The following is a 67,695-nucleotide window of genomic DNA, read 5'->3' as shown; positions in this document are numbered from 1 at the left end:
GCCACAGAGTCTTCTGGATGCATCAATCACACTGAGGCTGAATTTAGCAGCAAAATAAGGCAGAGACTGAGGACATACCGACACTGCCAGCACCTTGTGCTTTGAGGTATCACATTTCTAGGAGAAATAGAGAAGAACATTGTACATGTGGTGATTACACAGGGAGTGAAAGTAAGACACCTTCATGAAAAGTCTAGAACAAACAGAATGTAACAGATGCCCTATGGAAAAACTAATAAAATATACAAGACACTGGCAAGCACAAAGAAAAAGGAGAAAAAAACGAGAATGAAAAGAATGAGACATTCCAGGAGATTTTATCAACTTTAAGAACAATATTAAATCAGAAATCTATACATCGATATTATACATAAATGCAAACATCTGGAGAAAATGGATAAATTTAAAGGAAAAATAAAAGTTATGTACAATATTGGACTGTAAATAACTGAAATGACCCGTAACAATGAAAATACATGAAAATGGGGCCCTGAGGTCTGTCTCCAAGAGACCTCAAGCCCAGGTCACTTAGTGGCAAATTTTAGCAAATTTTTAAGTAGTAGATGATCCTCATTTTCTGTGAAGTCTTTAATAAATACCAAACAAACAAGCGTGAAACCAGGCTATCACACCCTGAATCCAAAACCAGATGCTGGCAGTTCAAGAAATCCCTAGAAAAATATGAACAAATTGAGTTTAGAAGCGTGCTGACTCATCACGGATACACAGGATGTAACCCAGGGGAGCAGCATGAGCAAGCATGTCGGGCATTAGAAAGTCAGCAGTGGGATCCCTTGACCTGGGATTAGAGGAGAGAAGATGCAGGATTAGCATGACAGAGACTGTTCAGGTCAGACACTGTCTGCAAATGAGGAAAAGCGGAAACCTGGACAGAGGCGTTCAGTGGTCACCTTCCACCACAGTCTACCTGTGGACTGGTCACAGACAGGACAGTCTGGTCCTGTCCCCATGTCCCTGCCTCGAAGCTCAGGCGAGACAACGCTGAGGCTGCCTGTCTCCTCTGGATGGGATTTCACCTTCATGTGACGCCTGGGAAGCCCACACCCAACAAATCCATCAGGGCGCCAAGCTGGCACACACTGACCTCCAGCTCCCTCACAAACTCCTATGATGCCCAAGCCAGCCAGGCATGGTTTCTGTGGTTTGTGACCAGCAGCACCCTAATATAAATTTGGAAGCAGGAACAAGGGGGTGCAAGTTTCAAATGCTACTGGAGGAGGAAGAGCAGAGGGCGGTCTGTCCCCAGCTTCAGGAGCCAGACTCGGCACTTCCTGCCCCTCTGTCTGACACCCTGCCCAGGGAATTGCCAGGGCGCACTCCTCACTTCATTCTCACTCAAATATCACCTCTTCTGAGGGAGCTGATTTATGACCAAGAGGGGATCAGCCTGAGCCCAGAGCCGAGGGCAGCAGGGAAATAGAAACTGCTTTTTCCTGATGACAGCCCTGACTCACTCTGCCAAACCCCCAACCTCTCCCACTTCTAAGCTTTCAGTTTCATGAAATAACTAGGCATTTCCTTTTTATGCTAGTTTGACTTGGGTACCCATTTTCTACAGCCAAAATGCTGATTGGTATAAGTATCTACATCTCTTTAATAGTAAAAGATTCTGAAAATATCTATTTAATAGTGAAACTTTACCAGCATTTCCACTGAAGTCTGAAACAAGACATTAGGACTATCTTTTTAAATTTAATTTTATTATCATTATTTTTTTAATTGGCCACGCCACACGGGGCATGTGGGATCTTAGTTCCCCCACCAGGGATCGAACCTGCGAGCCCTGCATTGGGAGTGTGGAGCCTCAACCACTGGACCGCCAGGGAAGTCCTGACATTAGTACTATTTTTATCACTACTGTTATTTCAGGTTGATTTAAAGGTCCTAGACAATACCATCAGAAGAAGAAATAAGATATACACAGACTGGAAAAGATAAAATTTGTTACCTGCAGTCCGTACACCTAGGAAAAAACCTGGGCCTCACATGGGCCAAAGTGCCCGGCAAGGTGTGTAGAGCCGGTACACACACTTCCTGGGAAGCAGCTGTGAGAGCACAAACACCCCAGGCCAGAGTGAGGGCAAAGAGAGATGTGCTTTACAGCCTCATCTGCCTCCGCGTTTCCTGTCTTTCCCCTTCACCTGTCTTCCTGTCACTACTGGAATACAAGTGACATTGAGTAGTTCCGTCTGTACAGGGAGTCTGAGTCTGCAGGGATGAGCTGAAGGACCACAGCCCTGCCCCAGGTCACAGAGCCTGTGAGGACAGAAGCCCTGCCTCTGAGAATGCCCCAGAGGCAGAGTGGCAGCAGCTGAGCCACCACACCATCCCATGACCAAGCACTCAGAGGCCTCCCCCAAGCCAGGGGAGCCTGGTCGGTGGTGCCGGCCATAGCTGCTGTCCACATCAATGAGGGAGTGTAACTGTGGGTGCGGTTTTGTTCTGACAGGGCTATGGAGAGGGTCAACTACAGCAAGGGACACAGAGCCAGGGCCAAGATGCACTCCCCAAGCCCCAGCAGAGGCTTCATGCCTCACCCTGACCTCCGCCCACCTCTGGCGCCAGAAAGCGCCCGGGATGCCGTACCTTGTTAAGGTTCAGAACTCGGAAGAAGTCCTTGGCGTTCTGCTGGGAAACCTGGACTCCTTCCTCTGCAGACACACAGCTGTCACAGGCCAGGCAGTCACTCAGAAATATCTTGGCATCAGCCAATTTATGGAATTCTCCTTTCTATGAAAGAAAGATGATGCTCTGGCTTGATTCTTCAACAAAAACTCTTTAATACTTGCTTCTTCAGAAAAAGTAACAGCACAAGCATAATACAGAAAACTGGTGCAAAATCCCTGAGACATCCAGGCCAGGCCTGGAGCTCCAGGTGCTGCAGCCACCATGGCACCAGGGTCCCACGGATGGCAGTATGTGGGGAGCGGGCCAGCACCGTCAAATGTGGCAGGAGGAGAGCTACACTTCTGGGCTTCTCCTGCCCCCACGCCTCTCCCTGCTGCCACTGGGGGCTGCTGCTTTGGCCTGCTCTGCACTCCCCGTTGAGCTCGCCCAGTCCCACGGCTCCCCAAAGAAGCCTCCCAGGGAAGCCCACAGACTGGCCTCCCTGAGAGGCTTACAACTAACGTATTTCACTGCTGACCCGTGGGCGACAGGGCCCTCGCGTCACAGAGCTGTGACGCTCACACTCACACATCAGTGACTCTGCTCCCTTAGACGCCAAGACAATAACCCTTGGCTGCTTCGTCTTCTCCTGGCTGCACCTGCGCCCACTTGCTCCCTGCAGCCCCCTCCCTAGGCAGAGGTCCACCAGAACACAAGCCACACCTCCGATGGAGGCCCTCATCGCCGTCACTCCTCCCAGCTCTCACCTCTAGCCACTCTGGCCCTTCCTGCTCTGGGTCTCCCTGAGGGAAATGCTCCCTGAGAGCCTGGCTCACCCCTCGGACCCTCGCAGACACCTGCCAGAACAGCACCCCCTGGCATCTATGTGTTGCCTCTTTTCCCTGAAATGCAAGCTCTGAGGGAGCAACCTTGTCTCATTCCCTTCTGTTCTCTGCCATCTCCTGTATACAGAAGGCACTCAATAAATATTTGGTGGATGAACATACGAATATTCTAAAGCCTACTAGAGCCATTTCAACAGCTCCTGATGGTTGTACATTGATTCTTCTTTCAAACATTTGGTGAGAGAGGGCTTGGGGTGGGGGTGGTGTGGCCCTCCCATCCACAGCAGCTCTGAATAGGAGTGCACACTGTCACCTGCCTCCTCCCCATGTGCCCCTGTGTCACTGTGCAGCGCTCACTCTGGGACCTTGTTATGTTGCAGATACTCATTCAGGAGGTAAGGACAGGACCCAAGGGTTTGCACTTCTAACAAGCCCCCAGGTGGGGCCAGAGCTGCTGCTCCAAGGGTCTGGAGCACATGGCTTGGCACACAGCTGGTGCCTAATAGGTACTGTTGAGCGGCACTGAGAGCTCTGCCTCCACTGCCCCTGCAGAGGCGCCCAGGACCACACTCTGAGCCGCCGCGGGCAGCAGGGCTCCCTCCCGGCCTACGAGCCACACGCCACCCCGTCATCCTCATCCTTCTGCAGGCTTTCAAGGGCCAGGCCTGGTTCCTTTCCACCTGTTGCGGTCCTTCCCCTTTCTCCTGCTGCCTCTTAAACACGGGCATTCTCTGCAGAAGCCTATCCATTGGCCCTTCTCTCCAATCAGCCTCAGTTCTCAGAGCAGCGTCAGGCCCCTACTCAACCTCTCCAATCTCGCCTCCAGGGAGCTCTCTCCCTCCCCAGCTCCAGACTGACATCCTGCAAAGCTCAGTGTCCATGCAGCTCAAACTGCACTCAGCTCCCTGTGCCGTGCCCCCTTTCCTGCTTCTGCCACTCTGGCTGGCCCACCCAGGCCTCACCACCCTTAGCCTCCCAAGTAGTTTCCTTCTATTCTTCCCCTACTCTAGTCAGCTTAAGCCACCTGCCTTAAAGCATGCATCCAATCTATCTCCTTGCCCTTAACACCTTCCCTGTGCCTGATGAGCTTTCACCCCATCCCTACATCCCCACCCTCAGTTCTCACCACCCCTCAGGGCCCACTCCAGTAGCCACTTTCCTGACTGGCTCTTCCCATCAGGGGGTCCGCCCACTGTGCTGGCAGGGCGCCCACTTAAGCCATGTACACACATTATCTCCCGGCTACCACAGCCCTGGGAGAGAAGTAACCCAACTCCCCATGTCACTGATAAGGAAACTGGGGCTCCCAGGGTTAGATGTCTGTCCACGGTGATGTAGCCAGAGGGTGGGTGTGGGAGGCCCCAGGCCAGGTGCTCTGGGGCTGCAGGGCCCCAGGTGCTCCCTGCCTCTCTTCTGCCTCAGTGCCCTGGGTGCTTGTCTCATCCCCGGCTGCTAAGCCCTACAGTCACCAGAGCACACAGCAGCACTGGTACATGACAGAACCCGATCAAAGCCTGTCTGACTCAATGTTGTATCAGGACTCCTAAACTAAAGAGGAAACCTGCTGCTTGCTTCTTCCATGTTGCCAATTCTCCATTTCTAAAACCGGCACCAGTACTTTTTAAGGGAAGAAATAACCTTAACCTCCCTGTACCGCATCCTCCTCTCTGTAAAATGGGGACAACAGTAGGGCTTACTTGAAATGCTCATTCTGAGCATGAAATGAGATCACATGTATAAAGCACTTTCTCTAGCACCCAGCTCAGGGTATGTACCCAGTAATTGTAAACTGTCACTACTAGCTAAGGAAAACTTAAAAACTCAAGAACTGAGAGAAGAAACCATTAGAAAAATAAACTTACAGAATCAGGAAATCTGAATTATTTTATAAATTACCTACCTAAAATCCCATCTTACAGAATAGAACTTTTCACTAAAAAAAAAAAAAAAGGTTTAAACATTACAGCTCTATTTCTAATAAACAGCCAAGGACAACATTTTTCTTTGTCCCTAACATGGTATGTCTTGGCTTGGTGTATTCTGTGAAGAGACACTGTTTCGTACTCTTACCTTGAAGATCGTGTGCCTCCAACTGACTGACCTGCACGTTTGGCCCCTGGCAGGGGCTTTTTAGCCCCTGCATTTCTTGCTTCTTTCTTTCTTACAGCAATGATGTATCTGGTGATGTGAGCCCCCAAAGAGGAAAAAAACAGCAGCAGCTGTTTACTCCAGGCTGATACAAAACTGAAAAATCTACTTGCCTCTCCATTCTCGTGGGCTGGACTTGGTACATCGACTGATGCATTCTCTTGGTCATCGGTTTTTGTTTTTTTACTACATTCCTTGAAAAGGCAAAGGAACATATGAAAGAACAACTTTTAATCTGACTGTGAATTTAAAAAAACATACATACTTGTTGATGAATTCATCGAATGTCTCAAAATCTTTTCTACAGAAATAGAAGCACTTATAATTGTGGACATACAAACACACCCATACACACCTTTATACCTGCATTGTTTGCAGCAAATGAAAACTAGAAGCAATGTGGCCTCTCATGACAGGTAAATTAATGCCAGACTACCTGAACATGTGTATACTTGGAATACAACGAACTAAGGTTGTGTGTAATGCTACGAAAAGGTATCTCCTGTATAACGTTGAGTGAAAGAAAGAGCAAGTGATGGAATAATATTTATGATACGATCCAATTTTGAAAAAACAAACAGAAACCCACCCGTGCATCACAGCCTAGAAGTAAGTGGGTAACGCTATCACAGTTACCGTGGTTACCCAGGTAGCAGAAGGCCCAGCCCGTTTCCTTCCTGCACTTCTGTATCGTTTTCGTTACTGTAAGCACGAAAGTTTTTAGGTAGCATAAAGCCCCCTAAAAACACTGTTTATCACCGTATCGCTAATTCACACCAAGGATGGTGTCTGCTATAAGTGCCCTGACTGGTAGCAAAGGTTGGTCGGTTTGTCTGGTGGTTTTTGGCTTCCAAGGTACTTTGAAAGGATAAACGTGCGCCCCGACGTCACGCCGCCTCCAGGAGACGGGAGCGGGAACCGGACGCGCGGGTGGCCCACCCTCAGCGGCCTCCACCCCCGAGAACGGCAGCTGCGGGCCGGCGCCCGGAGGTTCTCTCAGCGACAACGCGGAGGCAGAGGCGCTCGGAGCTGCCAGGCTCCCGACGCCCCCGAGGGCCTGGGCTCTACGAGCGTAGGCTCCTCCCGGCCCCGGCCCCTGCCCCGGCCCCCGCCCCGGCCCGAGCGCGCGGAGCCCACCTTCCGCGTGCAGTGCTCACACTTCATCTGGAGCGGGGCTGGCAGGTCCGGGTGCGCGGCCTGAGCGGAGCACCGCGAGACGCGTTCACCACCGCCCGCCTCCCGCTGCCCGCCACCCTTTGTTGTCTTCGCTCCGACGCGGCCCCACCCCTCGCCACTCCGCTCGACCAATGAAAGCTCCGGGAGCGAGCGAGCCACAAGCCTGAACCAACAGGAGCGCGTAGAGGGCGGTGCGGCTCCACGCTTCAGGGCTCTGCCTAGGCCAATGAGACCGCGGGAAAGGGGCGGGTCAGGCCCTGGAGCCAATAGGAGCACGCGGGGCGGAGCGGGCGGGACCCCCGCGAAGACCGCTGCCCGTTCCCCGGTGGGTTTCCGCGGCGTGAGGGTCTGATGGCGGCTCTGGGCTAGCTAGCTCACCGTCCCAAAGGGACGGCCCGAGATCGTTCCCAGGATGTTCGGGCGCGTCAGCTTGGCGCCAGACGCGCGCTCCGCTCCGGGCTCGGGCCGGCCGAGACGGCGCCGCCCCGCCGCCATTTTCACCCCGAGAGCCGTCACGTAGGCCCGGCGGGGCGGCAGTGCGCACGCGCGGCGGGGCGGGAGCACGTGTCGCCGTCGGGAGCGCGAGGCACCTGTGAAGCGGTGGTGCTGGACCTGCGTCTTTCCGCTGCCTCTAGCAAACCGGGGGTGGTGGGGGCGGATACAAGGCTTAAGTGGAGATGCTGAACTCTGTCCACTGTGAAGATTTTATGAAGCCTGTGCATGGTCATCGTACCATCGGAAATGAGAAATACACCTGGAAGAAAAGCATGAGGGTGTCTCTATCAAACACCAGCAGTTCACAGGAATCTCAGGAATGGACCCTTCTTCCTCCTAACCTTGGGGGAGGGGGTCACAGAGGTCAGCAAAACATTCAAGTATATTTCACATAGCAGAACCTCACTAGGATCTTACAATTTTCCCCATTAAAACCGTTTTTTAAAAATCGTTTTTGGTTCGTACCACTTTTTTTTTTTTTTTTTTACAAATGCCATCAGTTAAATTCAGGAGGTCCTCACTAGCTGCCAGATTAACGCACTGTATTACTCAAATCTATGTCAGCACCTCTCAGAAAACATCTTCAATTATCAGCTGGAAGAAAATTTCAGGTTGTCATTTGTATATATTTTGTTAATGTTTTAAAAACATAACAGTATCATCGTGTGAAAAAAGCAAGTTACAATTAGTTCCATCGAATGTGTATTTAGTGTCTAGGTTTCTGTCCAGGTTTCCCCAATGGTCTCATCATTTTTCTAGTTTCAATCAGGATCTAAATAAGGTTCAATGTTTTATTAGTCTATATTTCAATTGGTTTGTGTGTTTGTCTCTTAGAAATCTTTGTTTCTAGAAAAAAAAATAATAAGGCTCACTTAGAAGTTAACAAATATAGTACAGGGAGTTCCCAGTCTTAAGGTTTTGGGAGTTTTTTTGGTTTGTTTTCTAAATCTAGGCTCCATCCACAAACCCCCCCTCTCTCCTTGCATATCATAAAGAAATCAGGTTGACTGCAAGGTTTTCAGCAATCGCTGAATGCATCCATGTGGAGTTCTTTAACATACCTTTATTCTGAATTTTCAGCAAAGGGTAGTTAAAACATTCTAGTGGCTTGATCACAGGTAAAAATTTTTTGGCAAGACTACATAAATAGTGTTGTGAAATCCCTCCAGGGGGTTCTATTGTCTGTCCTTTTTGTGATGTTAATTAGCAGCCATTGATGAGATTGCCTAGATTCATTAGGGTGATTTTTTTTTTTTTTTTTTTGCGGTACGCGGGCCTCTCACTGTTGTGGCCTCTCCCGTTGCGGAGCACAGGCTCCGGACGCGCAGGCTCAGCGGCCATGGCTCACGGGCCTAGCCGCTCCGTGGCATGTGGGATCTTCCCGGACCGGGGCACGAAGCCGTGTCCCCTGCATCTGCAGGCAGACTCTCAACCACTGCAACACCAGGGAAGCCCTAGGGTGATTTTAAAAAAATTATTTATTGGTTGTGTTGGGTCTTCATTGCTGCGTGCGGGCTTTCTCTACTTGCTGTGAGCGGGGGGCTACTCTTTGTTGCATTGCACAGGCTTCTCTCATTGTGGAGCACAGGCTCTAGGGTGCGCCGGCTTCAGTAGTTTCACACGAGCTCTAGAGCGCAGGCTCAGCAGTTGTGGCACATGGGCTTAACTCCGTGGCATATGGGATCTTCCTGGACCAGAGCTCGAACCCGTGTCCCCTGCATTGGCAGGCGTATTCTTAACCACTGCACCATCAGGGAAGCCTCATTAGGGTGATGTCTTACTCCTATAATTTCTTCTTCACTTATTAGCAGGACTACTTCCATAATGAGAAATTCCTCTTATCCACTATTTGATTATTCTGTTGAATTCTTCTGACAAGACATTAATAGTCTCTTTGCATTTTTAAAAAAATAAATTTATTTATTTTTGGCTGCCTTGGGTCTTCGTTGCTGTGCGCAGGCTTTCTCTAGTTGCGGCGAGCGGGGGCTACTCTTCATTGCGGTGCGTGGGCTTCTCATTGCGGTAGCTACTCTTGCTGCACAGCACAGGCTGTAGAGCGCAGGCTCTGCAGTTGTGGCACACGGGCTTAGCTGCTCCGCAGCATGTGGGATCTTCCAGGACCAGGGATCGAACCCATGTCCCCTGCATTGGCAGGCAGATTCCTAACCCCTGTGCCACCAGGGAAGCCCAGTCTCTTTGCTTTTTAATACATTTCCTTGTACATTTCTTATTTCAGACCTGACATAAGTCTCACTGAAGGCACTCTGCTACAAAACCACTTGGGGTTGCTGGGGAAGGTGGTGGATGCTGGGTGTAGTTGGCCAGTGTGTATTGTAAAAGCTGGACACTGGAGAAGCCCTGTGCACTGCAGAAGCCTGTGGATCCAGCACAACAGAACCAGAACCAGGAAAGGAAACTCTTCCTCCAAGTGTCTCCAGCACCCTCTATTAACAAAGCTTAATATCATGCCAGAGGGCACAGAACAAAATAAGGGCTCAGATGCATTTTCATAGAACAGGCAATGAAGTCTGAATTTAGAACATATATAATGCATTGATAACTGGCAAAATATGCAGATTTTCCTCACTCAGTCCCCTATTTATGGATTTTGTATTTATTTCCAGACTTTTGCTCTTATCAATATTCAGCAGGATTTTAACCAAATCAGACATCATTTGTTCACTCATTTAACATTAGTAGAAAGCTCGTCTAGGCTTCATTTTTAAATGGCTTGTACTCTAGTACAAAAGGTGAAATTATGCAAATAACTGTAATGCAAAGTAGAATTTTCTGGGTATCAACTCAGTTCTCCCTAAGTCCTAAGGAATTAAGATCACTTTCAGCTGTACCAAGCAAGAGGGACTTAAAGGAGGCGCTAACCAATTCAAATGGCCCTTCAAGATGGTGTGGGATCTTACCAGAGAAGGCATTTCAAGAAGATGGAATGTGAGCTGAGGCATCAGGTCAGGAAACCTGCCACATTCAGGCAGAACCTTCTTCTGTTCCAGCTTAGCACATAAGTTCTCTGAGTGTGGTTCCCAGAGCAGCAGCACGTGTACATTTCAGGCCCCATCCACTGCTGGGAACAGGTCCAACCGTCTGTGTTTCAACAAACCCCCCCGGTGATTCTGAACCACAGGCAGAGAGTATATGGAGGCTGGTAAAATAGAAAAGTCATCTCCAAATTTTTGACATTGTGCCTATATTGATAAAACATCTAGGGTTATGCATATCTATGTATGTATATTTCTTTATAAGGTAATATGCACTGTGTATTAATCTTATGTAAATTATAAGACACATGACAATAGATATAAAAACATAAAATAAGTAGGAATACAAGCTCTAGTATGTTTTTCTAGCACTCCACAGATCGTCTTGAGCATCCCAGTTTGGAGGTCACTGAAGCAGGCAGTGGCCGTGTGGTGGAGGCTCTCCTGTTCCAGGTAGGGTCCTCCATCTGGTGGAAAATAGAAAGGCAAGTCAGGGTCCTGCTTGGGGCCTCATCTGGGGGCTGTGGGGACAGGTGCTGAGTGTTTTGGTGGAGAGTGGAGCAGGGAGGCCACTGAAGCGGCCATTCAAAATTTTCCTGGAGAAAACTGTCTCTCCTACTACAATCTTTCTTCCCAGGCACTGGGGCAAGTTTCTGAGCAGCAGAAAAACTGCCATCACGAACATGTGAATGTTCAGTTTCCCCAGCTACACTGAGTTTTTGGGGGGTCAAGGATCTCTGGTTTTCCCCTACCCTCCTCCACTGTGCCTTGCAGCATTGTTCAGATTCAGTTTTTTAACCTGCTGATATTCTTACTGGGTTCGCAATTGAATCTGCAGATCACGTTGGGAGAATTTACATTTTTACAATAATTTTCCAGTCCATGAACAAATATCTTGGTTCTACTTTAATATTTATTAAAGTTTTTACAGAATCTACCATAATGTTCGTACGTATCTGCTGTGAGGTTAACTACGTACTTCACGTTTTCTCACCATCCTAAGCGGATGTTTCGTGGTACAACTCACCTCACCTTCCTCTGCAGAATTTCTAAGGGTTGTGACCCCAAACGCTATCTGCTCAACAACAGGGCGCGCACACCACACCACGAGGCCGCCTCTGCTGCTACGTAGGAGACCTCCCGTTGTAGCCCCGCCCCTTCTCCCACCTCGAAGGCTGAATGGGGGCCTCAGAAGTCAGCGCCCGCCCGCCCCACCGCCGGTCCGGAAGTCAGCTTTCCCATCCACCCCCGCGGGTCCGGAAGTCGGCCGGCTTAGCCCCCCCAGTTCCGGAAGTCGGAGGCCGGCGGGTCCTGAAGCCTGGCGCTCCGGCCTTTCCCCGCGTCCGCGCCCGCAGGTTAGTGTCCGCAGTGGACGGGCCGTACCGCCGTCGCGGGTGGGAGGTGCGGGGTGGGCTGGGGGGCGGCTCCCGCAGCCGGGGTCCTGCTGGGAGCGCAGTCTCGGGACCCGGCCCGGCTCAATGCCCCGGAGGCCTGGCGGCGCGCGAGCCGGGCGGGGCGCCTGGTGTGGTCGCAGGGGTCAGCGGGGCGTGTCCAGGGTGGCTTGTGCCGGTGACAGGCGTGATCTCGCCCCGCGGGCGGCTGAGTCGCGCGTGGAGACAGATGAGGCATGTCAGGGGAAGGAGCCGGTGATGTCCCAGGATCCTGGCGTCGTTTGTGTGAACTGAACTCACTATTTGTTGTCAGAAATTTGACTTGACTTCACAGGGAGTATCTGAAAAGCTACCCAGAACGGGGTCCCTGGAGCCAGCATTTCGAGCGTATTGCAGCGTGCAGGGCAGAATTCTCCACGTGTGGAAGATCAATCCCCTTTGCTGACTCGTTCATTAAACCAGTGCTCTGGACCCTCCGCTCCCTCCGCTCCCTCCGCTGGGTGCAGACTGTTCTTCTCGGCAGCTGTAGGAGACCGTAGAGCTGGCTTTTTCGGTCAGTGCCAGTACAGACTCAAACTATGATGAGACTTTCAGTTCCCTTTTTCAGAGGCCAGCACAGGGAAATGAGGGTGTTCTGGTAGGTTCCGGTAAGGTGCCGGAAGTTTGAAGCCTGCTGGGGGCTAACGGTTTCCAAGAGACTGAGGTTTCCAGGTAGGAAGGGAGCAGGTGATGATCAAGTGCTTGTTGATGCTTTGTGAGTCGGAGCAGGGGACAAAGCCCCAGTGCAACCATTACAACTGAGCAGAGAACCTTCCTTACAGGTCTCTGGGGGATTAAGTGATTTGCCGGACCACAGAGACTGCAGTCAGCACGGGCTGACTGGTTCCTGAGCCTGTGTGGGCCTTGCTAGTGGGCAGCCTGGCTTCCTGTTCTGGAGAGGAGCTGGGTTCTTGTCTGTTGGCAGTGGCTCGAGGGCTCCAGCTGTCTGTCTGCCCTTCCCCAGCCCCCCAGTCTCCTGTTGAAAGTTGTGGCAGCACGTTCCAGGGATGTATATGCAGGTGGAGACACGCACCAGTTCCTGCCTCCATCTGAAGAGGGCTCCAGGCATCAGGTCCTGGTCCCTGCTGGTTGGTAAGGATGTTCATATTTCTCCTCAAGTTAAAAATCTAACTTTAAAAAAGGATGAAAATTAAACTAAATTTTTTCATGGTTCTGTTACCCCAAGATATGGCAACTATTGTGCCTTTCCAACTTTTATCCTCTACGTGTGCTTTTACAGATGATGTGTGTCTGTCTCGTCTTTTTTCACCGTTTAACATCCTTTCGTTAATACTCTGCATGATCTTCTGAGGTCCCCGTACTTCCCCTTTTGCTTGTTTTCATACACCCAGTCCCAGGTATCTGATTTATGTCAGGGCCCACATGATGGAGACAGTGAGGAGTAAGGCGGCGGGGGCCCTGGCCTCCATCCCTGTCAGTACCCATTGGAGGGCCCTGCACTCCCTGGGCAGCTGCACCATGTTGACTGGAACCTAGGTGTGTGGGGAGAAGCTGCTGTGCCTTCAGCAGCCTGGCTGTGGGCCTTCCTTCCCAGGACTCTGCCTGATGTGTCTCATGTGCTGAGTTGTGATTCTTTACCTTCAGTCTTGTCTTCATTCCACACAATGTGCTGTCAGTGGGTAAAGCCCACATCAGGTTCCTCTTTCTGGTTCCCCCGTCAGCTCTGCAACCTCACATAGACATGTGTCCAGTGAATACTGTGACTGGTGTAGAACATTCTTCTGAACAGACTTCCCAGTTGTTTCCCCCACTTCGGAGCCTGGTGGTCTTCTTGCCCCCTGCTCCCTGCCCTCAGCCATCCCTGGCAATGGGAAGGGGCTGCTTACCTGGGTCTGTGGGTCCTGGGAGGAGTTGGGCTCTGGGCTGGCGATGGCCCAATGGGAAGGTACCTGCTTTCTCCTCGCAGGAATCTTGTCGATTGGCCTGGCTGCTGCCTACTACAGTGGAGGTGAGATGCATCACCTGCCCCCCAGGAACTTCCTCAGCTGATTGGGAGAGAAAAAAGGAAAGCCCGTCATTTGTAATCTGCCAGGGCATGGCTTTGGGGACTGCCTCTGCCTCTAAATTGTTTGCGGATGCGGCCCACTTCCATGTGCTGGTGTGTCCCCCGCAGCTTACGTTTTTCACATACATCTCCAGCATTTTCATATATCATAAAATATTCTTCAGAAAGGCACTCTTGTGTCTGCCTCATGTTCTGTTGCAGGGATGATCCGTGCTTCCAGAAGCTCCCTGTAAGCGTTCCCACCTTTCTGCTCTTACTCACCGTGCCGTGATTGTCATCACGAGTAGACATCCAGGGGAGAGTGAGGGCAGAACTGGGGGAGCACGTCCTGTCCCAAGTGACAGGGCCCGCAGTGCTAGGTGGCCATGGCGAGGGTGGGGTGTCCTTGCAGGCATGGGCAGCAAGCCAGGCCCCCAGGTGCCACTCCTGCCCTCGGTCTGGGAAGCAGCTGTGCTGGGGAGGGGGCACCGTCTCTGGGCACGTTGGCCTTTGCCCCTCTGCCGCCTTCCCTCGCCTGATTGTCTCCTGTGTTTGCTCCCCAGATACTCTGGGCTGGAAGCTCTTCTATGTCACGGGCTGTCTGTTCGTGGCCGTGCAGAACCTGGAGGACTGGGAGGTGAGGCCAGCGCAGGAAGGGTGCCCAGGCTTTTGGGCTCCTGGGCTTCCCTGCAGTGCGAATCAAAGCAGGAAGAAAGGCTCCAGGGGCCTAATGCCCCCCCCCATCCTGAAACTTGAGCTTAGTGGTTTCTGGATAGCTGGACTTGGCCTCTGGACATTGCCTGTCTGTGACCATCCCTAGGCGAAGGAATCCTCTAAAGCTGTTGTTCTCCCAGAAGTTCTCCTAGAATAGAAGGGCAAGGCCACTTCCCTCACCTCCCTTTTGTCCCTCTTCACGTGTCCTTTGGGTCGCCTGGCCCCAGTATTGCTCTCTGACTGCCGATTTCCATTCCCTCGTTTGATGACCTCGTCCGCCGTGCTCGCTTCTCTTGAGTGCGGAGAGAGGCTCCTGCTTTTCACACCCCAGCCCCGGGAGGGATCAGGCTGCAGGGGTTTGGGGTTCTGACTGGGATGGGAAGGAAGAGGGGCCGCCTCCTTGAGTGTCTGCTCTGGTGAGGGTGGGGACGCAGTCGGCAAGTCTGTGTGTGTTGGGCTGGCTCACAGGCTAGCAGCCAGGTGACTGCCTTGTGGCTGGCGTTCTAGGAAGCCGTCTTCAATAAGAGCACCGGGAAGGTCGTGCTGAAGACGTTCAGCTTGTATAGGAAGCTGCTGACTCTCTGCAGAGCAGGCCATGATCAAGGTGAGGCGTGGGGAGTGAACAGGACACAGGTTACTCTGGGATGGACGGAGGGCGGCGAGCGTCTGTGTGTGATGGCAGGGAGCAGCTTGAGGCCTGGAAATGGGCTGGGTCCAAGCTGGCCGCTCAGTGACCAGGGTTGTGTCCTGCCTTGTGGACGCTGTGTACCCCAGACATGCCCTGGCCCAAAGGAAATTGCTGGGCAGCCCCCAGCTCAGTGACTGGCCACTAGAAACCAGGAAGGCATTTTCCAGCAGTTGGGGAAAATGAAGCAGAAAGCTGGGCAGCACTGTGCTTAGCCACCCCCTGAGGTGTTAGACTGAGAGAAGGGGTGGGATTTTCAAGGCAACAGTGGGCCTGCTGGACATTCCTTCTCACCCAGACTGGACATTAACCAGCAGCCACACAACCCTGCACTGCGGTCACTGACCTGTGACATGAGGTCAGGGTCTAGGCATGGACCCAGCCTCAGACATGGGGTGACACGTGCTCTCTGCTTCATGACAAGGGTGATGTGATCCTCTGCATCGTGGCCCCGAAGCAACTGTGCCAGCACCCAGGTGGGAGGGGCAGGGTGGGTGGGGGACAAGGCCACTGACAGGGCCCTGCCCACAGTGGTGGTCCTGCTTAGTGACATCCAGGACGTGAACGTGGAGGAGGAGAAGGTCCGGTTCTTCGGGAAGGGCTATGTGGCGGTGCTTCGGTTTGCCACGGGCTTCTCCCACCCCCTCACGCAGAGTGCTGTCATGGGCCACCGCAGGTAAGCCGAGGACGGGCGACTTGATTGGCCAGGGCTGCCCCTCGCCCCCAGTCAGGTGGTCCTCCCCAGGGACTGCCCTGCACGGCAGGGCACGGAGAGAGGCCTCAGGAACGTGGGGGAGGAGGTGAGGCCGGGGGGGCAGGCCTGCCACCACCCACTAGGGGGAGGTCAGGGGTCCCCACAGGGACAGAGGGGATGGGGACGTCAGGGGTCCCCAGTGGGCATAGAGGACTGGGCTAGGGTCAGGTGAGGGTGGGGATCAGGACTGAAGGTGCTGGGTCCTAGTGGGTTACCCTGGAGGTAGATACCTGGGGTGAGACAGGTATGGTCTTTTGGCTGCTGCGGGGTGGCCAGTACCTCCATCACAATAACCCACCCTTCCTCCCTGTGCCCGTCTGGACCAGTGACGTGGAAGCCATCGCCAAGCTCATCACTACTTTCCTGGAGCTGCACTGCCTTGAAAGTCCCATGGAGCTGTCTCAGAGCAGTGACAGTGAGGTCGATGGCTCTGGGGACCAGAGCTGACCTCCACGGAACCCCCGCCTTGGTTCTGGTGGGGCCCCAGCAGGACTGACGGGCCGCCTACAAGTCCTCCTCCTCAGCTCCCGGCTGTGTCCCTGGAAGCCCCGGGGCAGGACCCTCAGCCGTTCCTGCTGCTTGCTTCTGTCCTCTGAGCAAAACCACAGTGGGACCTTCTCTGCAGGCTCCGAGGGGTCCAGAGAGGGCACAGGCCTCAGATCTGTCTCTTTCTGGAATCAGACAGCCCACTGGGGCAGCGGCCTGGTGTGGACAGGCCAGACGTGCTAGCTGTGGGGGGCTCAAGGCCTCTGAAACGGGAAGGAAGAACACCCAGGGTCCCAGGGTGTGAGGGCCAGGGCTGAGCTCTTTGGGTCGAGAGGTTTGCCAGGACCAGGTCCTGAGGGTTGCGGTGAGGCTCCAGCAGGCCAGCGCAGGGCCAGCGTCTGGGTGAGGCTCTGAGGCTGCTGCCGCACACGTCATCCCCAGGAATCCCATCTCCTGCCCTGCCCCCCACGCCCGTCCCTCCCCGCAGCCGGATGTCCTCAGTGGGCAGAAGCGAGGTGCTTGCCTGCGGAGCTGCCAGGGCGCGCCTGCCTGCCTGGTGCGCTGCAGCCAGTCCTGAGGCTTCCACAGCCCCCAGACTGCTGTCCGCTCAGGTGGCTCATCTCGAGTCCAACCAGGATTGCAGCCAGGCTCTCACAGAGAGGGTAACCTCCCGCCCCTGCCCCCAGAGTAGGCAGAAGTTCTCTCTTCTAGCTTTGTGCAGCACTTAAAAACCTGGACCCACGCAAAAAAACAAAACAAAACAAAACCTGGACCCATCCCTCAGAACCCAGATTCCCAGCTTCTCTTGAACTCTGGTGCTGGGCCTGTGTGTTTGGGGCCAGAATCGTTGGGCTCGTGGCTGCCCCTCAGCAGTGCCTGAGCAGCTAGCTGCAGCCACCCTTGTGGAGTCTGGGTGCCAGCCACACTGACCCTCAACTGCACTATTAGTTTTCTCCTGCTTTCTCTGAACCTAGGCTCCTCCGAGGTACAGCATGTGCCCAGAGCACCTCTGAGCGAGGGACCCATGAGGCTGTGCACCTGGGAATGGCTGCATGGACCAGGGGTTCTGAGGCTGCCTGGGTGAGAGACGGCAACTTCCAGGGAACTCCAGAGAAATGAGATCCTCTCCCTTACCAGTGGTGGCCGCCAGCCAGCCCTTAATTTGGGCACACAGTCATTTAAACATGCCAAAGTTAGGTTTCTAAATGGTTAAACCTGAAATACTTTTTTCTTAAAAGGTGTGAAACAGCTATGGTTGGTTTCTTGTGTGTTTGCCCCTGGGCTGGAGGGGGGAGGGTGTTTGGCCAGCTCCCCTCTCCCAGGACTGGGCTGTGCGAGGAGGGTCTCCAGACCATCGTGAGGGCCAGTAACTAAGTCTTTCAGAGTTCTGGCTTCCACTCTCCTTTTTATTTTGAAAGAATTAAAGTTCTAGTGCTGATCACTGCATAGGCCCAGAGTGTCTTTTCCTTCCATGTTTACTCTTGTTTCTGTGGGCGCTGTCTGCTGGCACGGCTGCCCAGGGCTCAGGAGGCGCACGTGGGGCCGGGTGCAGCTGATGAGACTGCAGGGAGGCCGACAGCCTGAGCTTGGCCCCCTCCCCTCAGGGGTCCTGACCCGAGTCGGGCCTGGGGCTGGCTGCCTCACCCAGATCCTGCAGCAGAGCCTGCAGCCGCCGCAGGCTAGGGTGCACGTTCTCCTCCAGCCACTCCTCCACTGCGTCTGGGTAGAAGACACGCTGCAGGGCAGCCTCCAGCTCCCCCACGAGAACGCTCCACCTGGCCAGGAGACTGAGGACCAGGAGGCAGTGAGCCTGCCTGGCAAGGGCCCTGGGGCATACCCTCATGGCCTCCAGAACCCCACGGGTCAGTACATCCCGTACCTCAGTTTACTCATCCATAGAACAGGGCCGTTAGCACCAGCCTCAGGGTTGTTGGGAATAAGTGAATGACTGTCACAGTCTGACCTCTGAAACTAGAAGGCACTTCACAACTGGCTGGCAGGGTTTTTCTTGGTGCATGAACCTGCTGACAGTTGACTGCATCTTATACTCAGTGGGGACAGTCTGTGTTGGCCTCTCTCAGAGCCAGGATCAGCCCTAGGCAGTCTGGTTCTATGGTGAGCCCTGGACCCTGCTCAGGGCATCTGGTGACCCTCACCCTCTCAGGCAGGAACGCCCCAGTTTCTCTAAAGCCTAAAGGCACAGCTGATTCAGCTGAGTCACCTAGGAATCCACGGCTGCAATAGCTAGAAAGCTTGTCTAGAAAGCTGCCAGCATGCAGTAGAGGGTGGGCAGCCTCGGGGATGGGCACGGCTGGGAGGGGCGTGGGCTACCTGTGCGCCTGGGGCTGGATGTGCTGGATCATGACGGGGTGGATGAACTTCCGCCTGCGATGGTAGGGGCTGAACCAGCCGGTCACATACCTGGGGGCAAATCCACACACACAGGTAGGCACGCTGTGGCTCGTAAGGCTCGGTCGTTGTAAAATAAGATCTTTGAAAATCTGGTAGAAATTTTAAAAAGTTGTTTTCCACCCAGAAAGTCTTCTTGCAGGATTGGCTGGCCCTCATCCTGCCGGGTGGGGGGTCACTCACCTGTCCCTCTCCAGCAGCGCATCCACGGAGCTGCACAGATGGAGGCTGACTTGTGTGATGAGGTTCAAGATGTCACTGCCAGGGAAGGAGCCGGCCCTCTCACTGCACAGGGAGCCGCCGTGCTGAGGATGCATCCAAATATGAGGGGACAGGCAGGGCTGGGGGTGAGGGTGTTACCTCCTAAAATCCGTTGCTTCCAAGCTCGAAGTCCCAAGAAAGTTCTCCACTCTTGCTTTAACGTTTTCGGCAAAGCCTCCTAAAGCCAACCACAGACGGAGGTTGGAGGGGCCTCTGGAGGAGAAGGTGGCCTGGACTCCGTGCTGGCTGGACCTCCTGGCCCTCAGGCATGGGTGGTGGGCAAAGCAACTGAGAAGGACCACCAGCCAGGCCCAGCTGAGCACATGCTGACCTCAGGGGTGGGTTAGCCCAAGGCTACTGCAGCCTGGTGGGGAGGTGAGAACACGCTGGAGGCTCTGTGCTGCCTGCCTCCTGGGGAAGGGGTGCCAAGGCCAATGCGCTCCTATTAGCACAGGCATCTGCTCTGTTGTCTGTACCTTTTCCCGAAGAGTTCAGAACTAACACTTCAAAAGAGGATAAGCCAGAGTCCCAGTATCTGTCCTTCCACCTCCCTGTAGCTCAGCACAATACAAAGTGTGTTTTTTCAGTCCTCTTTGCTCAACCACCTCGATGTTTTTCTGTGTCAACACCACATATGTTGCTACTTAAATTCCCACCTGGTCCCATATAACATGCAGTTTATGTAACCAGGGCCTCGTCACCAACCTTGCCTGCTGGTCTCCTCTGTCTCTAAGCATCTATGCCCACACCTGGCTGCTCCCTCGAGAACCAGAAGTGAGGGAGCTGCCCCACTGGGGCCACACCCACCAGCACTGGGCATTCAGGATATTTACGAAGGCAGACCCTCCCCTGCACCCTAACCATGATGAATTTCCTTGTGGGTTCACTGTGCCTGCGGGGCATGTCCCCCTAACTTCCTGGTCTGTGTCTTGGGTTTAGGCTCGAAGACCCGGGCTGCAGTGGGGTGGGTGGGTGGGTGAGCCGGGGCCATGGGTGCGTTCCCCTCCCCTGCACGGGTTGGAAGACCACAGTCCAGCCCCAAGGAGGTGGCAGTTGGGGGCCCCGGGCACTAGGCTTCCTGGGAGGAGCAGGGGACCATACCATGTAGAAGCACCTGCAGACAGACAGCCAGGGACGGGATTCCCACGGGCAGCAGCTCGCACAGCACAGAGAAGTGGTCATACCTAAGACCATGGGAGAGGGGCGCTCAGCACAGCAGATGCTCAAACACGAGTCACCGTGAGACAGGACAGGGATCTAGAAGCTTCTGCAGAGCGGTTGCTGCTTCCGTAAGGTTCCATGGCTTTGCAGGAACCCCACCCAGAGTGACCTGCCTGGGCTTAATGCTCTGTGGTTGCCACCCTGAAATCCCTAAGTTAACCTTTGACTCAGCTGTATGAGTGAGGGCGGAGGTCCAGTGGGTCAGCCCTGCCTCCCGCTACCTCCTGTGGGTTCAGGGCCTCCTGCTCTTGGTGTTAGGGCCACCTGGCCTCCCCCTCAGGATGGGACCTGAGGCCAGGACTTGCCTGGGACCAGGGGTTTACCTGTAGCTCTACTTTTCAAATGATGTGAAATCCTAAACAAGCCAAAGTCTGTCCTCATGCCTCTCCCAACATGACCTCGGGCGGGGGTGCAGGACAGGGTGAACAGGCAGAGACAGGTGGTTCGGACAGGGCATGGGCCAGGAGGGCCAGTGCCCTAGGGCCCTGAACACCCCAAGCAGTGTCCCCTCTGCAGAGTGTGGTGCGAGGGGCTTGACCCCAAGTGGCTTGTTTTGTGCAGCTGGTCCTTCCACACCCTCCTCAGAGGGCTGGCTGCTTCCCCTTGACCGAATGGCAGGAAGGACTGAGGCCCAGACTGGATGGGCCAAGGAGGGTGGTGTGTCCTAGGTGACGGGAGCCGCTTAGACCCTCCCGGGAAAGGCCGGCCCCAAGAACGTCCCTGGGGCCTGCATGGCCTCACCTCTGCCAGCCAGTCAGGACGATGCCCTGCAGCGTGTCCGCGGGCACGCTGCCCGCCACCTGCAGCCACTGCATGTGGTTTCTGAGGTGGTGCTCGATGGGGGTCAGGGCCTGGCTTGCCCCTGTGGCTCCCTTGAAGGCACTGGCGGCCCAGAGCCAGGAGAAGCCGCTCTTCCGGTACTTCTCCATGAGGAGCGCTGGGTAAGCAAGTGAGAGGTGTGAGTGGCAGACCTGAGGAGGTGCAGCCGGGAAGCCCGAAACACACACCTGTCCAGGTGGAAAACCGGGAGGAGCCCAGGACCGCCGGGCTCTGCTATGGTACTGACCCTTGCTGTGGACGTCCAGGTCGGCCCCGTAGTCCCAGAGCACAGGTTCCACCAGCTGCGGCACCCTCGATGCTGGGGGTGGAGAGAGGCTGTGAGGGCGCGTCCCTCTAACTCTCCCTTATTGTGTTAAAATGGATTTAAGTACAGACTCAATACTATGCTATGATTTTGGCTGTAAATGCCACAGCCACAAGGCCAGCTGGCTTTGGAAGTGACTGGACACTGCTGGAGCTGCCAGGGGTGAGTCCCAGGCCAGCGGTCCCAGAGCTCCCTCGAGGGGGACACACTGTCTGCATGCGGGGCCGGCCCAGGTGCAACAGGAACATACCGCTAAGTGGACTTAATTATAATTAATTAAAACCCAAGTGGCCACATGTGGTAGAGGCTGCAGTGAGGACACCTGGGTGGGCCTTGCGGAAGCGTGGGCCACGACCTCCCTGTCTCCCCCCAGAGCCTCAGGCAGGCTGGGCCCCGGAGGGCTGGGGGGCCACTGCTTCCCTCCACCAGCTGGTGTGAACCTCAGTAGAGGCCCCTGCATGGCTGGCCGTGCAGGTGTGTGGGGCTGAGGCCCCTAGAAGCACTGGAAGCTCTCAAGCGCCACCAGGGGCCCTTGCCCCCCCACACCCCCAGCTTTTGATGGTCAGCGCCCCTCGGGGCCTCGTGCTGCTCTCTGGGTCAGATCTCTCACAACAGTACTCCTGGCAAGACTCCAGGAGGCCTTTTAGGGGAATGGCATTTTCATGTGAGAAACAGTCCTAACAGGATGGTCTAGAGTTAGCTTTGGTACGGATCTACTACACGGTCTCTCCTTGACAGTCGGGGGCTCAGAGTAGCTCGGCTTCCTCCCCTCATGGCACCAGGAAGCCCCCTGAGGAGTGTGGCCGGTCCCCCAGGGCCATGCCTGGCCGACCTGAGAGCTGGTCCTCAGGGATGTCCCGCAGCATGTCATCCCACACCAGGGGTGTCGTGGTGGGGTGCCAGGCCTGCACGTGGCTGGCCACCGCCTCCATGTAGGACAGACACAGCTCTGCTCTGGTGTTGGGCTCCTGCTGCAGCCACTGTCTTGAGTCCTCACCCTCTCCGAGGTAGTAGACCTGGGAGGAGACACAGGTGGGTTTGCCCCAGGACCACCCATCCTCACCCGCGGGTTCACGCCGTGGCCTGGGAGACTCTCGGGGCAGCTGCCCACGGGGAGGAGACAGTGAAGGGTGCCCTTGCCTTCTGCACCGAGACCCGAACCTCGACTCAAGACTCCCTTGAGCCTGGGCAAGGAAGTCTCGAGTCTGGAGCCCCACAGCAGCCAGAAGATGGAAATAACCAGATGTCCAATAACACAAGATGGATAAACAGAGCGTGGCCCGTCCACTTGCTGGAACATCACTCAGCCACGCTGGAGAGGGTGCCCAGTGAGAGAAGCCCATGCATGGGGCAGGACTCCGTTTATGGGGTGCTGGGGGGCAATGCAGAAATGGAAAGGAGACTGATGGATGCAGGGGCGGAGGACAGGGCGGCAGGGAGATGAGAGGTCCTGCAGTAGCCGGGGGGAGGGCTGCACAACACTGAGAATGACTTAAAAGTTACTGGATTATTCACTTTAAAGTGGTTACAGTGGTAAATTTTATGTTATGTGTATTTTACTACAAAAAAGAGATTTTTTTTGAAGAAGAAGAGGATCAAGCTCTGGGGTAAAATGCCTACAAACCACCGTCCCAGCTCAGATGCCCAAGCTCAGACGAGCAGAGGCCTTTGGGTCACTGTGCTCGGTGGCTCGGTATCTTCCTGGCCACTGTGTTTCTCAAGGACAAGGAGGGCACCCCCGGGAGCCACTTTTCCAGCCAGTGCTCCACGGCCCTAAAGTGGTAATTTCCTTTCTCCCACAGTCCAAAACTGTTCTTCTTCGATTGGAAGAAAGTAACCAGCTCAAACTCATGGCCACGCTGACCCCGAGGCCATGAATGTGCCGTAACCGGGGGCTGCTCTGCTGCTGTCCCGTGGGTGCCTGCACCCCATTGCACCCTGCTTGGCTCGGCAGGTTTGCCGGTACGAGGTCACCCGTCAGCTGGGACCAAGGCCCTCACGGGGGACATCTCCTCGGCCAGCACTTCTTTATCCTCGGAACTACTTTTCTATTTAAGAGAAGAACCCACGAGGTGGGAGAAGGTGACCGTGAGGTGAAGAAAAGGGGCTGCTGCAGAGCTGGGGGAGCCGCCTGCTGGCAAGGCAAGGCACCCACCTCGTCACAGCCGATGTGGAGCCACCGGGCGCCCGGGTGCAGCGCCATCACCTGGTCAATCATGGCTCCAACCAGTGCCAGGGACTCCGCCTTGTGGGGATTCAGGGTGTTGGGGAAAAGTGCCACTTCCCGGAGGTGAGCGAGAGCCTCGTGCTTCAGCACAAACTGTGTGGAGACAACAGGAAAGCTGGTGGCCCTGGGGAGGACCTTGTCCCGGAGCTCCCCGAAGTCCAGCTCCTGCCTCTGCGTCCTGATGGCCTCGCATCTATTAAGAGTCCCCGGAGGGGCCGGCGGGGCTGCACTGCGGACCAGAGCCAGGGTGCCAAGTGGGCGGGTCTCTGAGTAACCTGGCTGCTTGGTCAACAGTCCTTCTCCCTTCCAACTCTAACTGGGCTGAATGAGAAAACGGAAAAGATAGCTTCCCTTCACAACAGAATTACACACGGGTGGACTTCTCGCTCAAGTGAAGAGGCTGGCAAATCCTCTCCCCAAAACAAGTACAAAGTGGAATGATTTGTCCAAAACGACCGTCTCAGGGCTTCAGAGACCAACCAAAGGTGAACAACAAATTGGGAAATGCGTGTTCATGAAAGGCTGCCATAACTTTGGGTAAAAACAGCTTCTGCAGCTTCTGCCTAGGTGCTCCCACCCCCCACAATGGCTGGCTGTGGGTAAACCCGGCCTTTGGGGACCTGTCAGTGAAAGTGGCAAACTGTTCTGAATTCTGCGGTCCCCACAGGGCTACAGAGGTGACACATATTCTCCTTACGCACCGGCTGGCTGGGGCCACACACACCCGGGGGCCCGAGCAGGCTGGGTGGAAAGCAGAAGCCGCGGCAGACTGAGAACTGCCTGAACCCTGAGTGTGGCCCCCCAACCCCTGTGGCATAAGGGGGGGCCTTATGGGCTCGGGCACAACCACCACCCAAACCCTGCGGAATCATCAGCTGTGAAGACCGAAGAGTGACCCCTAGGGCAAAAACCGAGAACAAGAATACAAAAACAACAGAGGCATCCGTGGCCACACACAGCTGGGGAGACAGATTAAATCCAGGCAACTTACCACTACCCATGGGGGGAAAAGTCAGACTTGCTATAACATATGATCTGAAATGTCCAGTTTTCAACCAAAAATTGAGACATGCAAATAACTGGAAAGTGGGACCCAGACTCAAAGAAAAAACAATTATATGGAAACTGATGCTGAGGGGACCTAGATGTTGGATTTATCAGACAATTATTTCAAAGAAACTATTATGAATATGTTCCAAGAATTAAAGGAGGGGCTTCCCTGGTGGTGCTGCGGTTAAGAATCCGCCTGCCAATGCAGGGGACACGGGTTCGATCCCTGGTCCGGGAAGATCCCACATGCCGCAGAGCAACTAAGCCCACGCGCCACAACTACCGAGCCTGTGTTCTAGAGCCCGTGCTCTGCAACGAGAAGGCACTGCAATGAGAAGCCCCCGCACCGCAATGAAGAGTAGCCCCCGCTCACCACAACTAGAGAAAGCCCGCGTGCAGCAACAAAGACCCAACGCGCCAAAGTAAATGAATGAATGAATTTTTTAAAAATTTTTAAAAAAAGAAAGGAAGTATTTACAATAAGGGAAATTAAAAATCCATTCAGGGGGAATTCCCTGGTTGTCCAATGGTTATGACTCTGTGCTTTCACTGCCGAGGGCCCAGGTTCAACCCCTGGTCAAGGACCTAAGATCTTGCAAGCCACGCAGTGTGGAAAAAAAAAATCCATTCAATGGGCCCAGCAGATTTGAAATGTCAGAAGAGAGAGTCAGTGATTGGAACAAAAGATCAACAGAAATTATTCAATCTGAGTAACCGAGGAAAGGTGCAAGAAAATGAACAGAGCCTCAGAGACCACAGGGCAACATCGAGCTACCAACACATGAGCTAAGGAGTCCCAAAAGAAGAGAAGGGGACAGAAAAAAACATGAAGAAATGGCCCCAAACTTCACAAAAGTGAAGAAGCTCATCAAACTCCAAGGAAGATAAAGGCAAAGAAACCCAAACCTGGACACAACATAACCTAAAAGGCACATTTAGGGGAATAACACAATTAATGGCTGACATACCACGTTCGTGGTTTGGAAAACTCAACACAGTAAAGAGGTAATTTTCTGCCAAAACTGATTTACAGATTTAACACAATCCCAATCAAAATCTCAGCAAGGTTTCTAGTAGATACATAGAGAAACTGAATCTAAAATACATATGAAGAGGCGAAGGAACTAGAATAGCCAGAGTAATTCTGAAAAAGAATAAAGTTGGAGGAATCTCACTACCTGATTTTAAGACTTGCGATAAAGCTATAACAATCAAGATAATGTGGTATAGACAAAGGGATAACACATGGAGCAATGGAACAGAATAGGGTCTAGAAATAGATTCTCATAAATGTGGTCAATCGATTTTTGACAAAGGTGCAAAGGCAATACCAAATTTCAAAGAAAGCACAGTGTTTCTGACAAATGGTGTTGGCACCATTGGTCAAGTAGTGCCATACTACGTGCAAGAAAAATGAACCTCCACCTCACACCTCACACAAAAACTAACCCCAAATGGATCATAAGTCTAAACGGAAAATGTTCAAGTGTAAGACTTCAGAGGAAAACAGGAAAAACCTTCATCACCTGGTGACTGGCAGAGTTCTTAGAAATGACATCAAAAGCATGATGCATCAAAGAGAAAAACTGATAAACTGGACTTCGTCAAAGTTAAAGACTTTTGCTCTTTGAAATACACTGTTAAGAGAATGAAAGGACAAACTGCAGATTGGGAGAAAATGTTTGTAAATCACATATCTAACAAAAGACTTTGTCCAGGGCTTCCCTGGTGGCGCAGTGGTTGAGAGTCCGCCTGCCGATGCAGGGGACACGGGTTCGTGCCCCGGTCCAGGAAGATACCACATGCCGCGGAGCGGCTGGGCTCGTGAGCCATGGCCACTGGGCCTGCGCATCCGGAGCCTGTGCTCTGCAACGGGAGAGGCCACAAGAGTGAGAGGCCCGTGTACCAAAAAAAAAAAAAAAAAAAGACTTTGTCCAGAACACACAAAGAATTTGAAAAACTCAACAGTTCAGAAAGTGAAATGCGCAAAATCCTTGAACTGTGCTTCACTGCTGAAGAGGGCATTCTGATGCAAGTGACCAGACGTTGAGTCTTCGCCAACCCTGCTGACACCTTGATTTTGGACCGCTGTCCTCCAGACAGTGAGAGAACAAATGTCTGTAGTTTCAACCGCCTGGTTTGTGGTCCTTTGCTATGGTAGCCCCAGGAGACGAATCCACCGTAAGAGCAGAGCAAGGCCACTTAAGGAGCAGGAGGGCGTGGTACGATGGAGCTGTACTTGAGGTGCTCAGACCAGCTGTGGAGGGGAGCAGGGCGCAGGGTGGGGATGGGCGGAGTGATGCTGGGAGACCCACTGGAGGAGTTTACAGCCCGTCAGGCGGTAGCTTAGACAAGGATGGTGACAGTGGGACGGAGGGAATGCTGACTCAGGTGGCAGAAGAGCAAAGGGTAGGACCTGACAGTAGACGGGGAAATGCAGCTGGAGTGGGGGTTGGGGATGGTACAGCCCCTCCCTGAGGCTGGAAGGGGCCGCTCAACAGAGACACCAAGCAGACAACTGTAGACTAGAACCCAGGGTCTGCACCAGAGACGGGGGTCCTGGGAGTCACTGAGGACAGGAAAGGGAAGCAGGAGGGGGAAATGGCTTTGTCCAGAGGAGTGTGAAGTGAGTAGAGGGCCCTCGAGAGGTGCCATGGGGACAGCCAAGTCCAGTGCAGCTACAGGACAGCGCACGGAGAAGATGCTGGGCACAGCCAGAGCCGGGGAACAGGAGGCTGTAGGGTTTAGGAGGAGGGGGTTGTGGGTAACGAGAGCATGTCAGGACCGGAGCCCAGAGAGCACAGCAGGGAGAGTGCACCAGGAGAGCTGGAGGGCAGATGATGGGAGAGAATCCCCGAACAGGAAGGAAAGCGCCATCACTGGAAGTGAAAGTGAAGATGTGGGGGAAGGAGCCTGAGAGCCATTAAATCAGTATTATGTTTAATTTGCTTCCCCTTATCTGAGGCAGATGTGAAAAATATTTTTGAAGATAACAAAGGAGCTTGGGAAAATATTTTCAACATTAAGTGAAAAAGGAGAACACAGAAAGCACGTTTTCTTTTTTTTTAATAAAGTATATTTTTAAAAATATTTATTTATTTATTTTGGCTGTGCCGGGTCTTAGTTGCGGCACGTGGGATCCTTAGTTGCGGCACGCAGGATCTTTAGTTATGGCACGCAGGATCTGTTTTTAGTTGTGGCATGCGGACTTCTTAGGCGCAGCATGCATGTGGGATCTAGTTCCCCGACCAGGGATCAAACCCGGGCCCCCTGCATTGGCAGCACAATCGAACCAGGGCTCCCTGCATCGGGAGTGCGGAGTCCTACCCACTGGACCACCAGGGAAGTCCTAGAAAGCACATTTTCTTAATGTTGTATTTCACCTCACACAATAATACTTTGATGACTATACGTTAAAAAGGAAAACAACCCAGTCTGCAGGGCTCTGTGGGAATCAGGACCCCCATCCAGCTCTTCCCCTCCCCTCCTTGGACAGAGGGTGCTCCCACCTAGAGCTCCGAGCTCCTCAGCCGTTCCCAGAGCCTCTCTGTACAGTACTGAGCTGCTCCCTGCCTGTGTCTGGCCCCGTCTGCGCACCCCTGAACCCCACACCTGGGTACCAGGTAACTTTCCTTCCTCTCACTTACCTCCATGTGCCCAAATGTCTGCACCAAGGGAATGACCTCCAGCTCATTCAGTGTGGCCAGATGCAGGATCTCTTTGATTTCGGAGGGGCTAGAGAGACCAAGACCACCCAGAGAGGTTCACGCAGGCTTCCATTCAGGCTCCCCCCAACCCCCCTCGTCAGGTTCCCGGGGGACGAGTCTACTGCGGAAACTAGCAGGGTTGCTAACTCTGAAAAGCCCAACGGATATTCTCAAGTTTTCAGAGAAGACTCCCACGCTAGAATTTAGGAAAACGATGCTCTGTTATGTCAAGTAACAGTTTACTTCTTGTGAGAATAGTACCAGCTATTCTGACCCAAACTCGACAAGAGGCTAAAGTCATTTTACAAGAAACTAGGCCACACAAGCAATCATATTTTAGAGTAAGGGTGGGAAGACGGGCCTGAGAACAAACACACCACCTGTTTCTGTACAGCCTGTGACCTAAGAATGGTTTCTATGTTTTAAAATTGTTGAGAAAACTCAAGAGAAGAATATTTTGTGACATGTGAAAATCGTATGGAATTCATCCTTCAGTGTTCACAAATAGGGTTTTATTGGAACACAGCCACGCCCACTCATTATTATCACCTGTGGCTGCTTTTACCCCACTAATAGTTGTTAACAAAGATCAGTTGGGCTGCACAACCTAAAATATCTACTGTCTGGCCCTTTATACAGAAGGCTGGTGATCCCTTTACAGAGGAAAGAAAAATGAAGAGTTTCAAGATTAGGGTGGGAGTGTCCCTTCAAGCCAGCATTTCGTCTCTGAGGCCACTGAGGACGCCATCCTGGAAAGGCCCACTGCCTGCTCCACCGTGAGCTGTCATTTGTGAATTTATCTCAACTTCTGTATGTGTTTGAACCATCTCTAAAGTTAACCAGTTCTATAAATGAATTGATTTATATAAAGTTCTGTCTTTAAATATACCTTTTTCAAGCTTCACCGGAACCCTGGCACCTTTTTCACTTTCAAAAACAAGGGAACTACACTACCAAACGTAAGTTAGATAGCTAGTGGGAAGCAGCCGCATAGCACAGGGAGATCAGCCTGGTGCTTTGTGACCGCCTGGAGGGGTGGGATAGGGAGGGTGGGAGGGAGGGAGACACAAGAGGGAAGAGATATGGGAACATATGTATAACTGATTCACTTTGTTATAAAGCAGAAACTAACACACCATTGTAAAGCAATTATACTCCAATAAAGATGTAAAACAAAACAAAAAACAAAGGAACAAAACGTGTTCATTGTAGGAATAAACACGAATACCTCCGCCATCTCACCACATTAATGCTCTGGTTCATGCCTTTCCTGTTTCCTGCCCACACGTACGTGCTGGGAGTTCTACCACATGCAGCCAAGCTGCCCTCCAGGACGGCTGGGCTGCTTTACAGCCCACCAGTGGGAGGCTTGCTTTTGCTCACCCTTGTGGACACAGAGCATTATCATTTTTTTAAAAGCTTCACCAGTTTGGTAGCCAAGATGGCATTTCACTGTTACTTTATTACTATCATATACTTATTGGCTATTTTTCTTTTTGGGGGATCAAAATGTTCTTTGCCCATTTTCTTTTGGGCTATTTATTACCGATTTACACGGATACCCATAATTTTAAAGCCAAGTGGGGTGCACCCATGACCACACTATCTGACTTCACTGATTCTGATCCTCTCCCCTTTAATCCTCACTTTTCTGGTGAAGATCCCGCCTTAAAGAGCAGCCCTCCTTCCCCTGCATGGACACCTGTCAAAGTGTCCTCCACGCACTTCACACCCAGACAAGACTGAAACAGATCACAGCGCTTCCTTGTGGGGGATCATAGCTGATGCTTATTTTCTTTTAAACGTTTCCAAATTCTCTTCAGTGAACATGCTTTATTTTTATGATTAAAGACACGCATTTAACAAGACAGAAGAGGACTGTCCTGCTGTCGTTCGATTCTTGCCTGCCCTCCACTCCCTTCCAGGTTGCCGCCCCACACACCCCATTTTCTCTGCAGAGGCATTGCCTTGCTTGGCGGCTCGGGTACCTGTATGCGTGCTTGGCCCTCAGCAGCCTCAGGTGGCCCTCGTAGGGAAACATGTCTTCATACTCGATGAGGAGGCCGTTTGCACCCAGGGCACGGAACAGGGGGAAAATCTGGGGGAGAGGGGGATGTGATGAAGCAGTGACTATTTGAACAGAAAGTGACACACGTGAAGCTCACGGACTCGTTCTTCCAGCTGATGGACATGGATTGCAGTTGATCTTTGTATTTTTCCCACGTACTCCGTGTGACGCCAAATCAAATTCTAAAGTAGTGATGTGTTCAGTGGATACAAGGGGGCGGAATGGGGGGTGCTGGGGCAAGGGGAGCCTACAGGGCTTTGGAGGGTTACTGGAGCACCCGGAAGGAGCCTAGAGGGGGGAGATGAAGGAGGAAAGAGGCTGTCCCGCTGTGCTCATGGGGTTCCTCCCCTGGTTCTCCCCCACTTCCTTCCCCACCTTTATCTCAAAGAACATGGATCCCTATCCTCCAGGACTTTTAGGACTGTGTCTACTGTACACAGGACTGAGATTTTCTTCTAGCCTGGCATCATGGCCAGGGGTGGGTGTTAAGGGAGGTGGCTCCTGCAGAAACTCAGAATAGTAACCCACGTCCAGACAAGGGCCACTGTGAGTTTTATGTGATTTGTAGCATTCTTGTTGATGTTGCTATCAGAAGTTTTCTTTCCCCAAGAATATGGGGATGTTCTGAAGCATGCTGGACGGAAGGAGGAAATCAGCTTGGGACTAAGAATTAGCTGGGATAATTGTAAAATGGGTAATCAATAATTGACTGCAAATTACAAGAAGAGGCAGATTGTGGAAAGGAGTCAAACTAACCCAGGTCAGTCACTTACACAAATGGAACATAATGGTTACAGCATTTTCGTATTTTCCTCAGTGTTTTTGCTCCTGGTTTCCCTTGTAGCCTTTTGGCCATCTGACCACTGGGTGGCCTCTTTGGCATTTCCATTGGGGGTGGTAGGGATCCTTGGTGCTGTGGGTGGCTAATGGGCTGCTAAGCTCAGCCTAAGGGTGCTACCCAGCCAACTTGTGGAAACAGGAGGAATAAGAAATTGTTGTCTAAACCTCTGACTCTGTCAGCAGCAGCAGGTAATGAAATGGAGGCTCCAGCTACACATAAGCTGGATCTTCTTTGCCTGTCTTCCACATCTATCCACTTGTCACCATGCTTTTATCTCTTCACACTTGACTTTTTCTTCTCTGCCATTTATTTCCCAATACTGTTTCCCATGGCATCTACTCACTTTTTTTCTTTTTCTAGTTTGGTCTCCGTTTCTGACTTTTTTTTTTTTCTTTTTCTTTCTAATTCATTCCCGAGTCTGGAGGCAATCTTTTCACAACCTCCTTCTGTCTGGCTGTCACATTTCTGGGCTTTTCTATTTCTGACTTATGCTGTTCTTCCATAACTGTATCACTTTCTTAGTATCTCTGCTCCCATTTTGAAATACTGTGGAACTATGTCATCTGCTTTGTGGTCACACGTTCCTGGTGTACCTTCACTGTTACTCAGATCATCGTCCTCTTTTTTCTTACAGTGTCTTTGTGTGGCACAACTACACTCCTTTTCTGTTGCTCATTTTTAAATGAGATGTGTTTTCTTGTGTTTTTGAGAGCAGGTCCTTCTGTTTGGGATGGAGCTGGGCCCAGGGCTCCCTCTGCTGCTGTTACATAAAGGATTAGCAGTTATGGACTTTGTGTGGCTACTGCCACAGCATGTGGTCTCCACTCCCTCTGGATCCCATCCCCCCAGTATTTGAAACTTCTCTCCACTTCACCCTCAATGTTCCTGCCCAGCTCAATGGGGATTTTCCCCCCAACACTGTGTCCTTAGTGTGGGCTCTGTCCTTCTGGAAGAAGTTTCTGGAAGGTATTTTGGAGTGCTTTGAGGCCTTGGGCACTCACCCTCAACCTGGAGCCAGGGACAACTCGCCCAGTTTCTGACAGACCTTTACTAGCTGGGCTCTTTTCTGGGTCCTCTGGTCTTGACATCGTCTGAATTCTCTTTTCTCTTTCCTCTACCACCCCCTGCCAGGCTGCTAACCCCACGTGGGTGTTGTGCTGTCGGTGGTTTGGCCCCACCCCTTGCATTTTGGAATTCACGGGGATACCCTGATGCCTATTTTTGATTTAGAGTACCTGTGTTTTCTGTGGCTGCCATAAGAAGTCACCACAAACTGGGTGGCTTGAAACAGTCAGAATTTATTCTCTCACAGTTCTGGAGGCAGAAGTCCAAAATCTAGGGAGTCAGCAGGGCCATGCTCCCCCTCTGAGGCTGTAAGGGGAATCCTTCCTGCCTCTTCCAGCTTCTGGGAGTTTCCAGCACCCTTGGTCCTCCTGGGCTTGTGGATGCATCGATTCTAATCTCTGCCTCTGTCCTCATGTGGTACCTTCCCTGTGTCCTCACATCATCTGCCCTCTGTGTATGTCTCTGTGTTTAAATTCTCCTCTCCTTATAAAGCCACCACTTATTGGATTAGGGCTTTCCCTATCTCCATATGACCTCATCTTATGTCAATGACATCTGCAAAGACCGTGTCTTTAAATCAGGTCACATTCCAAGGTCCGACGGGTTAGGATTTAAACACATCTTTTTGGGAAACACAATTCAGCTCACAATGAAGAGGCGGTGGTTTCTTTTGTCCTTTCTGTGTTTCCGTTTGCCATCCTGGTTGCTGTCTGCTTTGTGAGGGGATTTGGGAGAAATTCAAAACCTACGCTGCTGCCAGCACCGTGCCCCAACACAGAGCACACAGTTGTGCTCCAAGCACACGTCTACAGAACACTGATTGTTCACAACTTCATAACCAAACCCAAGGCAAGGTGATTCTCTAGAGGAGCAAGGGCGCTCTCACCTCCGAGAGGTAGCAGACCCTCGGTGGGGCTCCTTTCAGGTCCAGATGAACCAGTCGCATCTTAAATGGTGAGCAACCCGACATCGTACTATTTTTTGTGAAGTCATGTGACAAAGAAACCTCTTGTCTGGGCACTTCTTCCTAGTGGAGAAATTCAGGGTTATAGACTCCAGAGGCTCAACTGGCCTGGTCCTTCCAATGTCTGTTTCAGTTCTTATATGAACTGGGAGGGAACTCATTTCACCGACATGAAATTGAATCAAGATGTCTGTCTCGGGACTTCCCTGGCGGTCCAGTGGTTAAGACTCCATGCTTCACACTTCCCTGGTGGCGCAGTGGTTAAGAATCCACCTGCCAATGCAGGGGACATGGGTTTGAGCCCTGCTCCGGGAAGATTCCACATGCCACGGAGCAACTAAGCCCGTGCGTCACAACTACTGACCCTGCGCTCTAGAGCCCGCGAGCCACAACTACTGAGCCCGCATGCCACAACTACTGAAGCCCGTGCACCTAGAGCCTGTGCTCCACAACAAGAGAAGCCACCGCAATGAGAAGCCGGCGCACTGCAACAAAGACCCAACGCAGCCAAAATAACTAACTAACTAAATAAATAAATAAATAAAAAGACTCCATGCTTCCACTACAAGGGGCATGGGTTTGATCCCTGGTCAGGGAACTAAGATTCCACATGACATGCAGCGCAGCCAAATCAAAAAAAAAGGATGTCTGTCTCCATGTTCAAACATAGGGACCCTTGCCATTTAGTTGTGATTTGTCCCTAAAATAGAACAGCACTGTTTCCTTATAAGATGGCTATAATCTGTAATAACACAAATGACTGCAAAATAATTTCTTGTTTTAAAGACTCTCTTATCCTATGTATACTATGCCAGTGAAAACAGGCAAATATCTCAAACACTTTTCAGGCCCCACAATATGATGTTTTTGTAGAAAATTTATCCTCAATTTAATTCTACTTTGAATAGCGTTAAAAACAATTATGTTTCTAGAGTTCGAGTCAGCTTGGTTGTACAGAGGAGGAAGTTCTAAAAATTTATTCTAGGTCAGAGAAAACTATCTGTGATTTAAAACAGGCCATTGATAATTTAAAAAACAAGTAAGCCACAAGTTTATCAGTGCTGGCTAGTTTATGTTAAACTAGAGAAAGTATCTGGATGATACTGAAGCAGCTGGGAAACAGTGAAATCTTATTTCTTCTATCATAAAACACCAAGGATTAGATTGGAAAACGAAAGAAAATCTTTGTACGTTGGTCATATATTCAGCTCAGTAATTCAAACTACTCATTCTGTGCAAGGATTCATAAATCCCTGACCTTAAGGAATCCATAATATAGCACAGGAAATAACATAATGCACACAGAAACCAAACAGTTTGATTTTTTTAAGAATAAACTATGGGGCTTCCCTGGTGGCGCAGTGGTTGGGGGTCCGCCTGCTGGTGCAGGGGACGCGGGTTCGTGCCCCGGTCCGGGAGGATCCCGCATGCCGTGGGGCGGCTGGGCCCGTGGGCCGTGGCCGCTGGGCCTGCGCGTCCAGAGCCTGTGCTCCGCGACGGGAGAGGCCGCGGCAGTGAGAGGCCCGCGTACCGCAAAAAAAAAAAAAAAAAAAAAGAATAAACTATATTCAAGACAGTCTCATTGACAAAGTTCTTAAAGCAATTAACTAAATTACCACTGAGAAGTGGATGAGTTTAAGACAAAGCATTCTGAAAAACTGCAATGTTTTAAAGTTGAATTGTTTTACATTTAAAAAACACCCCCCCCAAAAAAACCCCAAATCTATATTCCTGGGAATAGAATTAAAAGAAATAAAAAAAATTAAAAAAAATATTTTCCTGGCTGCGCCGTGCAGCACGTGGGATCTTAGTTCCCCGACCAAGGATCGAACCTGCGCCCCATGCATTGGAAGTGCAGAGTCTTAACCACTGGACCACCAGGGAAGTCCCAAAAGAAAAAATTTTGAGCTGAGAAGTCTGCATTGGTCTGTGTGTGCCTCCTCGTGTTCAGAAAGAAATCCTCCTATTATTCCTGTAGCCCTAGGGCAGGAATGAACACAAACATCTTACCTGCATCAGACACATTCAGAGTTGATTACCAATGTAAGTTGCTGCAAAATCTAAAGGAAAAGGAGAGGGAGAATTCAGTAATCCATCTTGTGAGTGTGTAGTTCTTTGCTTTGATTCCCTCCTGCATGAAGTCTATAGAAATGTGATTATTTCAAAGACTTGGGTCAACTGTCATTATTGTTACCAGACAACCTGGCAGGTCTGCAATTGTCCCATTTCCTCGGGCTTCCAGTTAAGTTACCAGGAAATGGCATCTGATTTCCCCAGTTTCGGGATTGTTGGGCAGATCTCTTTTCCTGTTCAATGAGTCTAAGTAGGTTTTCTTTTCCCCCTGTATCAGTAAATTACTCACCTTCTTCAGACTTAATCCTCATGAATGAACCTCACTGCTAATTCCACTCTTTCAGAATCAGGTATCTCCACAAGGCTGGTTAAGATCTTACTTCTTGCCCACTGGACGTAAGGTTCTCTAGGGAAATTGAATGTTGTAAACCAAGCAGTAGGGCCTAACGGATACATGTGTACTGAGCACCAACTGGACCCAGTGCCCTCCGGTGTGGCATGGGCCGGGGGAGAGGGGCGTGCAAACCCCACAGAAGAGGGTGCGGAGTCCCTGGGAGGAGGGCTTGGAGACCCCGGGCGGGGAAAGGGCTTGGAGAGCCACGGGAGGAGGACTTGGATACCCCCGGGGGGTGGGCTTGGAGACGCCGGGAGAGCACGCACGGTGGGGCGAGGACACACTTCAGACGAAGGCTTGGAGGCTCTTCGGGTTCCGCGGAGGGCAGGGGAAGAGAGGGGTCAGGCAAGGGCGGGTGCGCCGCGGATGCGCGCAGGTCCCCGTTCCGCCCCGCTCGGCGCTCGGCCTCCGATTGCTCAGGCCTGGCCACCAGACCGGAGGTCGACGGCGGAACGCGTCGCTCCGCGTCCCTGGCCGCGCTGGTCTCGCGCTAACTCTCGCGGCGCTCGTCCCGGGCTCGCGGCGGATCCCGCGTTTGACCCGGCTCCACGGCGGCCTGGCCAATGGCACCTCAGAGGAGGGGCGCTCCCAAGGCGCCCGAGGGCAACCGGGCAGCGGAGCGCCGGCGCCCGAGCAGGTACTGGTCAGCGCCGGGAGCGCGCGGACGGCGGCGTGGGCGGGGCCTGGTCGAGGGGGAGGGGCCTGGTCTGGAGGGGCGTGGCGTGGTGTGGCGGGTCTGTGGGCGTGGCCAGGTCAGGAAAGGCCTGACCCAGTGTGGGCGGGACCTTTCCCGGGACGGGCCCTGCAGTGTGGGTGTGGCCTCGAGGGGCGTGGTATATGCTTGGGCGAATCGGGCTCTAGAGGGGTGTGGTGTATCTGGAGGGCGTGGCCTGAAGAATCCCGCGAGGCCCGCGCCAGGAGGATCGGGGCTGGCTGGGGGACGGCCCAGGAGAGGGCAGACCGTCGTGAATTTTCTCTGACCTCTCTCACCCAACTGCCTAAATCTTTAAGAGCCAGGGGTGTATTTTAATCATTCCAGGATAAATTACCTTGTCGTCGTGCTTGCCCCATGGGCCATGGACCTTGCTCCAAATCCCCTTCTGTTTTGGCAAGATTCTAGGGGTGCAGCTTGAGCGAGCTTACCCTGAACAGGGGTGCTTATTTTGAGGAGACCTCCAGGGGAGTGTTGCATCCGAATCTGGCCCAGGAAGCTGTTTTTTCCCCTCTTGTCTCTGTACCTTCCTCTGTGTCCCTTTCTGTCTCAGCAGCCGGGCTGTTCCAGGCGAAGGTGTCACCCACAGTTTTGCACCTGCAGTTGGGGTTCCAGCCCCTGCTGCTGAGATGGGCGGGCAGTCTCCCTGCCCCATTTGGAATTGGGGAAGAGAAATGATGGGGCCACCGGAGTGAGGTGTCCACCCTGGTCTAATTGGAGGAGGCCAGGTGGGCTGGAGGCTAGACAGCAGTTCTAGGAGTGGGGGTGGGGGTCTTTGTGTTCTGGGCAACTATGCTCCCTGTTTAAAATGATCATATATTCACCCAACCTAGTCTCACTGAGCTGTGCCCACCTTGGGATTTATTTAATCAGAATTTGTGTGTTATATATATAGCAATTTGAAGTGTGGAGAGACATATAAAAATAGAAGGCAGGGGCTTCCCTGGTGGCGCAGTGGTTGAGAGTCCGCCTGCCGATGCAGGGGACACGGGTTCACGCCCCGGTCCGGGAAGATCCCACATGCTGCGGAGCAGTTAGGCCCGTGAGCCATGGCCGCTGAGCCTGCGCGTCCAGAGCCTGTGCTCTGCAACGGGAGAGGCCACAACAGTGAGAGGCCCGCATATCTCAAAAAAAAAAAAAAAAATAGAAGGCAGGCTCTCTGCTTTTAATCGTATACTTGAAGACATGAGGTGCACCTCCTGAAAGGATGCCTGGATCTCTTTTCTCATTTCTGCCAGTGCTTCAAGCCCTTCACACTTTTCTTAGATAACAGAGTGCACGGCTGCTCAGTTACACACGTGAAAACACACGTGCATGTACACAGACACACATATGCATGGTTATATACCACCCAAACACACATAGACACACATGTGCACACACACACAGACATGCCTACAACTTCTGCACAGGCAGTGTGAATCCCACAGTTAACCCGGGTGGTACAGAAAGTGTCTTACCGGTGAATCATTTCTCTTGTACTTGTATTCTCTTTGTGGCTGGCTGGTGGTTTTAGTGAAGTGGGCTTGACTCATGCTTAACTTACTTCACATTGTGTGTGTGTGTGCACACGTGCGCACGTGCACTGGGACCACATGCATGGGGTTGTGGCAGTCATTTTTGGATGCAGGCAACGTGATCGGTGCCACAGACTCTGCCAGGACCTCGCAGACAGGTTCTCCATGGGCCTGGCCAGGCTAGGAGGAACACCAACAGGCAGTTCATCTTGTTGCCCTTGGGAGCAAGTGAGCCCTGTCTGGTCATATGGGGTGAGGGGCACGTTCCCCACCACATCCTCCCATGCTGGCGAGTGCCTCTGGATTGATTGAGAGTAGCTCTGACAACGGCAAGCGTGGGAACAGTTTAAGGCTGTAACTAAGGGTAGGTGTGGTCTCTGGTCATTGTGGTCTCTGGTCATTGTGGTCTGCATTTTCAGCACATGCAGGTGCATTTGGGTGACCACAGCTGTTTTCTGTTCTCAGCACCAAGAGTGTCCGGGCGCCTCGGGATGTGTGGAAGAAGTGGCTGAGGGTTGCCGTCCTGGGGGCCTGCACCATGCTCGTCGCGCTCCTGCTCTGGGGCCGTCTGGGGGGTGATGACAGCACCACTGAGGTCCTAGCTCATCGAAGTGAGGTCCTGCCAGGCAGGTTCATCGAGGTGCCCTGCTCCGAGGACTATGACAGTCACCGAAGGTTTGAAGGTACGCGATGCTGAGGTGATCCGGGAAAGAGCAGCATGTGAACGTGGAATTCAGTGTGTTCAAAATGCGTCTTTTTTTGCTGCAATGAATTGATGGGAATCAGGTTGAAAGTAGTGTGGGGGTGGCGTTGGGCAGGTGACCTTCCTCACCACCCGCCCCCGCTCCCCCCCTCCCCCGCCCCCGGTTGGTTAGCCCACACCTGGACCCGGAAGTGTGGGTGTTTCAGGCCCTGCCTGTGCAGGGGCAGGCCCACTGGTCACTGCCCAGGCCTCACGGCCCAGGCCGTGGCCAGTGTTTCACTGAGGTCCCCCACACTGTGGGGGTGCCATCTGATGGAAGAGGCGGTTTGCCTGGAAGGATGTAACAGAATTGGGATGATAGTAATGAGCAAGTGGAACCCAGAAAAGGCATTTTCTGTCTTAGGGTGTTGTTACTGCAGAAAATGTTGCAACAGGGAACGTAGATACCAGAGGCCCTTCCCCCATGTCGTGTGCCCCATCCCAGCGCCTGCCTCCTCTGCTCGAGGGCAGCAGTTTTAAAAACCTAACCAGAGTGACTGGGTTTTAAAGACAAAATTCAGTTTATTTTTCTCTTCGGAGACATGCTTTGGACTTGAACCAAGAAAATATTGCTAAATCCTTCCACCAAGGGGCGCCATTGTGATGCACACAAGTGGGGTTTAGACGAAGGGAGGCAAAGACCCGCCCAGGGAATGGGGGCTGCCTTTCCCCTCAGGGGTCAGGAAAGTGGATAGGTTCTGTTGTGGGCACGCTCTCTCTGTCTTGGTCAGCTTTTTCACTCTAAAGTCCCAGCTTTTGAGAACGTATTTTTCCTACCCATTTAGTAATTTATCAACATTAAAAACAGTTGGAATGAGGTGGAGGGGGAGTTAGTGGAGACGGGTATGGGTTTTCATTTGGGAAGATGAGAATGTTCTGGAGATGATGGTGGGGATGGTTGTACAACAGTGTGATCGTAGTTAACGCCTCTGAACTGTACACTTTAAAATGGTTAAAATGGTAAATTTGGGGTTGTATATATTTTACCAAAAAAGGAGGAGTGTGCATTAAAGCCTCTGGACTCCGCCTCCCTCTCGACCCTCTCTCCCCTGTAGCTGACAGGGGCTCCGCCTGCCCTGGGCCTGTGTGTCTGGGTGGTGTGTGTGCGTGTTTGCAGCGTGTGCACTCGTGTATGTGCACTGACATCGTCAGCCACTCACAACTCACTTTCTCACCAAAATTATGCCCTTGATGCTCATTCACATTGAGCCTATGGTGTCGCTGCTGGATTTTAAGATTTCAAGGTCGATGGGGCTTGGGTTCTCTCTAATTGCACTGTAGCTGGAGACTGTAACCTGTATGGTACAGACCTTGTGACGCTGAACCGACTTTCCTTTTGGGCTAATATGTCTTTGTTAACATTGCACGTGTACCTGGAAAATTGTGTGTTTCTGAATGGTTGTTGCAGAGCTCTGCGTGCTTCCTAGTTCACGCTCACAAGTGCAGACCGTCTTCTTGAACTTGTGTCTCGCCGTTCACAGTTACCGGGAGCCGCGAGGCAGGGTCTCCACTGAGACTCTGGGTCTGGTGGCCGCTTCGCCACCAGAGGTGTTTGAGGCGATGTCACTTGGTGCTTTTGTTGCCCCTGCATCTTCCTGGTGAAACTCTTCCTGTTATCAATCTTTTTGCCTCTCACAATTCTTTTGTGTTAAAATGTATTTGTTGATATGATGTCGCTCCCCAAGCCGTCTTTTGGTTATAGTTGTTTTTGCCTTTACCTTCAACCTTTATAAAAAGCATTTTTGTGTCTTAATAAAAACACCTATATTCATAGATTGTATTTAGCTCCGTGGAACTGAGGCACCCCTCCCCTAATGACCCCCATGTAGAAGTTTATTTTTCCCACATGATGAGACCCAGAAAAAGGCACCCCAGGCCAGCCTGGCTCCCTGTAAGCACCCCAGGCTGAGCGCCCCAGCTCTCCCACTCAGCGTGTGGCTCACATGGTCCCAAGACAATCGCTCCACCTCCAGGCACGTTCCAGGCAGGAAGAGAGAAAGGAGGATGAAAGCTAAAGGTCAGTCAGCCCAGCGTGTCCTAAGAGTGTCCCAAGGCCCCATCTCATCGGCCAGGACATATCCTAGGGCCCACCCAGTGCGAGGCAGCCAGCCTGCCCTTGGCGCCAGGACACCAGGGGCTTTGCTAAGCTTGTCCATCTCTGGTGCTCTCCCTCATCCTGGCCCCATCTACCTGACCCTGGCCCTTTCCACCCTGACCCTGGCCTTGTCCACCCCAACCCATGGCAACCCTGGCCACTTTAACCCTGGTCCTGTCCACCCTGACCCTGGCTGTGTCCACCCTGGCCCTGTGCACCCGACCCTAGCCCCATCCAAGCTCCCCCATCCTCCTCCCTCTAAGCAGCTCAGTCCTGGGTGCAGAGGCAGGAGGAGGCAGGGTGGAGTGTGTGGTGAGCACCTTGGGGCAGCTTTGCCAGGCCCTGCAGAAGGACAGTGACTACAGTTGCAAGCACAGCTTTGGTCATCCAGGAGGCACTAGCCAACGGGTCTGGATCTGTAGTCAGTGATGGTTCTAGAATACCATGGATGCCGCCTCTGGGCTGTTTTCTCAAGGGTGGGCAGAGTGTCAGCTGCTTCAGGAGTGACCCGCCTGGTGTGGGGCTGCCAGGACCACCCCCTCCCAGTGAGATGTGTGCGCCGCAGGGGGTCTGCTTGTACTGGAAAGTCACCGTTGCTTCTCTGAAATTCACATCTGACCGAGTGGCCTATATTTTATTTGCCAACCCTGGCCCCCTAATCCCATGGAAGGCAAGGCCCCATCCCACAAAATTCTGTTGTCCCTGGGGAGGGCCGCCCACAGGTGAGTCCTTGACAGCAGCGGGCAGCTCTTTTGTCGGGGTTCAGCGGGGGTGGCGTCTCATCCCGGCTCGACTCTCTCCAGGCTGCTCCCCGAGGAAGTGTGGCCGGGGCGTCAGCGATGCCATTATCACCAGGGACGAAGCCCGGAGGATTCGCAGGTACACGTGTCTCTGAGTTTCTGTCCTGAACAAGCAGGAGAGGGGGGCTGTGGGTGAAGCACAGAGAATTACTACTAAAAGGATGATTTAAAGAAATTCATTAGAACTCCCTAAGAATTCCCCTTTGCACTTCCAAGGCAAAGAGGGCCTTTTCTGATTTACAGGAGGAGAGGCTGTTGTCATCAGTGATGTGGTTGCTGATGGAACCTTCCAGAGGCCTGGGCCCTCTCCAGGGGCAGCAGTTCTGGCCCAGTGGGGAGGTTGGGGGGATGCTCTCCCGTCAGCCACTGAGGGGCCCAGCAGGTGCCTGTGTAGAGACAGTGTGTTCACCCAGCAGCCCCAGGCGGTCACTAGACTAGTTCCGTCTCCTCTCCAAAACTGGTTGGAATAGCCCTTCTGCCTCCTAGCCGTGACTCATGACAGGGCAGGAGGTCTTACTCAGAAGTAGTTGGCACTGGATTTTTCCTTATTGTCTTTTAAAAACAAGATCTTGAAGCTCTGATTTTCCAACAGGGAGTTCAGACACAAGCATGTGCCCAGTGGAGCAGCGTCTGGTCCACATGCCGAGCTGTGTCTTGAGGGGAGATTCTCCTGTTTCTAGATAACATTGTAGAGGCTGGTTGGGTGGGGAGGGTCCCTGGTGTGAGGGATGGATCCAGCCCCCAGTCAGTTTCCCGGGCGACCATGAAGCATCTGTCAAAGGCACCAGAAGCTCCTGCACCTTTGGTGACGTGGGTGGTCCTGTGAGCTCCAGCACAGGCCACCATGTGGCCTCTGCCTCCTGAGCTGGTGATTACAAAGGCTGCCCCCCAGTCTGTGATGACAGGAGAGGGACCTTCCAGTCCAGAGGAACCCATTCAACTCAGCACCAGGTCTCTGAGCTAAAGATGGAAACTAAGCCCACTTGTCCCCAAGCTATGTCATATGTGGTTAAGGAGATGGTGACGAAATATTAACATTTACTCACTTAGCTTGAAAGTCAAGTCCTTTGGCCCAAACATGTGATTTTGTCATAAACATTAAGCAGCCTGTTAACGTTGTGTTAGTCGTGCTGATTGATATGTGTCTAGATGTATCATAGATGATGCTGTTAACTGAATTCTGATTTAAGACGGTCTTCCCCACAGCATAGCCGAGAAGGGGCTGTCCCTGGGAGGATCGGACGGAGGGGTGAGTTGTGTGCCGTTCCTGCTTTGGTTTTCTTTTTACCCCTTTAACTTTGCTCTCCCTCTGAGGGGAAGGCGAGGGCACCGGGTGTGCAGGCCCTGCTCCTGGGAATGAAGTGTCCCCTCCCTTCACAGGAGGGCTGCCTCGGATCACATCTTTGTGTCAGGCACCCTGGCTGGGGGCCATGGGGGGAGGTCGTAGGCAGTGAGTGAACAGAGTGGGTGACGAGCAGGGGCCCATTGAGGCGGGTGATGGCCCTGGGAATGGGAGAGCCAGCACACACGGTAGGAGCTGGTGGGAAACAGTGAGGACCACGCAAGGTGGAGGAGGCTCCCATGGATGCTGCGTGGGGACTGTCATCCGCCAGGTGAGATTGCAGGGGGTCTCACAGTGGCCCCTGAAAGATGCATCCACCCGGAACTGTAAATGGAACCTTACCTGGGAAAAGGGTCTTTGCAGATGTCATTAAGTTACGTGTCTCAAGATGAGATCTTCCTGGATTATCAGGATGGACCCTAAATCCAAGGACAAGAGTCCCTGTAAGAGGAAGGCAGAGGGAGATTTGAGATTGAAGAGGAGGCCGTGTGAAGATGGAGGCAGAGGTGGAGTGATGTGGCACAAACCAAGGGACCCCTGGGACCACCAGAAGTCCAAAGATTCAAGGAAGGATCCTCCCCTGGCGCCTTTGGAAGGAGCGGGGCCCTGTCGACACCGTGATCTCGGCCTTCTGGCCTCCAGAGCTTGAGAGGATGAATTTCTGCTGTTTTAAGCCTATTATTTACAGCAACCATGGGGAGCTCAGCCAGGCCGATGCAGCTCTGCACCTCATCCGCTTCCTGGGCAGGCTTAGGAGTCCACCCCCGCGAGCACCTTACGTTGGCCGGAGTTCTCCTGTGGTCCCAAATGGGGATCTCCTTGCCTGGCATGTGGGCCCGTAGGAAGATCCACTCTCCTCTGCATAGTTTGGTGATTATCTTCATGAGTCTTTTATTCTGCAGACTCTTTCCTCTTGAGTTCTGAAAATTAAGCTTCTCCTTTTATTTTGGTTCAGTTCAGGGGGAATATTTATTAAAAACCTATTTGTGCGTGGACTCATCTTTTACTCTGTGCTCAGCATTTACTCGGGAAGTTGTCTTGCAATGAATCATCCAGGTTTGATACCTTTAAGTGCAGTTAACATTTTTAAAGCCCAAATTGTGTTCAAACAAACCCCTGGGCTGATCGCTGCATCCATGAGAAAAGACACCCGGACAGGGTAGAGGTGGTCCATGCTGGCGCACACTCAGCTCTCAAGACGTGGGAAGGCCCCCTGGAGGCAGGGTGGGCAGGGGTGGAAAACACTGGCTGTTCATTAAAGAGTTATGACCCAGCGATTCCGCTCCTGGGCATTTACCCAGGAGAAAGAGAGCATCTCCCATGATGAAATGCTGTCCCAGTGTCACAGCCACTTCATTTACAACAGCCCTAAGCTGGAAACAGCCCACGTGTCCATCTCCAGGTGAATGGACCAACAAGTGACTCCTACCCAAACGATGGGTGCCCCTTGGCCAGGAGACAGTGGGCGGCAGGTACCTGCACCGACTGGAGGGAGTCACAGGGAGGCAATGCTGAGTGAAAGGAGCCAGGCCAAGAGCTAGTGCACCTTCGTGACTCCAGGGCCTCAGGTTCTAGAAAGTAACCAGCTGCTGTGGCAGAAAGCACCTGGGGAGGGGCAGGAGGGAGGGGTTGCAAAGGGTGCAAGGAAATTTGGGGTGATGGATGTGTGTCCTATCCTGGTAGTGATGGTGGTTTCGCTGGTGCATGCCAGCATCAAAACTTACCAAACTGGGGCTTCCCTGGTGGCGCAGTAGTTGAGAGTCCGCCTGCTGATGCAGGGGACACGGGTTCGTGCCCCGGTCTGGGAAGATCCCACATGCTGTGGAGTGGCTGGGCCCGTGAGCCATGGCCGCTGAGCCTGCGCATCCGGAGCCTGTGCTCCGCAGCGGGAGAGGCCACAACAGTGAGAGGCCCAGATACCGCAAAAACAACAACAACAACAACAACAACAAAACGTACCAAACTGAACACTTTAAACAGGAGCCGGTCGTTGTGTGTTGCTTATACCACAGCAAAGCTGGGGGAAGGGCTTGTTCTTAGACCCATGGAGGAACTGTATCTGTGGACTGTTTTCAGAATTTTAGACCAGAGAGTCTTCGTTCTTAGGGCAGGAGAGAAATATCCGCTGTCACACACCTTTGTCCAAATGTCTTGAAACCCAGCCCGTGTGCATCGTCGCCCTGACCCGGGTGTGCAAAGATGGGTCTCGGAAACACGTGTTTAACGTTGGTGGCTTTTAGAGCTCGGTCGCCTGCCAGGCAGCCCTCACGCCACCCTGCCAATGTCTTTTCCAGGCGTCTATCCTGGACCTGCACTCGGGGGCCTTGTCTGTCGGGAAGCACTTTGTGAACCTGTACAGGTGAGAACCCCAGGGTTGGGGGTGGGGGTGGGGTCTCTGCTCGTTTCTTAGCTGGAGACATCTGAGTGAGGCTTGCGTTTATGGATCAGAGCGGCTTCAAGTCTTGGGTAAACTATGACGTTTGCCATCGGGCCGAGGCCAGATGAGGACTGGAAGATGCAGCTCTTCCAAAGGGCAGGATCCTTGCCAGCTAGCTTCAGGGGAACAGCTTAGTTAGGAATGGACCAAGGGGTGGGGTTGGAGGGAGAGGTGGGAGAGGTGAGTGGCAGGCCAGGCTCCTGAGAGCTGCCTCCTGAGAGGCTTTGATCCTCCCCGAGGGCCAGGAGAAGCAAGAGATTCCCCCAACCTTGATAAATGTCACCCCACCTGCCAGGTACCTCCCTCCCACCCTCCTCCCTTTTACCACACAGTTATCATTGTAGAAGGAGCAGCTCCAAGATAATAAGGACCAGCTGGTTTTCGCTGGTTAACTGGAGGAAAGGCTGAATTGAAAGGAAATAAGGAAACATTAATAAAACATCACATTTGTTAATACTCATTTTTTCACAGATACTTTGGGGATAAAATACAAACTATCTTCTCAGAAGAGGACTTCCAGTTGTACCGGTGAGGGAATGAACGCCCAGGTCAGGAGGGGGGAAGGTGGCGGCGGGGCTGGGAGTGCTGGGGGTCAGTCCTGCAGAGAACTGACCTTCAGGTTCCTGGGTGTGCACGTGATACCCTGTCCCACGTGTGCGGACCTGTGTGTGCATCTCTTCACCTTTCACCTTAGCCAGCCCTTGTCTTTCTGTAGTGTTACCAAACCCAGGTCTGGCTGCTCACTCCTTGAAAACCAATTCTTGAGAGACAAGTGTTCGTGGGGAAGGAAAGGTTGCTTTATTTCAGAGGCCAGCAACCGGGGGAGAGGGTGGACTCCTGTCCGAGAACCAACTCCCAATTGCTGCTCAGGGGACAGGGACTTTTAAAGGGGAGTTTCAGGGTTATATAGGCAGAGAGAGGGAGCAGAACAGCATAGTCAGTTCTGACACTCAGCTTGAAACCAGTAATGTGGTCTGATCAGCATCACCTTGGTTGTTTTAAGTACAGTTAATCTTTAGTTCCAGGGTTTGTTCCCATGTCTCTGAGGTCAGTTCTCGGAATTGTGTGAAGTGGAGGAGCTCATGTCATGGCTTCAATTTGGTCATCATGTAGTCATCCTCCTCCCCCTGGTGGGGGCTTCAGTAGCTGCAAAACAGCTCACGGGATATGGCTCAGAATATTATCTATAGCCCTTAAGGAGGAACTAAAGGCCCTTGACTATGCTTAATGACTAAACTATTATTATCTGGTCTCATTTGACTATTTTCCTTTGTTTCTGCATTTTCTCACTTCTCTGATTAAACTTATTCTTTGGCTAAAGTGTTTCCACAGACAAAAGGCAGACTGAGAACATGGGGGTTGGGGGCAAGGACCGGAGGGTCCTGCTCCATTTCAGTGTCACACGGTGCAGGCCCTATGGGCCCGGGGAGAATTCTTTCCTGTGTGGCTGACACCTGTGCCCTCTCGGCAGGGACCTGCGGCAGAAGGTCCAGCTGGCAATCGCCCAGGCATTTGGCATCAGCGCGTCCTTGCTGCACCTGACGAAGCCCACCTTCTTCTCCCGCATCAACAGCACGGCGGCCCGCACGGCTCATGACGAGTACTGGCACGCGCACGTGGACAAGGTGAGCGAACCTGGGGCTTGTCCACCACGGCCCAAGCTGGGTGCTGTCTGTTCACGTGGTCAGGGTTTTAGAAGTTTCCTCTCTCACTGATGCGGTCGAGGAGATAAGATTTGTTTCTTGTGTGATGAGGTGAGAGAAGACTGAAAAGCACATTACAGAACAGTGAGGGCCTGACGGGGACCATCCTTTGCTACTTGTTCCCACATGCAGAGCTGTCTGCACCTGAGCTGTGAGCTTATCGTCGGATGTAACCTGACCCGGCCTTGATCTGGCCTTTCTGTCGTGTGGTCTCCCCTCGGGCCTGCGTCCCGCACCCTGCCCAGGAGGCCCCCTTCTCCCCACTTTTCACCGTTTCTTGGGAAGATCTCTCGACCACTCCAGATTCTGCAGATTCCCCTTTCTTGATCTCTTGTTGTTCCCTAGACACAGTGGCACCTAATCAATCAGTGGTCCTGATCAGCCACAACTGAAGCCCTCTCCCGCCTGCATTGCAGCCACTGCCCTGCTCCACTCAGCCAGCACGCGCAGCATGGTGCCAGGGGATAGTTGGCCGCGGAAACGTCTGAGGGCTATTGGCGGTCACCCCAGCCGCGGGTGTGCTCAGGTGACCCAGATAAATCTCTGTGTCGCTTGACCCTGGAACAAAGGAAGCGAAGTGAAAAATAAGCAGAGGGTTTGAGCAGAAGCTCGCAGACTGGGCTTCTGCCTGAAATTCAGTCGGATATTCGTGTGTTTATTTAATCTCGACTGTCTGAGCTCAGTGGAGGAGGGCAGCACTTAAATGTGGTTAGTGAGATTGAGGAACCCAGTATTTAATTAAATTAACTTAAATTGAAGTAGCTTTATGTGGCCAGTGGCTTGTCTGAGCCAGGGCAGCTCGGACGGCTCGATGGAACTCGGGTTGGAAGTGTGGGCTTCACCCTAAGGGGGCGTACAGTGTCTGCTTGTTCTCTTCCCACGGGCTTAAGGTTGATCAGTGGGTTCGGACTGATCCATCCACGATCAAGCTTCCTGTCCACCCTCACTTCATGGCTCTAGCAGCCATTGACCCATTGATAACCATTGCCCAGGTGCATTATTTCATTAGGGGACCAGGACCGAGACCTTCAGTATAAGATCATCGTAGATATTGCAGAGGGAAAAACAGGGTTTTATGGGGTTGAGGGCAAAGACGACGTGTGTGGAGGACAGACAGGTTCACACAGCAAGGAGCCTCACGCGTGGGACGGAGTCCGGAGAATTTCCCTGCAACGAAGGAAGAGCAGCCCTCCATGTACTGGGAAGTGTGGGTTCAGGAAAGACAACACTGAATGTAGCCTGGTTCAGTGATCCAGCTTCAAAGGAAGAAAGATAAGGAAAAAATTCTTCAGGCAGAGAAAATGAGTCAACAGTGACAAGTGGGGTAGCCTCAGACATCTCAGAGCCAGGAGACCTCGGGACAGGGTCTACAGGACCAGGGTGGCTATCACAGCCAAGGGGTCACTCACGCATGGACACAGCAAAAAGACATACTCACACGAGGGGACCCCATGCATCTGCTCCTTGCCTTGAAGCTCTCCAGCCTCTAGCTCAGGACAGCTCAGGCCCTGCTGGCCTCTGCCATCCCCGTCACCCGCCATTACCCACCTCCTTCCCAGATCACTGTGTTCACGTGGGTTTGGGGTGGTTCCTTTGCAGAATCTGAGCTGGGTGGGTAGGAGAGGGTCAGGCTCCTGGACAACCCCCACCCCCGGGTCTCTTTTATGTTTTATGCAGGTAGTGGACATGAGGTTCACTGCTGAAGCGATTCAGAAGCAGTGCCCTGGGCTGTTCTCAGGTTTAGGTCACTTTGATGTTTGCTTGGTGCCCTGATGCTGGATAAGGGGCCCGTAAATGGGGTCTTGGTGGGGGAGGTGGAGGGAGCTCAGATCTGTGTAGAAAGTCCAGTCCCACAGATGGCGTGGTACTGAGTTCATGAGAAGGTGAGGGGGACTCAGTCACCTTGGCAGGCTTGCTGCCTCTCCCCCCTGGTCAGCCCACCCTCTCTCAGGAGATGACCACTGTCACGGTGATGGTGGCCTAGCTGGTTGCAGGGGGAGCGGGGCTTTTGGACTTTTTGAGCCTTGATCAAATGTGTTATGGATATTGATCTGGGGCTTCTGTGTACTGCTCCCATGGTGCCTACAGGTGTCAGTAAAATCATTTAAGAATCTATTCCTAAACACAGCAGCTCAGATAACAGGAGCCTGGGGCTGTGTGATAGGGCACTGATAGGATGACTTTGGGCTGCTGTCCTTGGACTCTTTCATTCTTCCTTATCTCTTATCCCAGTCTTGCTAATTGAATTATTCCTCAGACTGGGAGCTGTTATCATGTGATTAAAATTCCTTGTACATGCAAGTCACTATCTTTGCCTGCAAAAAAAAATAGCCTATCTCACTGATTCCCTCTATTAAGTAGGTGCTAATTTGTGTGAGTTCTTATGTCCTTGGAAACAACACCTGCTTCACATATTACAGACAACAAACTCCTCTATCTCACATTGAAATCAAGTTCTTCATATGGCACCCCTTACCTATAATAAGTCCTGAAGATCCACAGATGGGACAACTATCTGGCCACCTCCCCTCCCGGACTTCAAGGGGTCCTTGGGAAACAAATGATAGTGCCTCCTGTTTACATTATACCCAGGCCCAGAGGGTCCACGCTCCTGTGAGCCCAGAGCACAGATCTCACCCCCCATCCCCTGCTTTCCACCGCCCATGCCGTCTTCCAAAAGAATGTCCACGCAAAGAGGGCCAGACAGGAAAGGACAGACAGCGTAGCGTGGGCACTGGGTGGTGGTGGAGGGGGGAGTTAAGTGTTTAATGGGAACAGAGTTTCAGTTTGGGAGGATGAAGGGTTCTGGCGATGGTCGGCGTGGGTGGGTGCACAACAGTGTGAGTGTGCTTAGTGCCCCTGAGCTGTGCACTCAACCATGGGTAAAGCGGTAAATTGTATGGTTTGTGTATTTTACCACAATTTAAAAGAAAGCTTGGAGTGCCCACATCTGGAGACAGAGCGGAAGCACCACCTTTGCTCCCTGTGCTGACGCGGGAGGGTCCTGTTGGCGGGTGGGTGGGTGGCGTGGCGGCCCTGGGGGTCACGCGTGTGGGCTTCTTAGCGTGGGCTGCGCCTCTGACTGTGCGGGAGCCAGGCGGGCCCGCGCGCCTGTGCTCGGCAGAGGGTTTTCTGTAGTTGGGAGGCAGCGCGAGGCCTCGGTCTGTCCCTTCCTGAGGAGCGTGTCCTCCCGCAAGCAGACGGTGACACGCCCTCAACGCTCTGCACGCAGGTGACCTACGGCTCCTTCGACTACACATCGCTGCTGTACCTCTCCGACTACCTGGATGACTTCGGTGGCGGGCGGTTTGTGTTCATGGAGGTGGGGGCCAACAAGACGGTGGAGCCGAGAGCAGGTAGGACTCACGGGGGGGCCTTTCCCGGGATGCTGCGTTTACGGTGTGTCCAGTGTGTCCATGGAGCACATCCATCAGAGGAGGAGGTGGGCGTGGCCACGGTCACTGCTGTCACTGCAGAGCGAGTTCCCAGAGCCAGCCCCCGCTTCATCCCCTGTAGTGACTCGAAGCTTAACACGAGGCAGTGATCCTGACCTAATGTCGGTAAACCGCACCGAGCACAGGGACCTGCCTCCCCGACCTGGTGGTCCCAGAGCTCCCACTGCCCCCAGCCCAGCTCGGACACTCAGTGCTGCTCAGTGAGCATGCGTGGAGCGAGGAATCGTCCCCTCTCCTCCCCAGGTTTTGGGGTGGGGAGGGGCGGGGATCCCCCAGGGGCTTCCTGAGGGGCAGCCCAGGCCCCGGCCCAGCCCCAGATGAGACTCAGAGACAGAGCCAGGCCATTTGGCTCTGGCCTGGGCACCTCGACTGTGCCAGCACCATTCACCTGCTGCCGTGGCTCACCCGACCCCATAGCGTCACCCTGCTTACTGGGTGTGTAGCTGTGTCCCCTTCCGCCTGGCAGCAGGCAGCTCAAACCAACGAGGCTGTCCACCTGTGTTGGTTTAGAACGTTCCCGTTAGCCATGAGGCAGTCCTGCAAGCCACTGCGTCCCCTCCTGTGCATCCAGGTTTCCAACAGGTACAGTCCCCTTCCGCCTCAGCATTTCTCGGAGTGCAGGTCTGCTGGTGATGGTTTTTCTGAAAATGTCCTTACTTCACCTTTTTTTCTAAAGCATATTTTCACTGGATGTGAAATTCTGGATTGGTGGGTTTTTTTTCCTTTTTCTTTAAAAGCATCGTCCCGTTCCTCTGGCTCCCCTGTTGCTGTCACCGCTGTCACTGCCCCATAGTAGCTGCCTCTTTGCTCTGCGACCTCAGGATGTTCTCTAATCTCTGGTTTCATCAGTTTGACTATGACGTGCCTCAGTGTGGAGTTGTTTGTATTTATCCCACTTGGAGTATTTATCCTGCTCAGCTTATTGGATTAAAAGTCAAAGTTTTCATCACATTAGGGAAAATGTTGGTCATTTTTTCTTCAAATCGCCTTTTCCTGCCCCAGCATGAACCTCTCCTCTCTTCGAGGCTCCAACATGAATGGTGGACGGTTTCCTATTGTCCCACAGGCCACGAGGAGCTTCACTTTTCCTCAGTCCTTTTCTTCTCTGTTTTTTGGTGCCTCTGTTTGCAAAGTGTGCAGAAATGCTGGGGTGGGGGTGGGGGCGCCCAGAGACCCCCACTCTTGCTGCAAGTCGGCGACATTTGATAACTGTCTGCAGCGGGGTGGCGGTGGGGGCGTGCACAGATGGCGTGGATGGGCAGACGGCCTGGCTACGTGTCCGAGGTCTCAGGTGTGACTGAAAGTGGAAAGACTGAGGACAAAACGTCCTTCAGCAGCGTGAGCCTCAGAAAGTGGCGTGACTCCAGATTGCTCTGGGAGAGAGTGTTTCCTTCAGGTCAGGGGCGGCCTGGCTGGTCCAGAGGAGGGTCTGAGTTCCTGGTGTCCCCAGGCCCCCATGCAGAGGTTTCCGTGTGTCACACGATTTCTTTTGCTCCTTTGTTTCCGGGCAGAGCACGGTTCTCTGTTTAAAACCAGAAAGCAGCAGACTCTGGGGTAGACTCTTCTCCTCTCTCAAAGATTTAGCAGTCGAGTTCCTGGCAGTGACCTTTTGAAGAGAAATGAAGTTGTCATGGGACATTTGGGGCAGGGCCGTGTGGCGGCGACGCGGCGCCTACAGGATCCCGGGGCTCCTCCCCCACAATTCTGTAACGGTCAACTCGTTTGTCCTAAAAAATCTATGGTGGGGGCTTCCCTGGTGGCGCAGTGGTTGAGAGTCCGGGGACGCGGGTTCGTGCCCTGGTCCGGGAAGATACCACATGCCGCGGAGCAGCTGGGCCCGTGAGCCATGGCCGCTGAGCCTGCGCATCCGGAGCCTGTGCTCCACAAAGGGAGAGGCCACAACAGTGAGAGGCCCACGTACCACACACACACAAAAAAAAAACCTACGGTGGGTGTATGAGGCCAGTTAAATATGGAAGCACACAAACACGAGGTTCTCTGAACACAGGTGGGTGGAGGACCCCCGCTCCAGGACGCTCGGAAGCCACCTCCCGAGTCCTGTCTTCAGCTGCCCTGGAGGGAGCTACAGGCACTGGGTGTTTGTCTCGACGACCTGTCTTTCCTGATCCTTTGCTAAAACATTGTCACCACCTTCCAGGGTTTGGTTTTGTTCCATGTGTGATTAGAAATAAGATCATATGGGCTTCCCTGGTGGCGCAGTGGTTGAGAGTCCGCCTGCCGATGCAGGGGACACGGGTTCGTGCCCCGGTCCGGGAAGATCCCACATGCCGCGGAGCGGCTGGGCCCGTGAGCCATGGCCGCTGAGCCTGCGCGTCCGGAGCCTGTGCTCCGCAACGGGAGAGGCCACAACAGTGAGAGGCCCGCGTACAGCAAAAAAAAAAAAAAAAAAAAAAAAAGATCATAGGGTGGGCCCGAGGAGGTCACATGGCTCATAGAGGCCCCTGGGGGTGGCAGCAGGGCCTCACCCCAAGCCCAGGTTGCCCCACAAAGAGCCCGCGGAGGCTGGGCCGGGTGCTGCGGTGCCCTTCGTCCTGTGCGAGGGCTCTCCTGCTGGTTTGTCTCCAGCCCCTGCCTTCCTGCATCAGCTGTTTCTCCAGCCTGCCCGGTTGGTCGTGTTGCTGCGTTGGCCTAAACACAGGTCCTCTGAGGCCCGGCCACGTGTGTGGCCTTGAAGTCATGCTCTGCTCTCCTCTCTCCCAGGTCGGGTGTCCTTCTTCACCTCGGGGTCCGAGAACCTGCACCGGGTGGAGAAGGTTCACTGGGGCACCCGCTACGCCATCACCATCGCCTTCACCTGCGACCCCGACCATGGCATTGCGGACCCAACGTTCACATAGCCCTGGGAGGCCTGTCCAGCAGCCCTGCAGGGAAGCAGCCACGCTGGACACACACCCCTTCCCTCTTGCTCAGCCCATTTCCACTGAACAAGGTGCCTTACGAATCATCCTGAATTTTGATTTGCTAACATTTGATCATTTTTCAACTGTGAGTAAATGGGGGGAACCAGTTTCTGCTCACAAGCATCAGCGTTGGCTCTGCTATGCTGATGTGGGGCCCGGGAGCTGGCAGGGCCACCATGCCCTCCTTTTCTCAGGAAGGGATCCTGTGCCTGGGGTGGAATCCCCGTTTGTCAGCAGACAGAGGATCATTACCCGGCCACTGGAGACCGACTTAAGTGTGGATGAAGCTGAGTGGGGCTAGCAGCCTCCACTCGGGGAAGCAGAATCAGCATTATGGCACCTTGGAGAAGGTTCCGGGGGCAGGCAGCTCTGGGAGCAGCAGCTGGAGGGCTGGGAGGGCTGATACTGCTGGATACTGGGTGGAGGCGAACATCTGATGTTCTGGCGGCTCTGGGCAGAGCCCCCAACACTGCTGGCCACTGAGAGTCACCCTGGCACCATGTCCATGCCAGACTGGGCTCTGCCCCATCGCCAGCCAGGGTCCCTGACACAAGGTCCGAGGGTGTTCCCAGCGTGGCCATCCGCAGCTCGCCTGGGGCCTTCGTCTGCTCAGGTTCAGGTCTTAGCAACCCTCTTCTCGTCCTGGAGCTGTCCATGCCTTTTACATAAAAGTAACAGTCAGGGGAGCCAGGAATAGTAAATAAACTGGCCATGGGGGAAGCCTGGGTAGCACGGCCCCAGGATAAGGGCGGCACGTCCATCATTTGGCTTCTGCCAGGGTCGGGCAAGGTGCCAGGGCCGCCCCACAAAGCAACTGGCCTGGGGTTTGGGCATCTTCTGGGAGAACAGCCGATCACCCGCTGTGAGTGCAAAGGGATCCCCAGAAACGGCTCTTGGAGCAGGACTCTCCCGGCCACCCTGACCCAGGAGGAGCCTCAACACTTTCCCTTTCGCCCACCCAGCATGGACATGTGAACACGGCCACCGCAGCCCCACGCGTTCCCCACACTCTGCAGTCACAGGGCTGCTTGGGCTCATACAGAAAGGGGCAGCATTCCTGGACCCTGGGATGAGCCATTTGCGTGGCATCTGAGGAGGCTCCATGAGGGTCTGGAAGCCAGGACCCCTGGGTCCGCCCCTTGGTTTGCCGGGTGACCCTCCTACACCGTGGTGATGATATGCATGTCTCAGGGCTGTAGGGGCCGAGTTTCCACGTGCAGACAGTGGCTTGGGATCTGCTCCCTTCTGGGTCATGTTTGCAGTTTCCAGAAAGGCGGGGCCACCACCCACATGATGGCCTGTCGTGGTTCCTGTTTTTAAAGGACTTTGGGCAGATCTGGGAAGGATGAAGGCCATGCTCTGGGTGGTGGGCAGGGCTGACCTTAGGGTTGGCGATGCTTTGGGGACACTGTCTCTAGGCTGGACCAGCCGGCCTCAGTCCTGTGCAGGAAAAGCTACCCCCTCCCATTCCAAGTTGTCCTCTGGCTTCTCCTGTCTTGGCTTTTCAAAGGTTTGTTGCTCTAGTCTCAGGTTGAGATGCAAATTCCGACAGGAAAGCCCCGTGCAGGCCTCACTTTGTTCTGTAACCTTCATGTTATCTGAATGACGCCTTACCCTCAGTGTGAGGATGGGCAGACGTTCTCGGGTATTCCACAGCCCACGTGGCCACTCACTACATCTAAGGAGGGGGGGTCTGATGGTTTAGTTGTGGTTGAAGTGCTTTGGAAATAAGTAAGGTATTGGTTTTAATTGACATTCTTTGCTACTTAATCCTGTTCATAATCATCACAGAGGTACTTGGACAAAGGAATAAAGATATTTGGGCAAAAGCAAGAATGTCCTTCTTTTCAGAAATTCCCTGGTGGTCCAGTGGTTAGGATTCTGCACTTTCACTGCTGAGGGCATGGGTTCAATCCCTGGTCGGGGAACTAAGATCCCACAAGTCACTCTGCGTGGCAAAAAAAAAAAAAAAAGACTGTCCTTCTTTTAAAATAAGAGAAGGTGCGTAGCCCATGCCGGTGACCTCCAGAAGCGCTCACCTGGGGCCACGTGGGCATCTCCGTCCTACGGGACGGTCCTGAGAGCAGATGTGGTGTGTTCCAGGGAGAAGAGGACGTTCCTGGCACGTCCTCTGCTGAGTGATTTATTTCCTAATAAGTGTTTAGTCTGAATCAAAAAACATGAGCGTTGGTCTCACTGCTGGAAAGAAGGGGTTGCCGCTCCATCTCTCCTGGCGAGCCGGCCGCCAGGGCCAGGCCTGAGCATGGCTGAGCCTCCGTGAGAGCAGAAGCTGAAACATCAGGTCAGGAGCTGACCCAGTGGGACGGGGTCTGAGCCAGCTGCGAGTTACCTCACCTGCCCCGCGCAGGAGAAAATGGCAGAAGATCACAGAAGCAGAAGTGGCCACAACGTGCCAGAGACGGCATGCAGGGCAGGTGTGGCCCCACCATTTGTGTGGAAGTTGGGCTCGGCCAGTGCAGGGAGGGTGGGGTCCCTTGTGTCCACCTTGAGGCTGGCTTTGCCAGTCACTGCCTGGCACCTCCGCTGCTCTCTCACCGGGTGGGCAGGTGTGGCTGACTCCTCGCCTTGCCTTGGGGTTCCGGGAGGCTCGGAAGGTGCTCGGCAGTGACAGACAGCGGGACCGGGCGTGAGCGTGGGCAGGCGGGAAGGATGTGGCTGTGGCAACCCTGTGATTAGGGCAGGGCCGGTGGGCAGGGGCCGCAGAGCAGGGCGCCATGGCTTCGGGTGGTTGTCATAGGGGCCACAGAGATGCCGCTGGCGGGACGGCATGGGGGTTGCTGTTTATAGAAATCTCCGCAGCTGCCCAGTCTGTCTCAGGGCTGGCCCCAGAGCAAAACACCAGCCTGTTTGTTCCCCTTCGAGTTACAACTGGAACCACCTCGAATGGTCTCGGGATCCATGCTGGTTCTCAGTCCTGATCTTCTAATCCTGAAGTCACTTCGCTTCTATGTTCTCTCCTCCAACACGGTCTTCACAAGAGAACTGGGACTGAGCTGCCCCAGTCCCCACCAGCCCTCAGCCCCCAGGCAGCACTGACTCCCGGGCATCTCTTGGGCTTGTGCTGTGGGGCCTCGGGCGCAGGTATTTCTCATGCAGTCCAGGGAAGTGGTCCCAGCCGGCCAGCCCCCTAATTGGCAGCATCTCTGCCCCGCCCGCCGGGTACTGGCTCATTTGCCTTCTGAAGTCACAGCGTCTCAGAGCCTCCCACACCTTCTAGAGGTTTTCACAGGGAGGAAGAGTCTGGGGACACTTCTGCTCATCCCTGAGACTGGGGGCCGATGACCTAAGACCCCAGCAATGTGAGTCCTGAATGATGCAGCGTATTCCAGAAACCAAGCCAGTCACACCAAACTCAGGGCCCTGGCAGTGCTCAGCCTGGAAGGCAGGGCCCGGGGAGTGTTGGGGGGAGGCAGGTGGGGGCAGGGGGGAGCAGCAAGAGTTTATCCCCCAGCATGTGTACAATCTGAGAAGAGTTGACAAAGTACAAAGCAGTAAGACAGACGAAATGACCTAGCAGATTGAGGCCAAGCACGGGAGAATACCAGTGAACCAGATGTCAATCGAACTTCAGGCCTGAGGCTCCCGGTGGCCCCAGGGAAGAGCGAAACATCCTAAGTCCACATCCAACCCATCTCGGGGTCTCCTTGGATGCACTGACACATTAATACCAGTTTCTTATCTTGATCTTGAGTTTAAGGCCCCCATTCTGCCCCAGGAATGGGCCCTGCAGGCTCCTGTCTAGTAACTCAGCCCCTAGTAGCCCCTCTGTAACCCTGTTCACCCTCGGGGGCCTGAACCTCCCCTGCTGGCCAGCACGACATGCCCTGCAGTGTGGCAGGGGAGGCTCTGGACCAGCACTGAGGGCTGTGCTCTGTTCCCTGCAGATCTGAGGCCCCACCTTTTTTGCAGCAAAAAATAAAAATAAACAGATAAAAAAATAGACATGAGTAAATGGCCTTAGGCACATACCAGCCAAACAGGCCTGAAAGAGTTAAGCAATCTCAGTTATTCTTTAGCTGTTACTACTCACACCTGTAGCTAGACTTGCCCTTCACAAAGCTAATTACTTTCTGATTCCGTATGAATTATACTCTGCACCTGGCATCCTTCTCCTCCTACACTTCCTTGTAGGATTCTGCATCTCAAAAGGAAGAAGGTCACAGCGATAACTTCAGGGACACCAGACTGGGTTGCTGAGCTGCCTGACGCCAGCTTTTGGCTGAAAATTTGCAGAAGAAAAAAAAAAACAAAAAAAAACAAGACCTTCATTGCTTTGATCCTTATCACCTACCCATAGACCATGAGCCCTGGAATATAAAACTCTCTCCATTCCCAGGAAAAGGGGGGCACAGTTCTCAAGGCGCTAGCCTGCTGTGTTCCCCCTTTGCCAGGCAAAGAATAAGAAAAGCTATCTTTCGCGTTCCTCCAAAAGTCTGTCTCCGTATTTCTTTTCAGCATCGGTGCACAGAGAGCCAGGATTCTTGGCATCACCTGTATGTTCCTTCCGTCTCAGCACCTTTGAGGCCAAGCAGATCCCAATGGAGCTGGGGATGCAGGTGAGCCCCCATTCCTGAGAAGGCCAGTGGGGGCTCTGGGAGGGCTGGGCCTTGCCTGCCCCAGCGCAGGGCACCTCTCCCACCCTGCAGCATGGGGGTCATGGCTACCACCCCCCATCCCAGTGAACACACAAGGTGGAGGCTTGGAATCTTGCTGCAGTCACACACCTGGCCAGGTGCCCAGCTTGAGCCCCCTGCCCCCACCAGTTGTCCCTGGGCTTCCCAGGCCTGGGGGCATTCACCTGTCTCCTCCCATGCCCCTTGTTAAAGAACAGACAGCTGGGGGGGTCTCTTAGGAAGGGCCCCATTCCTGGAAAATTCCGGTGAGAGGAGGAGGGAGGGGAGAGAAAGGGGGAGGTGGGTGGGCACCGTCCAGGGTCTCTGCACACCCAGGGTGGGTCCTGGACCAAGACGTCCTCCCCAGGAAAAAGTGGGCCACGTGCTTACACCTGCTGCCCCCTCCCAGAGTCCCCAGCCCCCCACCAGCTCTCCCTGCCCACCCCATGTAGCCAAATCTCCCCCTCCCCCTGCCCTTACCTGTAGGGGCTGCAAGGGGCTTAGCAGGGCTTGTGGGGTGAGGTGGATGTGGCAGTGAGGTGGGGGCCACGCAGTGGGTGCTCTCCTGTGCCCGTGTCTCTATGAGGCCAATGCAGGGTGGGGGTGCAGCTGCTGTTCCCTGGGGACCCCTGCCCTCCACGCCCCACTGGCCCCTTGGAGCCCTCGCTGAGGCCTCACATCCAGGGTGTGTGGGTCTTGCCTCCTGGGGCATGGCATCAGGCACATACCCCTCAGAGGGGGAATCCAGACCTCTCAGGTCAGGACCTGCCCACGAGACCCCAGCTAGCACCCCAACCTCGCTGTCAGCTCAGGCAGCCTTCCTGCATCCATCACAGGTGGGCATGTGGGCTCACGTTGGTCCTTCAGCACCTCCCCCCATCCCTATAATCGCCTGTGCACCAGGACCACCTCCCGGCCACATCTCTGGTGGAGAAGGCTCCTGGCTTCCAGCTGCCTGCTGCCCAGCCTGGCGCATTGTGGGGCACACAGGGTCCATCCCAGCTCTGCCCAGCCACCATGGGCTGGGGGGAAGGGGCAGGATGAGGAGAGGGGTGGGGGGCGCTGGGAGGCTGAGGGCAGAAATGGAGGTTCCCCCACCCCATCAAACCCCAGTCCCAGCCCTGACTCGCTCCGGCCCTGGGGAGGAATCTTGGTGCAGGGCAGCCAGCTCTGACACCCGGGCAGCCTCGGTATTTCACACTGACACATAGTTTTGGGGTGAGGCCAGGCTCTGGGCTTTCAATCATGCTGCGGGGTACCTCGAGCCACAAAGGGCAAAGGCGGGTGGATGCTCCCAGCTCCTGCCGGTCCCGGGTCCCGTGTGGCCTGGTTCCTCAGCTGTGAAACAGGAATAAGAGAATTTTGTATAAAAGATGACCCAGTGGTGAGCTCGCCAAGGGGGCCACCTGAGGGCCAGGGAATTTGCACATGGAGGAAGGGCAGAGAGGGGCTGGAACACTGGACTGGAGTCCCCAGGCCACCTACCGCCCCAGCTGCCTCCTGGCTCTGACCCTGCTCACCACTCAGGCCTGCCAAGCCTTGGTCTCCACAGCTCCAGGAGGGGAAAAGTAGCAGGACAGAGCCATCCAGCCTGGGGGCCCGCTCTAGGCAGCTCAGGGGATGGGGCTCTCCTCTGGGCCCTCACGGGGTCCCAGGAGAACTGGCCCCCACCCCCTGTGTGGGGCTGGGCCCTCGGCCGGCCTGGAAAAGGCAGGAGTCTGGAGCTCCTGGCTGCTGGCCATTGGCAGCCTCTCGGGCTTCCTGCTCAGAGCGTCATCTGTCTGGAATTCCAATGGAAAAAAACACTGCTCTTGCAGGTGGCCCTGTGGCTCTCAGATGCCCGGTTTGGTGGTTTGCAGATGTATGGGACCCAGGCTAGATTCTGGTCATCCCCACCCCCTGCCTGGGATGGGGGCTCCCACCTTCTGCTGGCTGAGCCCCCTCCTTTCCCTTGCATGCTGGGTGTGTGAGTGGAGGTGCCGATGAGCTGAGGGCTTTCTCCAGGGCAAGAAGGAGCCCCAGCACCACCCGCCAAGGCTGGCCCTCCAGGTGACCTGGATCAGGAACACCAGTCAGCTGGGCGTGTTCAGGTGTGGAATCAGGTAAGAGTTCAGGTCTCTGCACACCTGAACTAGGCCACCCTACCAGGCAGGGCCACTGTCACTGTGTCACCCATGGCCCCAGGCACTGCCCCCCAGAGCTCCATTTGGTGAGGACAGTCTACAAGAGCAGAGAGCTCCCTAGGCAGGTAAAAGTGATGTGTCTACTGGTTGTAGGTGCAACTCAATTCCCAAAGAATGACTTCCTGGAAAAATCAGGAGTAGAGGAAACTTTGGACTGCGTGTGTATCTTTGTTGATGAGTAATTTACACAAAGTGCAGCAGCCCTGGGCATGCAGCCTGGTGACACGCACTCTGTGCGCTGGTGCATCTCCTTGCGGAGCTGGGCTCTCCCTGCCTCCACCCCCGGGGACCCACAGAGGGTGGCAGGGAGGGGCTCAAGGCACAGGTTTCTGGACTGGGCCAGGCCACTCTCCTGGGCCTGAAAAAACCCACAGGTCAGCAGCCAAATCCCAGCCAAGCCTGAGCCTCTTGGAAACTGACCGGCCTGCGAAGCAGGAATGTGCTGCACCTGGTAAATCCATCATCCATCATCCGATCCTCCGCCACTAGGCTCCTGGATCCCTGCGCCTTCTGTGAGCTTGGCTGTGAACTCGGCTGTGAACTCACCCGCCTCTGGCTCCTTCCCCACCTTCCACCAACCCCCTCCACCACCTCCGGGAAGAGGGAAGACAGAATAAGAAGGGGCAGCGGGTCCCTGGTGGAGGGACCGTTTGTCCATTCATTCCCCACTGGGTGCTGGCCGCCACGGTCCTGGTCACAGCCCCCACAGCCTGCCTGACCCCTGTCCCCACTCCTTGTTTTTGCTATAGGAACCGAGGGGAGTGGGCTGGGGAAACTCAGGGAAGAGGGTGCAGGGGGTGGGGATGGGGCCGGGGACATGCCCCAGGCCTGGCACACGGCTCCCTCCCGATGCAGCTGGGCACCCAGTCCCCATGGCTCTGTGCCCAAGGTCTTCCAGAGGAGCTTCATGCACCACCCCCAGCAAAGGCCTCCCTGCCCAGCCTGCACCCCATTAACCCAGCTTCAAGGGAGCCCCCCTGGAACCAAGTCCAAATTCACAAAACCTTCCATCTGAGCACAGTGTCTCACAAAGGGATCCCAGTAGCCGTCTATGAAAAGAAATTCGTTCCCCCAGTGCAGGGTGGGGCTGGCCCTGGGGCAGTGGTCGGGACTGAAGTGAGGGCAACAGTGCCTCAAAAGAAAGCCGTTAGGAGCACCGAGGGCTGAGCCTGGCTTTGGCATTTTGCCTCTTCACCTGCAAGTCTGGGTGTTGGGTGGATGGCATTGAAATGTCAAGACCTCGTCCATCACCCTGAGCGACCCTCAGCCCGAGTGCTCATCCATCAGACAGCCGACAGCCCTCCCATCCCCACTACTGACCACCACTGCCCTGGAGGCCAGGGCTGGGCTCAGACAGAAGGTGCCCTCAGCTCCTGGCATCAAGGGCTGTAGCAGAAGAGTGCCTGCCGGCTGTTCCTCCTGGTCCTCCCTGTCATTTCCCACTCCCTCCCCCTCCTCTCTCCCCCCATCCCTCCCCTTTTCTCCTTCCTCCTCCCTTCTCCACTCCCCCCACTGGCTCCTCAGCCCAGGAAGGCGGTAGCCCCAGGTGAGGCCTTCAGGTTTCAGGAACTCGGTCTGGATCTGATGCTTGCAGAGTGGACAGGGGCACTGTCACGATTTTCTCGAGTGGTGGCCTGTGTCCCCCTCCCTCCCTGGTTATGTGTAAAGTAGCTCTGTGCACAGCTCTGGTGGTTCCCTGCTCAGGATGAGCAGATGCTATCATCCAGGGCATCCAGTGCAGGCTGTTGGGGCACTGGGGGCCCTGACAATGGGGGAAGGACGCCCGGGCAGAGGCCCAGACCCACTGGCACCTGTGGGGGCCTGAGATTCTGGGGCAGGCAGGGAAGGGACGGGATGCAGGCAGGGGAGCAGCCCACGCTGGTGCCGACAGCACCTGTGCCCACCCCAGGGGGGCCCTGCAGGACAAGGCCCCCTCACCACAGGCCCAAGAGCATCTCAGGCTCCAACTGTGGTTGGGGAGTGTGGGAGTTAAGGTCAGAGGGCCCCAGCGCCCCAGGGTGAACATCCACCCGGGGCTTCCCTGGCTCTGTTCCCGATGACCTGCCCCCACGGCGTCCACACTGCCAGATCTCCAGCAAAGCCCTGTGGCCTTAAGCGTCAGATACCATGAGGGAACCTGCAGAGTGAACCCCGGGTTCTGAGCCCTCCTCCCTGCCTTTGAACGGTTGGAAAAGACTCGGCAGTGCCTTCCTGGAGACGGGGGACGGGAGACCTGGCCGGTGCCTTCCCCAGGTCACAGGGGGCGGTGGTGACCTGGTCAGTGCCTTCCTGGAGACGGGGGACGGGAGACCTGGCCGGTGCCTTCCCCAGGTCACAGGGGGCGGTGGTGACCTGGTCAGTGCCTTCCTGGAGACGGGGGACGGGAGACCTGGCCGGTGCCTTCCCCAGGTCACAGGGGGCGGTGGTGACCTGGTCAGTGCCTTTCTGGGGACAGGGGAACCTGGCCAAAAGGGTTCCGATGACCCATAGAAGCAAGACGATCCACAGTGAAGATGGCCATGACGATGTCCCTCTCTCTCGAGGGGCCCTGCCGGCTGCCCCTCCCTCAGTACATGTTGCCAGGTGGGGAAGCCCCCGGTGTCTGGGACAGAACTGGAGGTGAGGAAGCCTGGACTCACTCCCGTCGGAGGCCAAGGTGATGAGGATGGGAAGGGGGGTGCCCCTGCCCCCCACAGCCTGCGGGCAGCACTGCCCTCCCCGCCCTGCCCATCTGAGCAAGGCCTACGTCCCTGGCCCCACAGGCGTGTGACTCTGAGAGACGGTCACCGTCCGGAGCTGCCCGTTCTTAATCCGAGTTTACCCAGAACAGCTGCTCTCTTGTCATAAAACAGTGCCTGCCCCGAGGGAGGGCAGTGCGGGCAGGACGGAGAGGCCAGGAGGACATGAGGACAGGAGCCCTCACGCAGGGCAGCTGGAAGGAGCGGCAGATGCACGGTCGTCCGGGAACAGTCCAGAGGTTCCAGAGCAGCAACGCCTCCACACAGACGCGCACACGGGCATCCACGGCGGCCCTGATCATTTGGAGAAACTGTGGCAGCAACTCAAATGCCCCAAACCGACACGTGTTCATCCAATGGGGCACATTCAGCTCTGCCCAAGCTGTGCAGCCGGGCGTCTGTTCCCGGAATGTGGTGGGTGAGGCTCCTCCATGCGGTCGGAGGCCTTCCAGCAAAACTGGAGGTTTCCGGGAAAGAAGGAATTCTACCCCAAGGCTGCAGCATCTTCTCCTGCCTGAGTTTCCAGCCCACCACCCCATCAATGGATCTCAGATGTGCCAGCCCCTTAATTGCTGAACCAGTTCCTTCATAGAACCTTCTATTATTTATGTCTGTCCTATTGGTCAGTTTCTCTGGAGCTCCCTGCCTGACATGTCCTGAGACTGGATTGTGATGATGGTTGCACAACTCTGTCTTTTCACTGAAAATCATTACTTGCACTTTAAGTGGGTGAGTTTTATGGTGTGAGACTGCCCCCAATAAAGCTGTAGCATTTGAACAGGAGCCCTCACCTGCTAGAGCCGGTTCTAGCCATGCCCCGGTTGGCCCCTCACCCCGGGACCCTCTGCTGTCCAGCTTGCCAAGGGCTGGGCACCATGCCTGATGGGCTTGAGCCAGACTAGGCCTCCATAAATCACCCATCCCTGACGGGTAGGTCCCGGAGGCCCTGGTGAAGGGAGAGGGAGAGGCTGTGGGTGGTGGATCCAGGGAGGTCGGCCAAGCCACAGTAGGCCAGCGGGAGTCTCCTTGTGGCTGTGTGTGTGGGTACACAGGCGTGAGAGCCTGCCTAACATTTTTAAACACCCTGAAACACTCAGGGTGTCATCATGAGGCTCCCCAGAGGCTGGGCACTTCCAAGCGGAAGATGGGAGGACAGCCCCTGCAGCTGTCCCAGGCCTGGCGGTGGAGGCTCGCCCGGCCTACCTGGGAGCATTAACCAGGGTACTCAGGTCTTAAGTTTGGAGCCAAAAATGTAACTTTTTCAGCATCACTCGGAGAAACAGCACACAGAGCACCTTCACACATACAGATGAATGGGGGCTACAGGGCCACTTCTGGGGGTCTCCGTTTTCTAAGTTTGGGCGCTTCTCAGCACATCCTGGAATCAGGATTTGGGGAGCAGAGACCCAGGGTCTTGGTCAAGGTACAAACTTTGGGCTGTTTACTTCCAAAAACATTTGGGGTCCCAAGTTGCACTGGTGGCCTTGGACGCCATACTTAGGGGCCATCGGGGAGGTAGGTGTAGATCTCCACCTGCTCACACATTAGGATCCTGTCAGGGTCTTGAAAGGGGTCCAGGAGGGCCTGGCTGGTGGTGAGTCTGATGTGCAGCCAAGGCTGAGACCCAGCTGTGGGATGTGAGCCGGGGCCACAATGTGGAGTGTACAGGCTGCTGGACGGTTGGGTAGGGGTGGGGAGAGGTCCAAAATCTTCCCCTGTGGGCGGGCTCTCTGCGGGCAGGGTCCAGTGGTCTTGATGTCCACAGGAGGCCCAGCTCGGATGCTGCACACAGGAGGCATGAGATAAACCCCTACATGTGTTGTACGATCCACCCCCCACCTGACCCCCACCCCCCCAGGTCTGGGGAGGGAGAGGCAGGTGAGCTGCTGAAGGGAGAGGAATTCTGGCTCATGGTTTCAGTTTAGGTGCCGAATTCCTGCCCTGGAGTGATGCCCCAGCTGCCCCTCCTCCCTGAGCAGGTTGAGGCTAATGGCTCCCTGCCCCGCCCCAGGGTCTCAGGCCCCACATCCAGGGCCCGGCTCAGGCCTGATGGCACCCACCCACCGTGTCAGGAAGGCTGAATGGCTGGATGTGTCTCCTCCCCAGCCAGGTGGACAGGCTCATCCAAGTGCGGGGGGACGTCCTAGGGGTCCTGCCTCCGTTGACATCCCACCCACACTGCTGCGGCAGGACAAGGCTCGAAGAGCTCAGAGTTTATTGTTCCAGGTGCTGAAGCTGTGAGGGATGGAGCCACATGGGAGCCGGGAGGGATGGGGAGAGGGCCATGCACCAGCCAGGAGGAGGGTCCCATGCAGGCAGCCTGTGTGCCTACACGCTGTCACCTGCCAGTGTGTGCCCCGCCACGCGTCATGTAGGCACTCACGTCTGATGGGGGCAGTGAAGACTCCACTCACCACCGTCTTCAGAAGCTAGTCCTGGGCCTGAGCCTCCTACAGACCCTCACAGATGGACGGGGCAGAGGGGCATTACGGGAAGGTGGCTGGGCTGATGGAGCTGAAGTGAGTGATGGGGAAGGGAGAGCAGGGAACTTTCTGGAAGAGGACTGAGGAAGGGAGGCAGTCAGTGGGGGAGTCCCGGAGTGACCTGGGCTCTGGGGGCCACTCCCCACCCCAACTCCAGCGCCCACCTGGAGGCTGGGGACGCTCAGGTGCAGAGCCCCCTAGGGGCTGCCTGGGACAGCGCGATGGTCTCGCTGGCCTGCTGGCTGCTGGAGGACAGTGAGCGGCCTGAGCCGCGCTGGCAGCCGGTGCGGGCCTGTGGGAAGCTGTAGGTACCCCCGGGCCGGTGGGCGCCCCTGCCTTGGAGCGAGCGCTGGCGGTAGTCGCGGTAGTTCTTAGTGAGCAGCGTGTAGAGGAAGGGATTTACGCAGCTGTTGCTGTAGGTGAGGCAGGTGGTCAGGTAGTTGACGATGCGGGCGGAGCGGGGCGTGAGCGGTAGGGTCCCGCGGTACTGGGTGAGGAGCTGCCACAGCCAGAAGGGCAGGAAGCAGGCCCAGAAGAGCAGCACAATGCCCAGGATGAGGTAGAGCACCCTGGGGTTGGGTAGCCGCCGCGTCTGCGTGAAGGAAGCCCGCTGCGACTGCCAGTAGGCCCGGGCCAGGCGGACGTAGAGCAGCCCGATGACCACGCCGGGCCCCACGATGCTGGTCCCGAAGAGCAGTGTCAGGTAGGTGCGGTGGGCGCGCTGGCCCCAGGACGGCAGGCAGAGGCTCTTGTGGCCCCTGCGGACCAGCCGGATGGCTAGCATCATGGGCAGTGCCAGCAACAGCGCCAGCAGCCACGTGCCCAGCGCCAGGACCTTGCGGTAGCCCTTGGAACGCTGCACCATGTCCAGTGGCCTCACCACGGCGGCGTAGCGCTCACTGCTCATGAGGGTCAGGGTGAAGATGCTGGCGTGCATGGTCAGGAAGTCCAGGCTGAAGAGGACACGGCAGCCCACGTCGCCGAAGTGCCACGCCTTGGTGACGTAGGTGACCACGATGAAGGGGATGCTGAGCAGGTAGAGCAAGTCCGCCAGCGCCAGGTTGATGACGTAGACGTACATGGAGGCCGAGGTGTGCAGGAAGCGGCACATGACAGCCAGCGTGTACAAGTTGCCCACCACGCCAACAACGCCCATGGCCGAGAGCACCACCCCAATGGTGCCCGTAGCCACCAGGTCCTCCAGGGGGCTGGGCTCCGCTGGGCTGGCCCACGAGCTGTTGAGAGAGGCATTGGGGGCTCCAGGCGGCTCAGGCATAGTGCTGCCTGTCGTAGGCAGCACAGGGAACCTGCTCAACGGCTCTGGACTCAGTGCCATCTCTGCTGCCTCACACCGGGCTTGGGGCTGGGGCCTGCTGCTCCTTTAGGCAGAGAAGGAGCATCTGTGGATGACAAGCTCGTCCTGCGGGAGAGGATGCCCATTAAAGATGCAGGTCAGGCACCGCCTCCCACTCCCAAGAGGCCGTGAGAGGACACAGTTCCCACTGGGCTAGGGAGGTCTGCAGAGGGATGGGGTTCGCCAACTGCAACACCCACTTGGGGACTCTTCGTTCAAAACTCTAACACTCTGCCTCATTTCCCCAGCTATGTAGGGGGACCACCTAGACCAGCTGCTGCCCGTGCGTGCCCCAGCAGCACCCCCACCCTGGGCCTCAATGCAAGTCCAGAGGCCTCTGGGCTGGCTGGACTTTTCTGAAAACCAGAGCACAGCAGGCAGCCCGCAGGGGTGGGGTCAGCAGTGGATGGAACCAGGAGTCCTCCCTAGGCCTCCTCACTTCCTCATCTGTGAAGGGCAGGGAGACCGTGCTGACCCCTGCGTCCTTTCTCCCAATTTATTTCTCCTGTATGTTTTAAAAAATGTATTTTGTTCGGATTGCAAAGGTAGTATCTGCTGACTTTAAAGTTCAAATAGGAAAATATGTTTGGTAAAGAGGGGAAAGCCCTTGTAATCTCTCTTTATCCACATGGGGAAAATGGACCTTGATGCCTACCTCCCACCACACGTGAAAATAATTCAAGATGGACTGTGCACCTGTATGTAACAGAGTAAATCAATTAATTAATCAAGTTCCGTTAGAAACAGGAGAATATCTGCATGACCTTGGGTAGGCAAAGATTTTTCAAAAAAAAAA

The 67,695-nt window shown here is 54.3% G+C and overlaps 5 protein-coding genes across 12 annotated transcripts in view; 2 read left to right on the top strand and 3 right to left on the bottom strand.

Moving 5' to 3' along the window:
- NARF (nuclear prelamin A recognition factor) overlaps positions 1-6,904 on the bottom strand; it is a 20,595-nt gene extending 13,691 nt beyond the window's left edge. The window contains exons 1-4 of the mRNA XM_081219910.1: positions 6,759-6,904; positions 5,731-5,815; positions 2,608-2,747; positions 1-117 (exon numbers count right to left, since the gene is read on the bottom strand). The exon at positions 1-117 is cut by the window's left edge and continues 16 nt beyond it. Coding sequence (XP_081076036.1) covers positions 1-117; positions 2,608-2,747; positions 5,731-5,815; positions 6,759-6,785 — 369 coding nt within the window. The 5' untranslated portion in view covers positions 6,786-6,904. The remainder of the gene's footprint in view (positions 118-2,607; positions 2,748-5,730; positions 5,816-6,758) is intronic.
- A 4,645-nt stretch (positions 6,905-11,549) lies between these two features.
- On the top strand, positions 11,550-17,803 carry CYBC1 (cytochrome b-245 chaperone 1). Of its 3 annotated transcripts, none has more exons than XM_081219948.1 (7): positions 11,550-11,640; positions 12,680-12,807; positions 13,643-13,684; positions 14,284-14,357; positions 14,942-15,038; positions 15,651-15,795; positions 16,200-17,803. In XM_081219948.1, exons 2-7 carry the CDS (start codon positions 12,723-12,725, stop codon positions 16,318-16,320), a joined length of 564 nt encoding a protein of 187 aa, XP_081076074.1. In that variant the 5' UTR covers positions 11,550-11,640; positions 12,680-12,722; the 3' UTR covers positions 16,321-17,803. The 3 variants fall into 3 exon arrangements, with proteins under 3 accessions (XP_081076074.1, XP_081076076.1, XP_081076075.1); XM_081219949.1 differs by having other exon boundaries at positions 11,556-11,640; positions 12,641-12,807; XM_081219950.1 differs by lacking the exon at positions 13,643-13,684.
- Positions 17,804-17,838: 35 nt separating this feature from the next.
- On the bottom strand, positions 17,839-35,794 carry HEXD (hexosaminidase D). 5 transcript variants are annotated; one of them, XM_081219897.1, is made up of 14 exons: positions 35,679-35,794; positions 35,327-35,376; positions 33,239-33,379; positions 30,367-30,476; positions 28,319-28,406; positions 23,550-23,714; positions 22,227-22,410; positions 21,317-21,388; positions 20,992-21,187; positions 20,131-20,213; positions 19,129-19,207; positions 18,952-19,053; positions 18,691-18,780; positions 17,839-18,146 (listed from the first exon to the last, which is right to left on the bottom strand). In XM_081219897.1, exons 2-14 carry the CDS (start codon positions 35,339-35,341, stop codon positions 17,960-17,962), a joined length of 1,512 nt encoding a protein of 503 aa, XP_081076023.1. In that variant the 5' UTR covers positions 35,342-35,376; positions 35,679-35,794; the 3' UTR covers positions 17,839-17,959. The 5 variants fall into 5 exon arrangements, with proteins under 5 accessions (XP_081076023.1, XP_081076024.1, XP_081076027.1 ...); XM_081219898.1 differs by lacking the exon at positions 33,239-33,379; XM_081219899.1 differs by lacking the exon at positions 17,839-18,146 and having other exon boundaries at positions 18,734-18,860.
- Positions 35,795-36,291: 497 nt separating this feature from the next.
- Positions 36,292-56,055, top strand: OGFOD3 (2-oxoglutarate and iron dependent oxygenase domain containing 3). 2 transcript variants are annotated; one of them, XR_014014034.1, is made up of 10 exons: positions 36,292-36,420; positions 38,478-38,695; positions 41,653-41,728; positions 42,856-42,898; positions 45,286-45,350; positions 45,900-45,956; positions 46,900-47,053; positions 50,364-50,487; positions 51,097-51,168; positions 53,308-53,440. XR_014014034.1 is itself a non-coding variant. In XM_081219931.1 (9 exons), the coding sequence occupies exons 1-9, from the start codon at positions 36,347-36,349 to the stop codon at positions 53,442-53,444; spliced, it is 948 nt and encodes a 315-aa protein (XP_081076057.1). In that variant the 5' UTR covers positions 36,292-36,346; the 3' UTR covers positions 53,445-56,055. The 2 variants fall into 2 exon arrangements, 1 of the variants encoding a protein (XP_081076057.1); XM_081219931.1 differs by lacking the exon at positions 51,097-51,168 and having other exon boundaries at positions 53,308-56,055.
- Positions 56,056-65,726: 9,671 nt separating this feature from the next.
- UTS2R (urotensin 2 receptor) lies at positions 65,727-66,881 on the bottom strand (the record flags this gene model as incomplete). The annotated part of the gene is made up of 1 exon (XM_081219922.1): positions 65,727-66,881. The coding sequence occupies one exon, from the start codon at positions 66,879-66,881 to the stop codon at positions 65,727-65,729; it is 1,155 nt and encodes a 384-aa protein (XP_081076048.1).
- Between the last annotated feature and the right edge of the window lie 814 nt (positions 66,882-67,695).

The sequence above is a fragment of the Mesoplodon bidens genome (assembly GCF_964165515.1).
Source record: "Mesoplodon bidens genome assembly, chromosome: 19".
NCBI classification, from domain to species: Eukaryota; Metazoa; Chordata; class Mammalia; order Artiodactyla; family Ziphiidae; genus Mesoplodon; species Mesoplodon bidens.
The sequence above is the reverse complement of the archived record's forward strand: the minus strand, read 5'-3'. Positions and strand labels throughout refer to the sequence as shown.

What these genes read in the sequence shown, in the direction of transcription:
- CYBC1 (XM_081219948.1), top strand. Translation starts at nt 12,723, where the DNA reads ATGTATATGCAGGTGGAGACACGCACCAGTTCCTGCCTCCATCTGAAG. An exon ending in TGCTGCCTACTACAGTGGAG is followed by an intron (nt 13,685 to 14,283) that starts GTGAGATGCATC and finishes TTTGCTCCCCAG; the next exon opens with ATACTCTGGGCTGGAAGCTC. An exon ending in AGAACCTGGAGGACTGGGAG is followed by an intron (nt 14,358 to 14,941) that starts GTGAGGCCAGCG and finishes CTGGCGTTCTAG; the next exon opens with GAAGCCGTCTTCAATAAGAG.
- HEXD (XM_081219897.1), bottom strand. An exon ending in GTCCTGACTGGCTGGCAGAG is followed by an intron (nt 20,214 to 20,991) that starts GTGAGGCCATGC and finishes CCATGGTCTTAG; the next exon opens with GTATGACCACTTCTCTGTGC. An exon ending in TCTGCAGGTGCTTCTACATG is followed by an intron (nt 19,208 to 20,130) that starts GTATGGTCCCCT and finishes GGTTGGCTTTAG; the next exon opens with GAGGCTTTGCCGAAAACGTT.
- OGFOD3 (XM_081219931.1), top strand. Translation starts at nt 36,347, where the DNA reads ATGGCACCTCAGAGGAGGGGCGCTCCCAAGGCGCCCGAGGGCAACCGG. An exon ending in GAGGACTTCCAGTTGTACCG is followed by an intron (nt 45,957 to 46,899) that starts GTGAGGGAATGA and finishes CCCTCTCGGCAG; the next exon opens with GGACCTGCGGCAGAAGGTCC. An exon ending in GACGGTGGAGCCGAGAGCAG is followed by an intron (nt 50,488 to 53,307) that starts GTAGGACTCACG and finishes CCTCTCTCCCAG; the next exon opens with GTCGGGTGTCCTTCTTCACC.